Source organism: Papio anubis, chromosome 15 (assembly GCF_008728515.1).
Source record: "Papio anubis isolate 15944 chromosome 15, Panubis1.0, whole genome shotgun sequence".
Classification (NCBI taxonomy): domain Eukaryota; kingdom Metazoa; phylum Chordata; class Mammalia; order Primates; family Cercopithecidae; genus Papio; species Papio anubis.
This window is the reverse complement of record NC_044990.1, coordinates 57,057,860-57,129,948: the sequence shown is the minus strand read 5'-3', so window position 1 is coordinate 57,129,948 and position 72,089 is coordinate 57,057,860. Positions and strand designations below refer to the sequence as shown.

At 39.1% G+C, this 72,089-nt stretch overlaps 1 protein-coding gene across 3 annotated transcripts; it reads left to right on the top strand.

The window, feature by feature from the left end:
* Nucleotides 1-21,727: 21,727 nt before the first annotated feature.
* OBI1 (ORC ubiquitin ligase 1) lies at nt 21,728-64,940 on the top strand. Of its 3 annotated transcripts, none has more exons than XM_021929702.2 (6): nt 21,728-21,802; nt 34,849-34,984; nt 37,668-37,759; nt 40,069-40,317; nt 43,962-44,050; nt 62,097-64,940. In XM_021929702.2, exons 1-6 carry the CDS (start codon nt 21,743-21,745, stop codon nt 63,637-63,639), a joined length of 2,169 nt encoding a protein of 722 aa, XP_021785394.1. In that variant the 5' UTR covers nt 21,728-21,742; the 3' UTR covers nt 63,640-64,940. The 3 variants fall into 3 exon arrangements, with proteins under 3 accessions (XP_021785394.1, XP_009190317.3, XP_021785395.1); XM_009192053.4 differs by having other exon boundaries at nt 21,782-21,919; XM_021929703.2 differs by lacking the exons at nt 21,728-21,802; nt 34,849-34,984 and adding an exon at nt 21,809-21,919.
* The last annotated feature ends 7,149 nt before the right edge of the window (nt 64,941-72,089 follow it).

The window sequence follows — 72,089 nt, the reverse complement described above, 5'->3', positions numbered from 1 at the left end:
TTAGAAAATAATTTCAAAGCCATTCTTTAATATGTATTATATCTCTGCAACCACAGGCCAAACTTCTAGGAAATGACTTCTGCCATTCTCCTTCACTCCTCTGACTTCAAAAAAATGACACTCACTTTTCTCAGCCCTGTAGAATAGGTAATAAATAATACCTCCCAACTACACATGCCTCTGCCCCATGCCCCTTAGGGACTCTGTTGCCTGCAGCCAACAGACTTAGGTGCATTCCTGCCTAGAGCAGGTAATAATCTGGCCCAGCTAGTTAGCATCCTGCAAGTTAGCTCCTTCTCTCCCAGAGGCAGGTGTGGGAATCTCTTGCTGTTTTCCTTACATTTTCTTTAGAAGCATGAAATTTTTATTGTAAAAGGCATGAGATAGAACATAGACTTTGCCTTCCAATGACCTGTGGCCCTGGCACAGAGGCCAGCATCCACATTATATAACTAAACACACGTACAAGAAAAGACATTTCTGTCCATGATTTTCAAATTTCAGAGTACATAAGAATCACGTGGATACCGGCAGCCTAGAAATTCTGATTCTGTAAGTGGGGGGTTGGAGACTAATAGCTCTTTTTACTCAGATGATTTTGACATAGGAACATATTTTTAGAAACAGTTTTCAGAGAAACACAGATGATTATTTTTTAAAGAATATTCCAGACATCTTTCTGGAAATTAATGCTTATCTTGACTTTCTCTCTAAATAATGATTAGTCAAAAAAGAAAACTTGTTGATGCTTTAACTTGAAGGTTTTAGGTTATGAGGCAAATAGATCACGAGTATTCAGTACTTTAAAATCACTAGAGGAGTCCTTTAAAGAAATCTACTTCCACAAGTCACACAGCTCAGACTCAAATCTTCCCTGGCTTGCTCCATAACTCAGATTTTACATCATTGCAAAATGTGAGTTACGGAGAAAATTTCTTGTCAAAGAATCTCCTTTCATTGAATAGAAGAGAAGCTCTCTCAAAATTCAGGCCAGGCACTAAGGCTCATGCCTGTAACCCCAGCACTTTGGGAGGCTAAGGTGTGTGGATCACTTGAGGTCTGAAGTCTGAGACCAGCCTGGCCAACGTGGTGAAACCCTATTTCCACTAAAAGTACAAAAAAAAAAAAAAAAAAAGCTGGGTGTGGTGGCACGTGCCTGTAATCCCAGCTACTCTGGAGGCTGAAGCAGAATTGTTTGAACCCAGGAGTTGGAGGTTGCAGTGAGCTAAGATCATGCCACTGCACTCCACCGTGAGCAACACAATGACACTCCATCTCAACAACAACAACAACAAAAAAGAATCCTTTGGAGTGGGTTGAGTGCTGGTCTGGGGTGAACTTAAGTCCTGATGATTGTCACCATAAAGCCTTCATCTTACCTGAGACTCCTTCACTCTATGCTTTAATTCCCTCCTACAGAAACCAGGGGATCAAAAACGTATAGAAAGGGGAAATGCCAGAACTAAACTAGGGAACAATCTGACGTGGTCCTGCTCACACATCAGCCAAGATAGGGTAAAAGAATCTGTCCCACTTCTAGACTTGAAGGAATCAAAGAGAGGGAAGGAGAAAGAACAACTTCATCAAAATTAAATACTTTTCCTCTGCAAAACAGATTGCTAAAAATATCAAAAGACAAGCCATAAACTGGGAAAAAGTAATTGCAAAACACATATCTGATAAAGGACATGTATCTAGAATATATAACAAACTCTTACAACTAAAAATGAAGACAAACATCCAATTTTAAAAATGGGTAAAAGATTTGAGAGTGACTTCATCAAAGAAGACATATGAATGGCTAATAAACACATGAAAAGATCCTTTTAGGAAATGTAAATTAATAGCATAATAGATGCCACTGCACACCTATTATAATAGCTAAACTTATAAAAGCCTGACTGTACCACTTGCTGGTGAGGATGTGGAGCAACTGGAATTCCCATACATTGTTGGTAAAAATGTAAAAAGATAAACCACTTTGAACAACACTTTGGCAGTTTTTAAAAACACAAACACACTAATAAACTAAAAGCTGCCAGTTATAGGAGGGTTGCTGTATACATACCAATAGCATGTAAAAATCTAAGAAATTCAAAATGGAGCTTCCTAATCTCCTTTTGAGAGCAAGGAAGATAACCTGCTGATATTTTCCCCTTGCTGCAAAAATGAATTGCAATAAACTAACTAGCAGACACAGGCCCGCTTTCTTACGTCTATCTCTGGCCTGGCCTGCAAAGCCTGATGCCCCAGTACTTAGCCTTGCAAGCCTCAACATGGCTTTTCTAGGTACTGAGCATGCCTGTCCTTAATAGCAGCATGCCAGCAGGGACTATCAATCAGTTGCTGCTGTTTCTCAGCTGTTTACAGCAGAGCTACATTACTTCAGGCTGAGCTTCTGTGCTTTGTCCAGCCACCTGGTCTGATTTCTTCCATCTACTTTCTGTAAATCCAATGATGATTGTTTAAGTTGAAACGCTGTTGAGAGTATCACGAAGTCTGATACTCTCCTTAGAGTTGAGCCCCATTTTAGTGAACCCTAGAGTAGTGATAGGGATTCCTCTTTGCCTAAACTTGCCCTCAGATTAGGTCACACAGTCCAGAAGATACGTCTGGCCCCTATCACTGCATCATAGGTTGATTCTAGTTCTTTCTGAACACACAGGGGGCGGTCCTGTTTGGTCACTTTGCTGTTCAAAGGACATTTTCTTCCTAAAATGACTATAGCCCTGATGGAAATGAATGGTATAATCTCACCCATCTTCATCCTCATCCTCATCCACCAAAACCTCCCCTCAGTGAATCTGACCATTCCTCTAAGCCTAGACTATGTCATTTCAATATTTAATATTTTAACCTATAAAGATTCATCTCTCTTATTCCCTGCTTATCATCACTCTTACTTCTTAGTACATTCAATTAACTTTATTACATGCATCGCACAGAGTAATCTACCTTTTTATTCCATAATCCAATTCATTTTATACACTGTTGATAGGTTCATTTTTAGATGCACACACTCCCTTGCTCAGAAATTTCTGTTGGCTCTCAAGAGCCTATAAAGCAAAGTTCAAAGTCCTGGGAACCTTCAAAAGTGGCCTCAGCCTGTGTCATTGGTGTCTCTACTTCGGCCCTTTCCCCAGTTTATGTTTCAACTAAGCTAAACCGTGGACTGTTTCTAAAAGCTTTACTGTCTCCATAACTTAGCTTATGCTATCCCTTCCACTTAGAATACCCTTCTTCCTACTGCATACATCTATGTATGACCAGCTAAAAAGGCTTTTTCTCTCCCCATGTTTGACACAAATGCCATAAGAGTAGGTAGGATCCATATATGACTTATCTTTGTTCATACTGTCTTGAGTATAGTAAAAGCTTAATAAACAAATATTTTCAAGATAAGCTCAGTCTTATCCTCCAGAGACTGCTGGGACAAAATTTGTGAAAGGAGAGGAATTTGAGTTTTTGCCCTAATGTTTGTTAGTTCTGCACCCCAAGGCAAGCCACTTACCCTCAGTTTTCTCAAATGTAAAACTGGAATAAGAGCATCTTTCCAACCTACTTGTGGGGTCATTATAATGTCAAATAATGTGTTGAAAGTGCTTTGAAAACTCCAAAGTCTCACTCAAGGCTTATATTCTTTCAACTCAACATCTGGCACATGCTTTGGAAATACACATGTTTTTCTACATTGCAACTAAAAGTATTAGGTACGTAAACCCATCATAAAGTTAGAGTAGCTCAGTGTCATCTCATCTGATACCATTAAGGTCAGAGAAGCTTGGGGACTTGCCCCTAAATATTAGTGTCAGAGCCACAATGCCCAACTTTTAGTCTTATGCTATTGCCATTAAACCATTTATAACAGATACTCAAATACATGTGGAACCAAATAGATTCTGTGACATTTTGGTGGAAATTTCAAAAGGTACTACCATTAGTTCCCTTGAAAATTTACCTGACTGAAAAAATACTATTAAAGAGTACTGGTTAGGAAGACATCCTCTATGCCTCATGACATAATATCTATACTATCCTAGGCAAAGTCTCAAAACTCTCTGAGCCATCCCTAGAATGTGAAGTCCAGAAAGGTGGGGACTTTGTGTCTGTTTTTTCATTGCTCTTTACCCAAACCTAGATCAGTGGTTGGTATGCAGTATACATTGAATACATATTTGTTGAACAAATGACTCTCAGTTTTCTCAAAAGTAAAATAGTAACAATAGCATAGGGTTGTATTGTGAATTAAATGAACAGAATAACTAATAGGTCTTTACAATGACTGTAATCCAGTAAGTGCAATCCAGTAAACTGGCTATTTTTACCATTCTGAAAATCAATCTCTTATCATTTCTATGAATTGGAACTGGCTGGAGAGTGGGGTCCAAAAGTATGGGTTTTCTAACCTAAACACCCAATCTTGGTTACTATGGATTGAAAGTCTAGAAAGAATTAGCGTATCTGGCAAATGTAGATTACTCAGAGATGCCTATACCAAATAAAGCGTTAGTAATAAATATTAGAACTTCAAACAACTAAACAAAAAGAGCTCACAGATGCCATTCACCAACATCATATGTCAATTTTTTTTCTTAAATCAAAGAAACATCATTTGCCTACCAACTGCCTCAAAAATTTAATTTAGAAGCAAACATACATATAAGGCAGTAGTAGGACATCTATAGGTAGCAGTCCTTTTATATCAAAGGGATATTTTATAGTGACCAGTTATAAGATTAAATGTGCACATTAAATTCCTTTTTCACAAATATTCACACATAGAAAATTAAAATATAGTTAAATAGGTCCAATGAAAGCAACAATGTATGACACAGAGAGAGAATCAATATTTAAATAATATAATAAAATATAAATATCAATAATATTGACTTTGACATAATTTAATATACCCTTGGTAATCTCAAAAGGTATTTCAGGATCATTCAGGATTGTGGAATTATTAAGAATTCCCATTACAATTGTGCAGTGTTGATTGAATTCTGGATAACAGATGTTTGTTTGCTAGGTATACGAAGGCAGGTGTTGGGAGCAGTGTGGGTACAGCTATGCATATACGGCATGAACATAACGTAATTACAGAGTGCATAAATTTCTCTCCTGCTTTGCGTTCCTTTTCTAGAATGCAAAAAAAAAAAAAAAAAAGGAAAAATGCTTCCATTTTATTCCTAAAAAAGCACAACATATTCTAAAACATTTTTATCAGTTTAAAAAAGTGCTCTTGGCAGTTTAAAATTTTAAAATTTTTCATTCAGCACATACTTTGAATCCTGGATACTTGTGCCTTCACACTTTTAAAAGTTTATTTTAAAACAACAATGTTTGATTCCTTACAGATCCATCCAAATAATGATTTAAATTTAAAAAAGAGTTATTCAAACATGAATTACTTCAAAATTTATTTTTAATGGTATCCTTTGTCATTCAACTAGATTGTATCTTCTGGTAATTACCTGTTTAGTATCCATCTTCTACATCGGTTACCCATATCTGCCTAAACACTCTGAAATTGACTTCTCCTATTTCATTAAACTTTTAGGTACAGGTTTTCAATCAAAAGATGAGTCCCTGTCACTGAAAGATTTGAATATTGAGGTACAATTTTTGATGTATTCAATTTTTCCAAAATAAACTCCTAAAACAAACAAATAAACAAACAGAAAAATCAAATTTTTAAATCAACCAGCTGTTCCTGAAACTTAGTGTTTAGTTTGTCTGTCTGTCTGTCTGCTTGTTTGTTTTAAGAGATTGGGTCTTTCTCTGTCGCCCAGACTGGAGTGCAGTCACGCCATCATAGCTTATTGCAGCTTCAAACTCCTGGGCTCAAGCGATCCTCCTGCCTCAGCCCCTCAAAGTGCTGGCATTACAGGTGGGAGCCACTGTACCTGACCTTGAGTTTTACTTTTTTAGATTCCACAGATAAGTGAGATCATTCCGCAATACCGAATCTTGAGTAAACTTACAAAATTCAGTGATTGCTTATGTCTTACCCCACACTTTGTTGTCCAAGCTAGTAATTCTGAAATCGTCACAGCTCTCTGTCCCTTGCTTGCATCCCCATGACAAAAGGCACTCTCTCACCCAGCCAATTTCTCTGCACAGTCAGTCTGCTCTGTCCTGAGGGCTTTGCTGTCCTTGGTTGCTGCTGAATATTCTAACCACTATTTCCTAGAGATGGTAAAACTTGCCTGATCCCTACCCTTAAAGCAGACTTCTCCACAGGATGCCCACAGCACAGTGGAGGCCTCATGCCTGGCCCAAAGTTAATGCTCCCTAAGTGATGGCTGTTATGGCTATATTATGTCACTATATTTGATTAAGTATGAAATGTATCTATAGCCACAGAGTGACTCAAGCTCTTTGAGGGCAGACACTATGTCTTAATTTAATATTTTCCAGGTTTCCTAATACACAGTTTCTAGGACTTAGTGCATCCTTGACAAATGATTGGTGAATGAGCAACCACTGGAACACGTATCAGAAAATCCATCAGTGGCATTTAGCAGCTATGTAGTTTTGTTACCTCTCTGAACTTCAATTCTCTGAACTATAAAACAGAAAGAATGGCAGGCTATCTATAAGGGTTGTTGCTAAGAACACATAGTAGACATGGCAGAATGTCTGCTGGGCTGAACCATTATTCATATTGGGTTACCTTTTGCAGTACTGTATTAGTCCGTTTTCAGGCTGCTTATAAAGACAAACCCAAAATTTGGTCATTTATGAAGAAAAATAGGTATGCCAGGCACAGTGGCTCAAGCCTATAATCCCAGCACTTTGGGAGGATCACTTGAAGTCAGGAGTTCGAGACCAGCCTGATCAATATAGTGAAACATCATCTTTACTATAAATACAAAAATTAGCTGGACATAGTGGCCTGTGTCTGTAATCCCAGCTACTCAGGAGGCTGAGGCAGGAGAATTACTTGAGCCCGGGCGGTGGAGGTTTCAGTGAGTTGAAATCACACCACTGCACTCCAGCTTCGGTGACAGAGCGAGACTCTGTTTCAAACAAAAAAAAAAAAAAAGAAAGAAAAAAGAAAAAGAACAAGAAGTTTCATTGACTCAGTTCTATGTGACTGAGGAGGCCTCACAATCATGGAGGAAGGCAAAAGACACGTATCACATGGCAGCAGTTAAGAGAGAATGAGAATCAAGCAAAAGGGGTTTCCCCTTATAAAACCATCAGATCTTGTGAGACTTATTAACTACGGCGAGAACAGTATGGGTGAAACTGCCCCCACAATTCAACTATCTCCTACCGGGTCCTCCCACAACATGTGGGAATTATGGGAGCTATAATTCAAGATGAGATTTGGGTGGGGACACAGCCAAACCATATCAAGCACTGCTAGAATTTTGTGTCTGAGGAAGAAATTACAACAAAAATCATACTCTTTTCTTTTGCTTGCACTCAGTTTTTGCAAAGCCAGAGCAATAAAGTTGAGACTATTTCTTGAAAATATATAATGTTTAACTTTATATTTTGGTGGAGGGGTAAGGCTAGGAGGGAATGGGGACAGAAAAAAAAAAGTGGTTAATCAAGGCACCACTGGGTTGGTAAAACACCTTCTTGCTTAGGGTGGATGGGTGGGGTAATACTAGAAGATTCGTTTGACCCAAGTCTTGCATTTATCAGGTGAACCAAGTTTTGATATTTAACATCATCTCAGAAAGAATGTAAATACTTCATTGTAGGGACATGCTGATCATTCAGCCTAAACTTGTATACTATGATACCAGCTCTGAAATTTTTTATTGTAAACCACAGTCAGAAATGTATTATACATCACAAACAGCACAAAGCAATATTTACAATTACCACATGCAACGCCCTATATATTTGTATTCCATTCTCTTTTCTGGAAAAATATTAACGTATAGGTTGCAATCAGGTGAAGGTGAGGGGATGGAAAAGGTGGAGGCAGTATAAATTACTAAGGTTCTGCAGGCTGGTGTGAGTGGGGGGAAAACAAAAATCCCACATAAAAATTTTCAACCCATCCACCCTGGCTTGGGGGAGAGAGGGTGAAGGAGTTTTTTACACCTGAACCTGCTCTTGTTTGCTCTGCCGTTCACCCACAATTGATTTCATGATCCACTGATGAAAATGTGACCCATGGATTTAAAAAACCAAAAACTTCCCAAGACAGCACTTCTTGTAGTGCCCAGGATTTAATATTCTACAACAAATCCTATAATTATCTTGGAATATGTGAACTAACTTTTTTACATTATATTTTTGTGTTAAAGAAATTCATTTGTTAAATGTAAATCTTCAAAATATACTACAATACTGTAATACTGTGTTGGCATTTTCTTTCATTAAAAAAAAAAGTATACTGAGGAGCTTAAGAAATAAAAGCCAAAAACTAAAAAAGGGGCCCCCCCTTCTGACTTCTGATAGGTCCTTCTTACACACCTGTAGTTGATAAGGAGTTTCCCTCAATGACCTTCAACATAAAAACCAAGTCTCCTTCTGAAAGCTAAACTTGCGCCTCTGACGTATCTTCTAGAAGAAGATAATCTCGGAGGCGCACAGGAGCAGAGGGGGCTGCAGTTATCCGTAATAATGACCTATCTCAACAACAAATGGGTAACCAAAGGAGGAAAGTGGGAAGACCCTGAGGCACAAAACCTATCCGCAGTAGGTGTGTGCCCAACCCACTCCAGCAGAGAGAACTACTGATTGCAAAGATCAGAGAGGAGAAGTATCCTTGGTCTCAACTCTTTAGAATTTTCTGCACCCCAGAAACAGCATACCCTCCAGACTCTCCATTTTCCTTTGCTCTAAAGTAATGGCTGCCAAATGAAAGATGCAAGTCACCAGAAAGGCATTTCTTTCTTTGTAAATTCATGCGTTTGCATTATTCTTTATATATCTGTGGTGGTCAGTTTGATTAAAGTGAACCTGGTAAGTATTGACTGAACTGATATATTGCAGTTTCTGTACTTTCAAGGCTGAGTCAAATCTGAAGTAAGCTGAGTTTACCAACATGATGCCAACTGTGAAGAATGATGGCACCATTTACAGTGTTCTTCTGATGCTTCTATCCATGTCCCAAAGCTCTTGGGTGTCCCACTGGTCCCTTGGAATTCCTCAGCCACTTATACCCTCCCTAGAACTATAGGAGGAACTTCTATATTTGGTAGCTCTTTTTGTGCTATAATTAGATTTAGCAATTAGATTCAATTTTTTAGGCTTTCTTTAAGACCTGAAAGAACCTTTGGAGGCTATTTTGCCCAATCTCCTTGACAAGCAGCTGAGAGTACCGAGGCCCACACACGTGCAATGATTTGCCCTCCGTCATGCAGGTAGGTGAGATGTGGTGCCAACGTAACCTTCTGCCTCCTCGATTCCCGGGGTACTTAATACTGAGACTGCTGAGAATCGAACGTGTAATCAATAACCTCATAGTAAAATGTGTTTAGGTTGCCCTAATATGGGGTCAGAGAGAGAAAGCATAAAGATGGATGGGATATTCCAGTGAACAACAGGAGAAATGGGAGCTAAAAGCCCAGTGTCAAATGTATCCATGTAGAATTTGGGACAAGGACAAAGAAAAGAACTTTGGGCTGGAAATGTCTCTCAATTCTCTTTCAATCTCTCTCTTTCTCACTCTCTTTCTTTCTTGCTGTCTCCTTCCCTCCTTTCTTCTTCTCTCCCTCCTTCTTCCCTTCTTTTCTTCTTTCCTATTGTTGTTTCTTAAACCCAGTTTTTCTTTATAGAATAATTATGGGGATAGCCATGAAGCCAGGATTAGATGCACAGATAATTAAATATATGTGTCCATTAATGCACACATGAGCACATGCATGCACACACATGCATATCCTATGTACCAGAAACCAAGATCAAGGTATGTTGTTGCAGGTTGGGTTCTCTGGGAAGCTGATTCTGAGACAGAGTTGAATATGCAGGAGGTTTTTCAGGAAATGCCCTTGTGACCAATACCAGTGAAAGGGTAGGAGAGGGAAGTAGGGTAGGGCACAGGAAGAAGTCAAGCTGGGATGCAGACCCATCAACACTTCCATCAGATCCCACAGGGAGCTCCAGAGCTAAAGCCACCCATTACAGTTGTTCTGCATTGTCCCCAAATAGCCAAGCCTTTATATCCCTGCCTCCATTAGTCTTCAGGTGTGAGCCACCCCAAGAAGAATATAACCTTGATTGAGATAGTTCTCTGTAGTTGAGGCAAACCCTGAAGGGGATGAAGGCTAAAGAGTGTCTGCTGAGAGTTCTCCCAATGAGCGGGGCAACAAGATTCCCCTGAAAGAAAATTTATGTGGCTTATCTGTGTTTAGCACATATTTTTCCAAGAAAGGGCTAGCCTGTACTGTATACATAGACACAGACACATATACAGTCTCACAAAACATGAGCACTTAGAGGGCAAGGCTGTTATATTGGAAGGATGAGCTAGTATTTGCAGCTATTGAAATAAAAAAAAAAAACCACTGCAAAATGTCAGTGGCTTTTAACAATAAAGACTTACTTCTAACTTACGTTTCAAGTTTGTTGCATGTGGCTTGAGATTCTTCTCTGTGCTGTCTTCACGGTAGGAGCCAGGCTTACAGAGAAGCCTCTACCGAAGTACTTCCAGTACTCACAGCAAAAGAAAAAGGGGCATGAGGAAGTAAGAACATAGTTGTAAAGTTTGAGTGTGGAAGACACTTATCTATATTACTTCTACTCATATTTCATTGGCCAAAGAAAGCACCATGATCAAGACAACTTCAATGGGACTGTAAATATAACTGTCTTCCAGGAAGGGGAGGAGAAGCAGATTTTGGTGGCCACTGTTATAAATTTTTTACAGCCACATTAATCTCAAGGAACACTCTAGGGAGACCAAAAACAATTCTGCAAGTCACCATTTAAGTTCATGAAGTACAGAAATGGTGTGTGCTATAACTGTTGAAAGACAGATATGAGATTTGTGTGAGGCCCTTAAGTATAGCACTTGTTAGGGCTTTGACTAGACCCAGCAGGCCCTCAATGTATTTCCATAAAATTGAATTGAAATTTGGTTTTCATGTGGATTTTCCTTGAATTTTGCTCTCTATAAAGGTAACATAGGTAGCATATTTAGTAAAATATATAGTATAATGATGATGCTTTTAAGGTTGATTTTTTTTTACTGTTAAAACTTTTGTGGTTATGAAAGTAATTTTTAAGTTTAAGAAAATCAGAAAAGCATAAATAAGAATCACAAATAGAAAAAAAAGTATAAATAAGTAAGAATAAGACATAAATAAGGGGAAAAGTGTCTTGGTTCAGCCTGCCATAACAAAATAGCATAGACTAGATGGCTTAATCAATAGAAACTTATTTTCTCACATTTCTGGACCCTAGAAGTCTTCTCAGAATGACAATATGGTTGGGTTTTGCTGAGGGCTCTCTCCTTGGTTTGCAGACAGCCCTCTTCTGCTTTTCTCATACATCCTGACACTGTGGGGAGTAAGAGAGCTCTGATCTCTCTTCCTATTCTTAGAAGGCCACAGTCCTATAAGATGAGGTCCTCACACTTATGACCTCATTAACTTAAATTACTATCTAGATACTATCTTCAGATACTTTCACACTCAGGGTTATGATATAAGAATTAAGGAGAAATCACTTAGGCAGATAGCAAGGATATGGGAGTCCTCAGTAAGGCTTTTCTTTTTAATGGGTATATTTAAAAGGGCTTTATGTTTTTCTCTTCATAAATCTTGCTTTTCTGGAAGAGATTTTTTGCTATCAACTGAATTACTTTTTTCACTGTTTCTTGTCACTCTTGGTGCATGCATGAAAGACTCTGGAATGACTTCCGGTGGCCTAGGACTCCTTGGGAAAACAGAAAAGGCGCCACAAATCCCATTTTGGAAAAAATCAGGTTTCTTCATGGAGCCCTTGGAATTAGAGGTCAATAAGTAAGTACCTCTCAAAATCTGTCTTTGTCTTCCAGCAATGCTTGTCTGCTAGGCCCTGGAAATTGTATTCCTAGCCCTTTTCTTAAAGGGTCTCACCGGAAGCCAATAATCCAATTGAGAAATTAGCAAATAAAAAAATCTTATAAGAAGTGGATCTTCTTCTGTTGGTCTGTGTGGTTATATATGTGTTATGTGTGTAATCTCTAATTAATTGGGCTAAGAACAGTAAGTGCTTAAATCAAATATTTTTAAGGGAAAAGTAAAAGCTGTGGTACCTTTCAGTTCATGTAACTTTAATCTTTAAAAATAAAAATAGTCTTAGGAATTATTGTGAAACTTTAACAGGTGCTCTAAAATACAAATGTCTTCAAGGTGTAAAAATGTGGTCTAAATTAGGCAGGTCAGATACTATAGGTTTGCTAAATGTTTTGAGGTTGTAAACTGCTTCTTTAGCCTTTATAAACTGTCAACTTGCCTGCTTCACAATTGGTAAGGCCTGAGAACATATGGAAGCAACCATGCCCCTAACTATGCTAAAAGAAGTCAAACATTATCTACATCTAGCACAGAATTAAAACAACCTACCGGGTTTTACATTAAAGTTGAAAATTGCTAAGAGTTACCATTATGACACGTAATTGAAACTACTGAATATAAATCTACACACAAGGTGTATACAAACCAGTAAAAGGTGTTTTCATTTAAAGAGTATAAAAAGGCATGGAAATGTACATTTTGCCTAGAAAGAAAGGATTGTCTTAAATTAAATAAAATAAAGTGAAGGGCTTAAGCAAATTGTGAAAAGATTGTAAAAATCAATCTTGCAAAAGAAACACTGTGTGAACACACTAACTATATTCAAAAGAGTATTATCTGGTTTTTTTCTGTAAATTAAACACTAAAATAAAAGCACAACAAAGTTTTTTTTTTCTTCCTTTCTTTCTTTGAGACGGAATCTTGTTCTGTCACCCAGGCTGGAGTGCAATGTTGCGATGTCAGCTCACTACAACCTCTACCTCCTGGGTTCAAGCGATTCTCCTGCCTCAGTCTCCTTAGTAGCTGGGATTACAGGCGCGTGCCACCATGCTGGACTAATTTTTTGTATTTTTAGTAGAGACAGGATGTCTTCATGTGGGTTAGGCTGGTCTCAAACTCCTGACCTCGTGATCTGCCCACCTCGGCCTCCCAAAGTGCTGGGATTACAGGTGTCAGCTGCCGCCCAAGGTTTTCTTAAGATGCCAACCTGCTTTTTAGCAAAACTTGAAGAGAGTTATAAAAGGTTTGTGAAAATCTCACTTCATGGTCAAACTGGTTAAGATTAAATAGGATTGTCTATAAGGTTTCATTAAAAGTTAGGGTTAACATTAATAGCAAACTAATGCAAAGGTGAAATTTAACTTTCTCTGTTGAACAGGATTTTCATGTAATACAAAAGGCTGATGGATTGTTTTTGCTGTTTCAAATTTTTGACTCATCATTTTGGCAAAACAAACAACTTACAGTAATCTAAAATTCTATTTCATAATATCAAGTGTTTTAAATTCTAAACATATTTGACACGTTTCCCAAAACCAAACTTTAGCCTCAAGGTTGTCTTTCCTAACCCCTTAGCTTTTGGGTGCTACAGAGGTACCCTGGAGCATCCAGAAGAAAAGTAAACAGAATTATTTAACATGTTTAGGTACATGGAATTGCCAAAATAATGTAATACTCTTCAGGTTATATTTAGGGAATAATGTTAACGTGTCTTCCAAAAGTGTATGGGGTGTCTAACGTCTAAATATGTGCTATCAGTCACAATTAAGGTTGTTATGTTGTGTTATTGTCAACCACAAAAATCACCAAATTTCTTTGTTTCTGACTGTATCCAAACTGGACATTTTTGTCATTTACAGACAATTATTGTCTTAATTTTCTTCAAAATACGGTTTATAATCAAGCTGTGAAACTTTAACAGATGCTCTAATAACTCTAATAATAAATGCAGGTTTCTAATAACAGAAAAATGTACAGGACTCATAAAAAACTAAAATGTTTATGAATATCAAGCAGAACAAGGGTTAACAAAATAGACTAAACTAATAGAAAACTAAGGCAATATTCTTAATTTATGCTTGAAACATTGCTAATACTTATTTTGTTTTTCAAAGTCAAGGAAACTCTCTTAAAAGTTTTCAACACCTAAACAAGTTATACTCCCATAAACAAGATTTAAAGCATGTTTGTTTCTCCCTGCCTAGTACCTCTAACATTTGGAAACTAGTTATAAGTATTCTTAAATTACAACAATATAGTTGTTTGCATCAGTGCAACAAGAATCCATTCTCTTTTGCAACAAAACACAATTGGAAAAACTGGTTGTTTTACCAAAGCTTTGACTGGAAGAGTCGGTTTCCTTTTAAGGAAGCAAGCTTGACTTGCAAAGCCAATAAAAGCCCCTTTAAAAATAGTGACCTCATACTTTTCTACACAGTGTACAAGGGTTGTTGACCTGTGGTAAGTAAAGAATGTCACTTTTTAACAGGCCAGAAACTCCATGCTTCTGGAACCTCAAGAAGAAAGAAGTTTACCCAACTTACATGTATTTAAAGGTACAAACCCATGTCTGGGCTTGGTTTTAAAAATCTTATCTAAGATTCCTTGCGGAACAGAGTTCCATCAAAGCTAATCAAAAAGGCCTGTATAGAGGTAATTATTCTTGCTGTACTTTACGCAAATAATCAGGCCAAGTATAAAACTAAAGTTTATTTTGCAAACAGCTCAGTCCTATCATAAGTTGTTTGTAACAAAAACAATGACCGGAGAGAGGTAAGTTATGTTTGTTTGTTTTGTTTTTGAGATCGAGTCTGGCTGTGTCGCCCAGGCTGGAGTGCAGTGGCGTGATCTCGGCTCACTGCAAGATCCACCTCCCGGGTTCACGGCATTCTCCTGCCTCAGCCTCCGGAGTAGCTGGGACTACAGGCGCCCGCCACCGCGCCCGGCTAATTTTTTGTATTTTTAGTAGAGACGGGGTTTCACCATGTTAGCCAGGATGATCTCGATCTCCTGACCTCGTGATCCGCTGGCCTCGGTCTCCCAAAGTGCTGGGATTAGAGGCGTGAGCCACCGCGCCCAGCCATAAATTATGTTTTAAAACTTATCATACATCTGTCATTAACTTTTAGACTCATTAGTCGTTTTAACTTCTTGCCTACATTTTAAACTAACCAGACTTATTCCTGTAAGCCAACCACCAATCTTCAGCTGTGGCTCACGGAAACAGAAAGGGATGGGTAATGTAAAAATCCAGAACATATGTAACAAACCTGCACGTTGTGCACATGTACCCTAGAACTTAAAGTATTAAAAAAAAAAAAAAAAAAAAATCCAGAACAGTGTTCTAGTTCTCGGCAATTATCCTATAAATCCTGTCGGGTAACCTATAACCCCAAAGTTTCCTTCTTTTGGGGCGGGGCGGGGGGAGTAAAACCAAGAAAACTTAACAAAGACAAGCTCCATACACCCACCTACAACAGCACAACCCGTCTAAATGGCTCAAAGATATAAAACAAACTCTGTTGTCATGTCATGACCTATATTGCCTCCACTAATAATGGTAGTCTTAATACTCATATTTAAACCCTATATTTATAAACCTCCTTGTAAAGTTTATCTCTTCTCACCTAGAAACCATCAAGCTTTAAATGATGCTGCAAATGGGGCCAAAAATAAAACCGCTCTTCTACCAAGGACCCTTAAATCAACCCCAGGAGGAGCCCTAGCTGCTGTTTCCATACCACGCCCCTCTCCAGCAGGAAGTAGCCAGAAGTCGTGGCCCAATTCCGCCTAACAGCAGTTAGCAATTCCATTCCTGAGGGGGGAAATACATTATAGGAGATAGAAAGAAATTATTAGGTAGACAGGGTAAAGAAAGTCCCCGGCAGAAAACTTTCCTTCTAACAAAAAGCAGCTAAGAAATAGCTCCTTTTCTAACTTCATGCAGTTCAAAGAAATCACTTTTCTTCTAACAAAGAACAGCCAGAAAGATCGGGCTGTAAAAACAGATAAACAGGCTGGGCACAAAAGAGTCAGGGAGTCTCCTGGGTAATCTACCAAACTTCACACTCATACAGTGGGCCCCAGTAAAAACAGTGGGCCTTAATAAGCACATTCCTTTCCCTTTAGGCACACTAAGATAGCGAAGCTAAAAGCGAACTCTGAGATGAGGTGGGGGCGATACCTACAACTGCAAGAAGATGTCTGGGAACAGACACAGAAACCCTGCCTCCTAGATAAGCAAAACAAAGCGGCACAGACTAAGAGTTTGCCTATGGCCGGCCGCGGTGGTTCACGCCCAGCGCTTTGGGAGGCTGCGGATCACCTGAGGTCAGGAGTTCGAGACCATCCTGGCCAACATGGTGAAACCCTGTCTCTACAAACACACACACACAAAAGCCGGGCATGATGGCGCGCGCATGTAATCCCAGCTACTCGGGAGGCTGGGTGGGAGAACTGCTTGAACCTGGGAGGCGGAGCTTGCAGTGAGCCGGGACAGCGACACTGCACTCCAGCCTGGGCGACGCAGCGAGACTCCAGCTCAAAAAAAACAAGAGTCTGCCTACATAATCAAGGAATGGGGTGAATGGGGTGAGAACTGATAGAAATCTCTGCTCTATGCAGACAGCACATCTGGCCCCAGCTAAATCTTTGGGTCTTAGGAAGATAAGTTCCCCACCCCACTCCTCACTAGCCCGTTTATAAAAATCCTAACATTTTTACCGCGACTTGGCAACCTGCTTGAGACCCTTCTCTGTGACAGAAAGCTGTTCTTTCTTTTTGCCTATTGAACTCCTGCACCAATCTCACTGTGTGTGCGCGTGTTTCCGCAACCTCTATTTCCTTGGCCGTGAGATCAAGAACCTTGGTATTTACTCCGGACAACGAGTCTGCTTCACAATGACTGGGAGCATTAAGGTGTTGAGCCCTATTTCCAGGAAAAGCAATTTGAGAACTCCATGGTTAAGTTTAGCATGCCTTTGTGGGAGTGGTACCCTCAGACAGAATGCAATTATTTGTAGAGCTTCAGTAAATAGAATGAAAACATTAGTTTTATTAAAAGGGGCCTGACTTTGGGTTCCTATGGCGGAGCGTCACCTTGGAATTTCTGTTCACACGTAAAATAAGGTAGGAAGAAAATGAATGTGCTCTGATGGGCAACTTAAGAGACAAAAGCAATCAGTATCTCAGAGTTGGGTTCCCTATTCTGCTACTTTGCCCCACAGCCTCTCCTCCTTGGTGGTTCCTGTTACAATATTCCTAGAAGTGATATTTGCTTCATTTATTCTCCAGCACTCAACAAACATTTGTGAAGCACCACTTAGCCTTAGGTAGAACTAAAATATTCTTTTTTAAATGACCTAATTTAATACAGTCACCCAATTTGCAACATTTAAAAATATTTAAAATTATAACTTGCTGTGTCACAATGGCCAGAGGCTAAACAAGAGAGAAATAAGAGCATCCAGAGAGAAATTACTATACAAATAGGCATTTCATGATTGAATAGAAGAGTTGGGCTCAGTTGTTCCATTTATAAAGTGGTTCATTAATAGTACAGTGGCTGGCACATCATTGGTAGTAAATAAAATACTTGTTGAATGAGTAAATGAAGGGAAAGATCTTTTTTGTTTGATTCACAGTTGTATACCTACTCTTACACCAGTGTCTGGCACATGAAAGAAGTTTAAAATATTGGCGTATTGAACAAATAAATAACTATTTTTATTTATTTATTTATTCTGCAATTACTATACTGTGATTACATACAAAGTTGATGTGCGGGTTCAGTATTAAAATCTCAACTGCTACTCAAGAGGCTAGAGTTAGTTCCAAAACAGTGCCACGTAACTTTTCCCACTAAAATGTAAGCTCCATGAGATGGAGCTTTGTCTGAGTTAGCTGTGCCTCAATGCTTTTAATAAAAATACATTAAATGAATGACTGCTAACTTCTAGGAGTTTTACAGTGAAAGCAACCAACATGTGTCAAACTATTCTAAAAAAATCAAAACCGAAACCGAAACCCACTGTTTAAGAGAAACGCAAGTTTTCTGCTGCAGTAACAAGTTTTTCATGCCAACATCTTGAGACACCTTAGTTCAGAATTCCTAGCCTGGGCCGGGCGCGGTGGCTCAAGCCTGTAATCCCAGCACTTTGGGAGGCCGAGACGGGTGGATTACGAGGTCAGGAGATCGAGACCATCCTGGCTAACACGGTGAAACCCCATCTCTACTAAAAAATACAAAAAACTAGCCGGGCGAGGTGGCGGGCGCCTGAAGTCCCAGCTACTCAGGAGGCTGAGGCAGGAGAATGGCGTAAACCCCGGAGGTGGAGCTTGCAGTGAGCTGAGATCCGGCCACTGCACCCCAGCCTGGGCGACAGAGCAAGACTCCGTCTCAAAAAAAAAAAAAAAAAAAAGAATTCCTAGCCTGTGAGAGGGCCATACCATACCTGACATTCATGCTACTGGGCCAGCACCCCTGATTAATTTTTAATGTATCTTTATGAGTTTCCTCAGTGTTAACCACAATCCAGGTGGGGGCGTGTACAAATTTAAAACAAACAAAAAAAGTCTTTCAGGAATGAAAAATAAATGTAAGCTGAAATCAATATTTATGAAGTTGTGATTAATTGACTGATGACCAAACGATTACAAAACCTCTGTCTGAAACATCTACTCAAATTTATTAGCTTTGACCAAAAAAAATTAAAAAACAATCCGAACTGGGTCAATGGAAGAATAATGCATTCCTAATCAATTTTTAATAGCACTTAAGATTTTATATTTTTTCAAACTTGCTTTTAAATAATTTATCATCAAAATGAATCTGATTTAAACATGGGGTAAAAGGTGTTCCATGGCTATTTGATGGTTTTCTTAGCAAAGAAATTCAATTATGACTGACTTTTTATTACTGAGCTACTTTATTAATAATAGTTCATCTTGCACTTACACAAAGGCATTGGGCCAACATTCTCAGAGTCTAGCAAGTGTGATCTAGGATTCAGCCCCAATTCTACTGTTATTTGGTGGTTTACCTTATGTAGGCCTCGATTTCCTCATTTGTGAAAGGAAGGGCCTGCATAACAACCCCTAAGAGCCCTTTTAGCTCTAAATATTTATAATTCTAAGGATGTAGGACAACTTTAGCCCATTCCAGGTGTCAAATGTAATAGAACTCATCAGATCACAGGGCTGCTCATAAAGCTACCAACATGTGGTGATCGAAATTAAGCAGCAGTGAACCACATAATTTTTGTTTTCCTATTAGGGTAATAGTAGGATGGTTTAGTGATTTGGGCCAAATGACATCTATTTAGAACATGATTTGTCAAAAAATGGGAAATGTCCTTCACAGAGCAGAGAAGAGATAATTCCTGACCTTAAGCCGCTTGCATTATTAAAAGCAAAGCCTGGGAACCAGCCTGGACTGAGGAAGAGTCCTAATCAATCTATATTGCTAACAATATTATTTGGATATGTGTGTGCAAGTGTGAGGGTATATGTGTATTGATTCATAAAACATTAAGTGAATAAAGCAGGTATGTTATGCTATGACTTTGTGCCTATGTATACTGTAATAGAAAAATTAATATGTTTTAAGGATATATTCTAGAATGTTAATAGTGATTTCCACACTGGATACAGAGTTGAGGCAGAAATATGGAGGAACTTTTACTTATTGTTTTATATACTTTTTAATGGCTTATTTTTCTTAAAATGAGCATGTGTTATTTTTATAATTCTCAAAAAGCAATAGAATCTTCCATTTTGAGATTAAAAACAAGTAAAGACACTGTTTAAAATAAAACAGCCTGGGTTTATTATAAAGTTAGGCTGTTGCAAATGAGAATATTACTATTTGTGGAACAGTAACCTAGCACAGACATTAGATAAATTGGATGCGATCCCTGACCTCAAGAAACATAGCCTGTTGTGGGGACAAACACATGACCAACTATAATACAACGCCATCAGCAGAGAAATAGCTGTATGGACTGTGCACTGAAACACTGAGAAGCTGTGGCAATGCTATGAAATGTGGAAAGAGATGTTAGAAATTGTCCAGATTTTAATACTTAAAATGCAGGATATGTTTTTTAAAATTATCTTTGTGACTAGGTATTGACAGCCATCAACAAGATGATTTACAAGGAAATGGAATTGGCCCATTAAGTAATGGAAATGTTTTTAAAATAAATGTCTTTACAATAGAATACTATTGAGCCTTAAAAAATTAATAAAATCCTGTCATTTGCAACAACATGGATGAACCTGGAGGATGTTGTGTTGAGTGAAACAAGCCAGACACAGAAAGACAATTACCACATAATCTCACATGTACAATCTAACAAAGTTGATCTCATAAAAGTAGAGAGCAGAATAGTGCTCACAGCTGTAATCCGTAGGCCAAGGAGGGGGAATCCATTGAGCCCAGGAGTTCCAGACCAGCCTGGGCAACATGGGGAAACCACTCCCTGACCCTCGAGGCGGGCAGATCACTTCAGGTCAGGAGTTGGAGACCAGCCTGATCAACATGGTGAAACCCCGTCTTTACTAAAAATACAAAAATTAGCCAGGCGTGGTGGCGCATGCCTGTAATCCCAGCTACTCAGGAGGCTGGCTGTGGCAGGCGGACAGGATCGCTTGAGCCTGGAAGATCGCTGTGTTGGAACCGCTACACTCCAGTCTGGGTGACAGAGCTAGACCCTGTCTCAAAAAATAAAACAAAACAAAAGTTGCCTGAAGCCATGGAGCTACCATTTAGGTGGGAAGTTGTTGGGGGCAGGGATTTCCGCTGGAGCAGCCCAGGTCCAGAACCGTTTCTTTTAACCATGAGGCTGCTTCTTGAAGTCATACTGCCTCTTTTTCAGAAAGATTAGTAAAAGTTGTCTCAGTGGTCTTGTTTTTAAATCTCTCAACTCACAGATTTTGTTAGCATAATTTATCACATCAGCTCTTCCTCGCTTAAAGTAAGTTGCAGATAAATTCCAAATCTACTGTACTTCATTTAAGATGAATTTAGGAACTTTTAGGTTTTTTCTTTTTTTGTTGTTGGTAGGAAAAGCTAATTTATAACCTCACAAATAATTCTCCCTTAGGGTTCAACAGCAGAGCGGTACATTTCGTATCCAACCATGCACCTGAAGTCAAGACGTTAAAACGTTAAATCTCCTTTTGGTGGAAAACCCAGAACAGCCCAAGGGAAAGCGTATTTTCAGGGAAAGCTGCGATTAAATGTATCCGGATCGTCTCAGACACAGATAAGGAGACAATCACTGTTTTCTAAAGTGAATTATTGTACCCTCTGCAAGCACATTATATTATTTGGGTGGAAAGAGAACTGACAGAGGTGGAAAGCTGTTTTGAAAAAAAATTGAAACGTGTAGATAACGTCTTTTCTCTTCATGTTTTGATTGCGCTGTGTTGACGGACTGTGTGGGGTTTAATAATTAGGGAAAAACTCTCCTTCACCCCATCCAATTCCCGATAACACTTTGGGGATTTTAAAAATCGCCTTTCCGTATCTTCCTCTCTTCTCTCCACTATTACTCATTCTTTTAGATTTTCCAAGATCCTCGAGACTTGTAGTAAACTACCTTCCTACACATTCGTAGGTATCTTGCAGCTCCCTAACCAGTGATTTTGTTTTGTTTTATTTTATTTTATTTTATTTTATTTTATTTTATTTATTTATTTATTTTTTAATGAAAGGAAAATGCCTTGGAGATCGCGCGTTTCCAAAGTGCGTTTTCTCTCCCAGGCGGGTTATGGCCCTATCGGGCCGCCGTAGCCGGTCCGCGCGTGCCCAGTCTTGGCGAGGAGTCGCGGTAGGTCGGCGGGACTTCCGTGTTGGCGGGATTCTGAACGCTGCCATGGCTCAGACCGTGCAGAATGTTACATTGTCGCTCACTCTGCCCATCACGTGCCACATTTGCTTGGGGAAGGTAATGGGTGATTGTGGGCACAGCTACAAAACGGAGTTGGATATGAAGTCGCTTGCCGGGCCGAGGGCGGTCTCGTGCGGGGGCGGGGAAGGGGCGTGAGGCGCCGAGATGGGAGAAAACGCTCACCCGCGTTCTTGATGGGAGCCGCGTCCTGGGAGACTGGGGCAGTGCACCGTGATTAATGGTTTCATCTGGGCGTCTTTCGGTAGAGGGTGACAGCGGCCCGTGGTCTGCCAGGAGGGCGGCGAGACGGCCCTGCCACCGCCCGCGGCCTCACACCGGCAAGACGCCGGCCTGGCAGGAGGCCCCATCAGAAACACGTCGCAGCGATATTTAACTTCCCTGTGCAGGCTCGCGTGGCGTGTAGTGAAGCCTGTTAAAACACATTTCCTGGGAGCCTCACCTCGGGCTCTTTAGTCCTCCGTGTAACTAGTGTTCATTTTCTGGGGCCTACGGTGCTGTGTATTGAGTCTTTTCCATTTCCAAGACCTTTTGCCTTTTCTTATCCTGGCCTTGAGGATGACCTTTGCTCTGAATTCCTAATTTGAAAAGTAAATAGTAAGTGCCCGTGGAGGGTATTAGAATAAGAGGTGTGGCCTTTAACTCCAAGAATGGGTCAGTCAGGAGATAGAATACTCTCTCTTTGTGATGCAAGAGGTGCCTACTGTGTTTGTGAAACAAGGTAGGGAAAGTGGTTCTGACTTAGAAACGGAGCTTTGAATATTCTAATGCATTCCTCTGCTCTTTCATTTCCATTTCCGCCTCACTTTTGGTGTTTTAAAGAGCATTTCTTTACCGAATAGATCAAGAAGGGGAAAGATACAACCACCAATTTTTTTCCACCCTGAATTATTTTTACATCTGTAGTGTGTCTGGGTGTGTGTTTACCCCCCAGCGCAGATTGAAACTACAGCCGTAGACTTAGATTTGAGAAATACAAACTTCTAGAGCAAGCATTTGAGTGCCGGCCAGTACGATCTGCCTGGGGTGATTCAAGTTCTGTGTGAATTTACTGGGTTCAAAAAGTAGAAGTAAGTCAGCACTGGAAGCAACTGATAATTCTTGATAGCAGTCAGAATGAAATGCCAATGAAATAGCAAATATGCTGGGAGATTATGTATTGGGGATGGCTTGATCAATTTGACTGGAGAGATTAAGAATGGCCTCCTCGAGGGTGGTGTTTCAGCTGGCATTTGCTACTACTTACTGCCTGCATGCATGGCTAGGGGAAGGGAAGAAACGATGTTTCTATTTGCCGCAGTCTGCATTTGGCTCCTGACATAAAGTCCCTGGAAATGGGTGTTAAATTCTGAGTTAATTTCCTCCAACACTAGCTTTAAAGGCTGATAAAAATATGCTTGGGAAGTAATTTTTTACACATTATACCTAGTTTCCGTTGGTTACAGGCTGTCTTTTGCAATTGTGTTGACAGTGTTCTGTCTGATTTACCAAACCTATACTTTCTGTGTTCAATGAGAGTGATACCTCATAGAATATAGTGAGTGATTTGCAGACTACAGAGTGCTTTTGTATGCATATATTATTTTGTGTACTCTTCACACCAGTGCTTTAAGATGGGGCTGTTTTTCCATTTTTAAAATAAGAATACTATAGCTTAGAGTCTTTGTGGTTGAACCTGTATACTATCATTTGTGTCTTCGGAGTACTAAGGCTTTGAGTCTTCACAGTTGAACCTCTATCATTATCATCATTCATCTTCAGATTACTTCGTAAAACACTCACCTAAGCTCATCCATGATAGCAGGCACTTTTAGTGTTTTTTTTTTTTTTTTTTCTGTATTGGTTAACTTTATTATAAAATAAAAATCAGATGATAAAAATAAAAAGATTAAGACTTTTTAGGCCGGGCGCGGCGGCTCACACCTGTAATCCGAGCACTTTGGGAGGCCGAGGCAGGCGGATCGCCTTAGGTCAGGAGTTTGAGACTAGCCTGGCCAATATGGTGAAACCCCATTGCTACTAAAAATACAAAATTTGCCAGGTGTGGTGGCAGGCGCCTGTAATCCCAGTTGAGGCAGGAGAATCGCTTGAACCTGGGAGGCTGAGGTTGCAGTGAGCTGAGATCGCGCCATTACACTCCAGCCTGGGAGACAAGAGTGAGACTTTGTCTCCCCCAAAAAAAAAAAAAAAAAAAAAAAAAAAAAGAAAAAAGAAAAAATAAGGATTTTTAAACTGGCTTCCCCATCCGCCTCCCCAGCCAGATACCACCATGGAAGCAGAAATTTCGGTGAGGGCCTGAGTTCTACATTCAGACTAGCTGGGTTCTAATCTTACCAGTCATACAACCTTTTACAAGTTACTTAACTTTTTAATTTTTCTAAAATGGAGTTTTGCTGTTGTTGCCCGGGCTGGAGTGCAATGGCGCCATCTCTGCTCACCGCAACCTCTGCCTCCCAGATTCAAGGAATTCTCCTGCCTCAGCCTCCCGAGTAGCTGGGATTACACGCATGCGCCACCACGCTCAGCTAATTTTGTATTTTTGGAAGAAACGGGGTTTCTCCATGTTGGTCAGGCTGGTCTTGAACTCCTGACCTCAGGTGATCTGCCCGCCTCGGCCTCTGTGCACAGCCACTGTACCCGGCTGAAGTTACTTAACTCTTTTGAGCCTGTTTCCTTATCTGTAACAGTAGAAATATGGTAATAACATGAATTCCCTATCCTTTCAGTTTTCAGAAGATTAAACAAAGCATGTGCAAAGTTCAGCATAAAGTCTGGCACATAATATTTAATAACTTAGCTTTTGCTGTAGCCATTGAGGCCAGCCCTCAAACTGAGGAAACCAGCCTTTTCCAGTAATTGTTCTTCCCAGTTGCTTTATGAAGCTGGAGCACTTCTAAATGAAGATTTGCATTCCCAACCAAATGAGACCTGTTTGTTCTGGAAATTGCCACAGTACATCCAGAATTTTTAACTGGTTCCATGACTCTTGCCTTTTGTATAGTGAAAGCAAATTCAATATGATTGTGCTTCTCACCCTTCTACACATATTATACTGTGAGATACTAAAAATGGCGTGTCCTCAGGTTCACTTCTGCTTCCCTAACATAGAGCATCTCTGGCCACTTCTGAGAATGGTCCTAAGGTCCTTCCTGCCTAGCTCTTTCTTAAAGATATTTGTTCTTGTGCCACTGTTACCATATGTCCCCAGATCTCACAGTCACCATCTTCTCTTTTGATTATTTGATTATTCCACTTTGTGATGGAGGGTCACAAAGTGGATACCATGAAGGGGGAGAGGTGAGGGCAGGGCATTAAATCTGAAAAGATAGATGCCAGTGGGGATGGAGAGGAAGGAGAGAGAGCCTAAGTGTTCACCTGTTAATGCTTTGCCTTTGCACTTAAAATTGGAAAATTCAGACCTCTGTCTCTACTTCAGTCTTAAAAGTGAATTTTCTCTACCCAATAATGTTTTTAGTTACTTTGTAAATGTTGTAAGTAAGAGCTGTATGTGGCCTGAAGAAGTTAGGTACCATCCTATGGGATGATTTTTGTATAACATATTTTCTTGCCTATTCTTCCTTTTTTTTTTTTTTTTTTAAATTTCTTAGACTGGTGGGCCAGCCAGCAGAAATGTAGTAATGATCTATCCCAGGGTATCTGTTAAGTGACATTTTGATAGTGCTACCAGGCTGTTACAAACCAGTTTACCTCTAGATAATTCCGGGGTTTATCTTTTCAATTGAGACTCAAACTGTGAAACCAAATTATGGCATGTAATACTTTCTATTGGCCATGCATGCATTTTGCCATGAGTGAAAGCCAAATGTGGCCCGCAGTTGGTTTTATGAAAGGGTGAAAGAGATTCTGAAAAGAAGTGCAAAGTAATGCTTTTTCAACATAAATGTATCATATTTGGTTATTTCTCATTTGACTCTGAGTCCAGTTTTGGGCCCTACACTTTAAGATAAACAACCAGAGTATTTTGAAAGCATTTGGGAGAGAATGAAATTGGGGTTGGAATGTAGGTGGACTGAAATAGTTCTGGAATGAATGGATATGATAGAGAATCTTTAAATAATTAAAATATTTTTCATTTGGAAGGGACTCAGGCCTTGTGTGGCTCCATAAAATAATGATTTCTACTTAATGTTAAGGTCAAGCTTTCTGGCTGAAATAACCAGAAATGAGATCAGCTTCCTTATAATGCAGGAGTTCCTTTGTCTTGGAGTATCCTCTAATAGACTGTTTCCCATAAGGAATGCTATCAAAAGGATCCCTTCTTTAGGGGATGCCTCTCTGCTTCTCACCCATATTGTTTATTTAAAATATTGAAAAGGTAGGGCTAGGGACAAAGCCTTATGCAACTTAGAGTCCTCACTCCAGTATGACAAAATTCATTAATCACTGTTCGCTTGGAGCTGTTGATTGACCAGCAAGTCATCGACGTCAGTACATGGACCCCATGTTTGAGTCCTGATTGCCTCTCAGTTCCCAAGAGTGGATTTAAGAACCAGCCTTGTACATAATTGTCATAAGTAATTTGCTTTGGAAAAAAGCCATATGGACTGCAAGTTCTACATTTTTCTCTTTTTTCCAGTTTAAAATAAGTTTGAACGATTTAGTCACTTTCAGAAAAGTCTAACAATATTGTATTTTTACATAGTGTATGATAAATTAATTCAAAAATCATAGATGTAGCCTAGTAATTTTCAGGGTTGGTATGTAATAGCTGACATACTTACTTGACAAATACAGTTCCAGTTTATCCTAAAGCATTTCTGGTAGGGATGAAGGTGGGAGAGAAGAGATGTATCATCTCTCCTTTTACCTGGACAGGAATGGGGAACCAGTGCTATAGGCATTAAGTGACTTATTTCACACAGGTTTTTTTTTCCTTAAGTTATAGGACCTAAATTTTGGCCCAGAGCCAGGGATGTCTTAAAACGTAACCAAGAGCTATCCAGGAATTCTACTTTGAAAAGTTTCCAAGTTCCTAATGTTGAAGTAGTAGTGCCCCTATCATAGTCATTTTTACACCGAAGACTAATCCTTTTCATTGTCTTTCCAGGTCTTCACTAGAGAAACCCATAAAGTTTTGACAAGGTGTTAGAAAGAATAGTATTCGTTCTAGAAGCAGAGTAGGCTCTTGTCTCTAGTGAAGGGAGGATGCTAGAAGGGCAGGGGGGTTGATTTTATAATAGATATAATTGCAAGACCTGTTGGTAAAGTGCATCAATACCCTCTTCCCTCCCATCACCTCCATCAGTGTCCAGGATCTCACTTCCTTCAGGCACATCGTCTTGTATTTATTATTCCCAGATTATTGTTCACTAACCCTGCTCCAAAGAAGAAATAACTGTTTCTTAGTTGAAATAACACATGATTTTGCAGTTGAATCACATTGAGTACAAATGCTAGCTCTACCATTTATAACCCATATCATCATTTCTTAGAGTCTCAGTTTCCACAACTGAAAATGGATTTGATACTAACAGTCCCACTAGCTTATTAGTAAGATTCCTGTGAATATCCCATACTAGTGGTTCTCAACTAGGTGGAGGTAGATTTTGTCCCCCAGGGACATGGGGCAGTGTGTGGAGGCATCTCTCGTTGTTTTCAAGGGGCTGCTGCTCGCATCTGGTGGGTAGAGCCCAGGGATGCTGGTAGACAAACATCCTGTAATATGCAGGAAACCCCCTAAAACAAAAATTTCTTCAGTCCAAAATGTTAGTAATGCCAAAGCTGAGAAACGCTGTTTGAAGCCAATGTATAACTCCTGGTGGGTGAGTCTAGGATGATATGGATATTAATGAACAACAGCCTTGGGCATGTCTCTGCCCAAGTATACTTGCTTTTTTTAAGAAAGGGGATTTGCTGGTAGATTGGAGTCTCTTAAGACTGGAACATCCTTAAAAGAAATGAAATATCAGAGTAGAGTAACAGATTATAAGGTTAATACATCTGCCCCAAGGACTGCCCCCTCAGGCCCATTCCAGTAAGAAGGGCCCATCCTTTACACCTGGGGGATATACCCTAGGGCAGGAGTCTCCAGTCTCAGTCCGGTACTGGTCAGTCAGTGGCCTATCAGGAACCAGGACTGCACAGCAGAAGGTGAGCAGGGAGTGAGGTGGCATTACCACCTGAGCTCCGCCTCCTATCAGATCAGAGGCAGCATTAGATTCTCATAGGAGCACGAGCCCGAATGTAAACTGTGCATGCAAGGGATCTAGATTGTGTGCTCCTTATGAGATTCTAATGCCTGATGTTCTGAGGTGGAACCCTCCAGTCTGTGGAAAAATTGTCTTCCATGAAACCAGTCCCTAGTGCCAAAAAGGTTGGGGACCACTCCCTAGGATACCACTTTAATGTGCTTACTCCAGATGAGTTTGGAATTGTATGTTACTTACCATTGCCATTTTTTGGTCTTGTATTTTTATTTCATGAGTTCTGTTTTATTGCAACAGGTCTCATTGGAGAGTAAACCGGATAGAAAGTCTAATAATGTGACAAATGATGACTTTTTTTTTTTTGTCTTGGAAAGATCTTACTAAAGAAAATCATGTGTGTGTTTTGTTCTGCCCAGAGCAGGATCTGGGTAGAAGAGGATGGGTGCTAGATTCTTTGTGTTTTGCTACCACAGATTACAGTCAAATATATAACAAGTAACTTGTTTTAGTAGTTATTTAGAAATTTCTATTCTCCTAAGATAAATTAATTGATTCCGTTGTCTAGAAATCTTCATCTGATAAATACTCATTCCAGTATTCATTTCCAAAGAAATGAATTAGCTGTTTCAGAAATCCTCCAACATAAAGGTGGTGATAATACCAGGTATCCAACAGTGCAGAAAATTTTCCTGTGGGTGACATTGTTAATGGCTCTTAGTAGACAGAGCCAAGCAGTCTGCCTGTGGTGGTGGTTCCGTATCATTTTGGCATATTAAATGTGAAGGTTAAACTTTTGCTTTTTCACAGTTTGACAGTGACTGTTGACCTTTTGTTGCTTGAAACATTTTTAGGATTATTATCTCAGCCTTTCATTATAGTACATCAAAATTCACTTTTATTAATCTTACAGTTATTGTCAAAGATGAGAAAGACACTCACCCAGGTCAGTGAGCCTGAAATCTATTAAGGAAGACAGGATGTAAACAGTTTTTAAGTACAGCACAATGCAGAAAGAGGTGAACATTAAATAAATGAACAGAGTACCCTATCAAAGACTTGGTTAATTCTGAAAAAGATTAGTGAAGGCTTGCAGAGGAGGTAGCGTTTTATTTGCATCTTAAAAGGAGGGAAGGAATTTTTTTTTTTTTTTCTTCTCTGTTACTGTCTAGGGAGAATGGAGAGACCAGGAGGATACATCAAGCTGAGAAATGGGAGCTCCATAAATAGGGAGCCCATAAACAGGGAGCCCTCAATGTTCATATTCTTATTGGTGAACATAAGTAGACCTGTGAAGTTGAAGTGTGCATTGTGTCAAATATTGAAATGGTAGATCAAAGGAAATAGCTGTTTAAGAATTAGATTATGTTCTTTGAAGGCTATACCTTGAACTATGAGCAGGAAAAAAAAATCATTACTGTTTTGTAGGAGAGGAGTGAAAGCTGCTTATTCATATTTTAGGAAGGTAGCTCTGGCATCATTGTGAAAGGTGTGCTGAAATGAACATTTGTAAGCTTGGGAGGTGGTCATTGCAGTAGATCAAAGGTAAAAGAATGAGAACCTTAAATTCATTGGGGTGAAGATGCAAAGGAAAGGATAGATGAGAGGTGAAAGAACATTTGGAGGTAGATTTGTCATGTTTTGACTATTCTGAGATGTACATTTTTTTTCAAATTATAACATCTCTGGAATCTGGTTGTATCTTAACAATTGTAATTGACAGTTTTTCATTCTTAGTGACACATAAAATATTGGTGAATCTTCATATCTGTGACTTCTTAGACTTAATGTATAATACCAGCATCTGGTGACAGTTTGGATGGTGAGGATAAGTAGAAAGAGTGATTCAGACATAGCTCTGTTGTAGCTCAAGTGGAGAAGTAGTGATCTCATTAACTTAGATGGGAGGGTGTGCAGGAAGAGGAGCAAGTGTGTGTGGAGGCCAAGTTTGATTTTGGACATGTTATGGTTGAGGCAGCTGCAGTATCCTTATATGTAGTTGGCTCATAGGCACTTGGATATAGTAATATTATTACTTTTTTTTTTTTTTTTTTTTTTTTTGAGGGATTGCTTTGTGGAAGTGTCCGTGCTGACATCCATTGTATTATCTTAAACCTGAATGAAAAGGTTGCTAGGTTAAGCCACAGTTTTCAGAGGCAGAAACTGATGCCCACAGTAGCTAAAGGGCTTACCCAAGGTCAGATTGCTCAATAAATGGCAGAACTGGAGTTGGCCCCAGGTTTGTCTGTCAGAGCCTAAACTCTGCCACTTACTGAGGTCCAGTTACAGAGGGAGACTTGGGAGTTGTCAGCATAGGATAGATGTTAATGCCATGTGACACATGAGATTGAGAGTGAAAATAGAACATATCAGATAAGATGGCCCAGGACAAAACGTTAGCAAAAGCAGTTACACTACCTTTAGTATCTTGACTATAAGCATCACACTCTCCGATCCTGTTTCCATCATACTTACTCTCCACCATTACTTTAACCTTATCGAGACATTTTTGTTGACCCTATCACTTTTTCACTGTCATCATTACCACTTACGTGTTTCCCTTATTATTTGTGGTCATTTGTTACCATCAGTCCCTGTCTCTTCCTCCTTGGCAAAAACCCCAACTCTGGATAAACCGAACTACTCATCTACTTCCTGCCTGAATCTCCACAGTTAAATATTGATAAGAAAAATACACACCTACATTAATTAATCTTACCTTGCATTAGAAACCACAGACCTGGAAAAGGAACTCAACAATGTATACCAATCTACTACATATCCCTAGTAAATTTGCTTTCTCACTTTTCAAAATTAACTGCTTTATTCTCCTGTTTTCTCAAATCTGTAACCCACCTCCCTTCTCGTTTTCACCTAATAACCTCACCCCATATTTAATGACAAAAGATAAACAGCTGAAATAGTTGGAACATGAATTTCCTCATTATACCATCCACAGATCTTCCAACCCCTTTGTATTCGTTCACACACCTCTTACTTTCCCTTTTGTTGCAAAAGAAGACAAACCCTCACTCTTGTATAAGCCAAAATCTCCTTTTGTGCTTTAAATCCCTTTCCCCTCTTGACTTCTTAGGGACTTTGCTGCCTATTGCTGTAATACCCCCATCACTCTTCCTCCATCACTAATATCCTCTCTTTATCATTCCCATTGGCATTCCTAACTGTGGTCTCATTTTTATGCTTTCTCCTTTACAGCAAAACATGAAAGAATTGTCTGTATTTTCTGTCTTCACTTCTTCATCTTTCATTGTCTCTCAACCTCCAGTCAGGTTTCCATCCCCAACATTCACTGAAACAGTGCTTGTCGGTAGCTGATCACAGTGACTTCCAAGCAGTTAAATCCCATAGTCACATCTCAGTGCACATCAAACTCAATCTCTCATCAATATTTTACTTATCTGGCCGCTGCCTCTCTCTTGAAAAACTTCCTTGCCTGGACTTCTGTGATATCATATTCTCCTTTCCTACATCACAGGACCCCTCCTTGTCAGTTTCCTCTGCTGGTTGCTCTTCCTCTTCCTTTGCTTGCTGGAATGCCTTCTTTTCTCCAGCTATTTTGTCGGTTCATGGGATCTCCTCTAGCCCTATGGCTTTATATACCCATATCTTTTATGCCAGTGACTCAAAACCTGCTGTGCTGAACTTGTCCATCTAAAAATGGGCTTAGCATCACAAATTTAGCATGACTAAAACAGAATTTTTGATTTTTACCTTGTGTGAAATCTGCTTTTCTTGTCTTTGCCACTTCAGTATATGATAACACCAACTATCGAGTTGCTCAAAACCACTTCGTAGATTGGGGAGATAATATTTAACCTTTGTTGTGGGAGCAAATACATGAAAAATACTGATTGCCTTTTTTTTTTTTTTTTTTTTTTTTTTGAGATAGTGTTTTGCTCTTGTTGCCCAGGCTGGAGTGCAATGGCGCGATCTCAACTCACTGCAACCTCTGCCTACTGGGTTCAAGTGATTCTCCTGCCTCAGCCTCCCAAGTAGCTGGAATTACAGGCACGTGCCGCCACAACGCGCTAATTTTGTATTTCTAGTAGAGATGGGGTTTCTCCATGTTGGCCAGTCTGGTCTCAAACTCCCGACCTAAGGTGATCCACCCACCTCGGCCTCCTAAAGTGCTGGGATTATAGGAGTGAGCCACCGTGCCTGGCCTACTGATTGCTTTTAAATGTTTTTTTTTTTTTTTTTAATGGAAAGGGAGGCAGAGCATCTTGAATCCCCTCATATAATGATATAATGTGCACACTTTTATGTCTTGAGCATTGGCTTTTATCCATTTTCAGATGAATTCATAACTTATAAAAAATAACTTACTACTATAAAAGTAGATACCAGTAGATAACTTCCCTTTTTACCTGAGCTTCCTAATTTGGGGCATATAGTACTTCTAGGAATATTGCAGGGATATGGGGTGTGTGCGTGTGTGTGTGTGTGTGTGTTTGGGGGAAGTTACAGAATAGATAAGGCAGTATCTTCTTTGGGATTTTTGTCTTAAAAGATTTCATGACATAAAGATGAAATTAAAACATACGTAAATATATTATGGTCTGGACTTGTAAATCACATGAATTTTTAAGAAAAAAAGTAGAACCTGCAAATAAAGTTCAGGTTTGTCTGCCATTTGAGACTCTGACCAGGAATGCTTTATAGATAAGCGTTCACTCCTGGCTGCTGGTAGGACCACTTTGAAAGAAGACTTTGAAACACTACCGTTCATGATTTTTTTTTTTTTTTAATGAATCTTGTCAAACCAGTTGAAATGAATGATTAGAATTAAGTTTCTCCAAGAAGAAGTTTAAATCAATTCCAAATTATCTTTGTTTAGTTTTCTTGGGTTAGTGTTCATAATCAAGGGAGAGCCAGAATGTTCAGAAAGCCAGACTGAGACCAGAGAACTCTTTGTAATGAGACTCAAATGATTACCTGCCCGTCATGAATAGCCATGCATCTATTATTTCTTTGAGAGTGGGGGCGCCTTTCAAATTAATGAATACTCAGTAGCATCCTTTTAAGTCAGACAGAGAGCAGCACAAACATTTTCTGCAAGAAAAGTGGTTTGTGTTGGTTCTGCGTCTTCATTCTCCCTCTACTTATTCTGCTTTCCCTTGACCTTCTAGTCTTCCAGTTCCTAGTGCAGAAAGGTTCTATACTGTAATTACTATTAGAATAGGGAAATATTGAAAATGGCTCTGAGATGTTTTGAGTCCCACCGTGAAGATAACATGTAAATCAAGTGAAAGACTATATTTTTCTGTGCTGTTTTTGTTTGTATTGTTAAATTTGTGCTATTTGAAAAAATATTAAATCATTATTTCCTTCTGACAACTTTCTCAACTAGTTGAATGTTAATACTATCTTAATAGCAGTTAATCATTCAACAAACCCTTTGTTGAGTACCTGCCAAGTACCAAGCTGTCTTCTAGGCACTAAAGGTTTAGTTATGAATGAGAGTAAAGAAGTTCTTGCTCCCATGGAGTTTCATTCTGATAAGGGAGATAGACAATAAATATGTAAACACACATATGATATCAGGTAATATTAATGCTGTGGAGAAAACCAAAACAGCTTCTCTTTTCTTTTTTTCCTCCTGATAAAACAGCTACAAACAGTCGAAACACCCAGTTAACCCTGAGCAAGCTACCTAATTTCTTCATGCCTTTGTTTTCTTATTTGTAAAGCATATTTACGCTGTTTACCTCACCAAGTTGTGGTATTTTTAAAAAGAGAGATGGAAAAGGGTTGAGGCGGTGAAAGATGCATGTGAAAGCCCTTTGTAAAATATGACTATAGGCCAGGTTTGGTGGCTTACGCCTGTAATCCCAGCACTTTGGGAGTCCAAGGCAGGCGGATCATCTGAGGTCAAGAGTTTGAGATCAACCTGACCAATATGGTGAAACACCATCTCTACTAAAAATACAAAAGTGAGCTGGCGTGGTGGCGGGCGCCTGTAGTCCCAGCTACTCGGGAGGCTGAGACAGGAGAATTGCTTGACCCAGGAGGCAGAGGTTGCAGTGAGCCTAGATGGTGCCACTGTACTCCAGCCTGGGTGAAAGAGCGAGACTCCAACTCAAAAAAATAAAAAAATAAAAAAATAAAGGAGAGGGTGCTGTAAATGTAAGATATTATTATTTGTGCTTGTTTAAATGGAGTCTGGAGTCAAAGATTTGTGTATTTGGTGTATCTCAGTAATTCTGTCTGCATTGTTTGCTGTTTAGATTATAAACTACTGGAGAGTGGAACTCATGCCTTTTGGATTGTTTTAGCTTTCATTACTGTTTGGTTTTGGGGAATTTCTAGTAAAATATCAATACTTAATAGTTGCTGTTACTCTATAACACAGTGGAATGAATTGAGAAAAGGATTCAGGCATCAGATGGATGATGGTGCTAAATGATATTTTCAAAAATCTAATCCTGCTGTTCCATAATGTTAAAATAGAAGAGTTTGAGCAAAATTGTCCCAGTCTTAGTGGAACAAAAAGCATTTTCTTTTTGGCATGAATTCTGTGGTTTAGGTACAAAATAAAGCATTTTATGTCAAAAACTTCAGTCTCCATGATCCGGTATCTCAGCTAGTATCTCTGTTAAATGTGTGTAAAAAGAAAAGTGGCCAACAGAAGCAGTGTTTTTAAAAGCCCTAGATATATCCCTTCTTAAACACCTACTCTGTTATAATCTAGAGAAGCAGTTTGCTCTAAACAAAACCATTTGGTCTTCTAATTATGACTGTTGTCCTGTACTAAAAGTGATGTGTTGTTTTTTTTTTCCAAAGGTACGTCAGCCTGTCATATGTATCAACAACCATGTATTTTGTTCAATTTGTATTGATTTGTGGTTGAAGAATAATAGCCAGTGTCCAGCTTGCAGAGTCCCCATCACTCCTGAAAATCCTTGCAAAGAAATTATAGGTAAGGGCCTGTTTTATATACACATAGGAATTGGTTTGAAACAATCTCCAAATAATATATATTTTGGGAAGATTGAAATAGACTATTTTCAATGATGCTATTTGGCCAACATAGTACTGAGTGGATGAGTAATTTTTGTAATGTGTATGTGGAGCAACTGGAGCACAAGGCACTGAGAGGTGCTAAGAGGAATAACCCTGAGAGCCTCACGGAACTTACATTTTCATAGCAACTGAACCAAAAGAAAAGCAGCAAGTGCTAAGGGCCTCCCAAAAAAGCCCAGAGAGTTCAGGCAAGAAACTTCAGCTAAGAACATTGAGAAGGGCTTCATAAGGTAGGTGGCCTTTAAGCTGGACATTTAAATTTAAGGATGGATAACATTTTAACTGGTGAAAATTAAGGAAGGCATTTTCTGCAGGAAGAATAGCATGTACTAAAGTTTAGATACAGGAAAACACAGAGCATGTTTTTAGAAATGATCAGTAGTCTACTTTGGGTTCGACTGCTGAAATAAGACAAAAGGTAAATTGAGACTTTAGTGCAGAGAACCTTGAATGACAGCTAAATCAGGGACTTGCTGTAGGACTGAGAAGAAGGGTGAATCGGGCATGATGGTTTTGAGCATGATGGTGTGATCCAAAGTGTGCTTTACGAATATTACTCGTGTGGTGATACATAGGTTGGACTATAGGAGTAGACAGGATGTGAGTAGGTCTGGTAGGAGGCTTTTACCTAGGTGATAGAATATGTAAGTGGATTAAGGGTAAAAAATAAATTCTGTGTCACACTAATATTGGTGGGGCAGGGGGGGAGTAAAACTTGAACTAGAGGATCCTTGAAAAAGAAAACTTCTAAAGAGCCTTTTCAGAGTTTGGTTTTTATTCTACTCATATAAGTTACTTATTTTAGGTTGTAAAAATTAAAGTGATTTCTACTTGTTTTTGCTTTAGGAAAAATTGAAAGTGAATCTATAATTAGCCAAGTAGAAAACATTTTTCAGAAAACCTAAGAAGTCATTGTTAATAGTCCCAAGTTAGGGAAAATGGACTTAAATTAAGATTATTATTTTTTTGTTTTTGGAGACTGAGTTTCGCTCTTGTTGCCCAGGCTGGAGTGCAATGGCGCGATCTCAGCTCAGCACAAACTGCCTCTTGGGTTCAAGTGATTCTCCTCCCTCAGCCTCCCGAGTAGCTGGGATTATAGGCATGCACCACCACGCCCGGCTAATTTTGTATTTTTAGTAGAGATGGGATTTCTCCACGTTGGTCAGGCTGGTCTCAAACTCCCGACCTCAGGTGATCTGCCCGCCTTGGCCTTCCAAAGTGCTGGGAATTACAGGCGTGAGCCCCTGTGCCCGGCCAAGATTTTTACAAAGCAAATAGAAAGGAGTATATTTGCTGCAGAGCAAAAGAACTAGTAGTACTTAGGAAATTAAGAGATATGAAGGAGCAATCAGAGTTGGCTCTTGGTACCTGGGTGGAGTCTAGTAGAGGACTAGTTCTCTGCTGTGTTGCATGCTACGGGGTTAATCTCTGTTTTTTTGTGTTTTTTTGCTTTTTTTTTTTTTTTTACCTGCTGAATTTCACCAAGGAGTCAAGTCTTTTCTTGCAGAATATGAACTTTGATGATCTGAATATTTTCCCCCAGCTTTTCTTCTCATCCCATATCCTACCTTTATTCATTCATACCTAAGTGATATTTCATAAATGCTCTCAAGGAAAATAGTTCATCTTGTTTTGCATTTGGATAGAACATCCTGAAAAAGAACATCTGTAAAATGCCTTTGCTATTATTATAATGCTAAGAAGTACAAAGAAGGTAACCAGAGCATCAGTGAAGAGCTCTCAGGAAGATTCATTGTGAGTGCATTTGTAACAAGTCATGACATATAGTTAATGCCATGACTTACAGTCCATTGTAACTAGGCTGTTAGAATCTGTGAAAAGACACATTAATCTACATACATAGGTATATAGCAGTAATTTTTTTTTTTTTTTTTTTTTTGGAAACGGAGTCTTGCTTTGTCGCCCAGGCTGGAGTGCAGTGGTGCAATCTGGGCTCACTACAAGCTCCACCTCCCAGGTTCATGCCATTCTCCTGCCTCAGCCTCCTGAGTAGCTGGGACTACAGGCGCCCGCCACCACACCCAGCTAATTTGTGTGTGTGTGTGTATTTTTAGTGGAGATGGGGTTTCACTATAGCCAGGATGGTGTCGATCTCCTGGCCTCATGATCTGCCTATCTTGGCCTCCCAAAGTGCTGGGATTACAGGTGCGAGCCTCCGCACCTGGCCAGTAATACATTTTTATATAATCTGTTGGTTAAATGTAAATATAATAATTGGTTTTATTATTTAAATATAGTCTAGTTTTCAGAATTTGAAGTAGTCCAAATATGATAATATATAGCCCTTTCCTCTACTGAGTTTGCTGGGATAAGATATATAAATATGTAAACACAGTATGAATGTATTACTGAAGATATTTCTTATGGTGTTATTTGATGTATTTTTTTTTTTCCCTCAGGATTAGGATAGAGAAAAAGCCTAGATGTTAGCCCCAAGTGTGTATGTAAGGGGAAGGGTAGATATGAAGCTAGGAAGCTATATAAAACAATATGAAAAAAGATCATTTTCATTCTTCCCGAATCAGAACGAAAAATTAGGATTTTTTTTTTCCCTATAGGAGGAACAAGTGAAAGTGAACCTACGCTAAGCCACACAGTCAGGAAGCATCTTCGGAAAACTAGACTTGAATTATTACACAAAGAGTATGAGGTAAACAATAATTAAAGTTTAAAATTATATTAGCAGTGAATTCAAGGTAAAAACTGACCTACCTCAGACCCCAGACTTCTTAGAGTAAATATCCAATGAAACTTAGTTTTAAAAGCTTATAAAAAAATTATTTGATAAATTCTTTTTCTTTTTTCCTTTTGAAAAATAGAGGAAAGACATTTTTTGTTTTATTATTATTTTTTTCCTTTAAGTACCAAGGAAGGAGGGAATGGGATTCCAGAAAAAAGGAACAGATGGAAGCATTTCTTTCTTTTTTTTTTTTTTAAGTTAAAATTTGTACATCTACAGACATGTTGTTTTTATTTGCTTCCTGAAGAAGTTGGGAGAAAAGGGAAATCTCCTTGTGAAAGCCAGTCCAACCTCTACAGTCATCAGTTGCTTCTGCCTATGAAATTACTGATGATTATAAGCCTGATCAATGCTAGTAAAGTAAATACTATACCTTATGTCAACTGCCAGCACAGAGATTTTAGTGTGAAATGTGCTATTTCCTAATTATTGTCTAAAGGTGAATGAACAGGATGATTGAACGTGGTGATGCTATTTTTACAAATAAATTCATGCAAATAGAATACACACACTTTTGAATAGCACACATTAAGCCCAGTGTTGACTACAGAAGGAGATATTATTGATCCCCTCTTTTGACTCAAAATGTCTTTCAGTTTAACTGTATACGTGGAAGCTACCTCAACTGCCTCAAAAATTTTTGTAATGCAGTGGGGCATAAATACATTATTAAATAAATGTTTATTGATATATGTGTTCCCCACATATATGAATTTGCTTGTTTTATAAAAATGCTATTTAAGTTGAAATGTATTGCAATTTAAAATAGTAAGTCGTACTATCTGTGTGACATTTAATGCTAAAATGTATTTTTATATAATGAATATCATACTCAGATAGTAAACAAATAAATCCTTTGGAAGATCACTTGAGCTACTTGGGAGTTTATTTTCTAACAGAATTTTTAAAAACCTCAATTTAAGATTACATATTTTTTATAGATGAATAAATGGCATCATAGTAAGAAGTTCTAACCCAAATGTTTAGTGACTGGTTTTAAGATAATAAATAGTTCCAGAGTGGGAAAGCTAATACTTGCAATAGTAACAGTAGTAATTGAAGAACCAGAATCCAGAAAAGTTAAAAATTATTCTGATATTATTCTGAAATGAAAAGTAGAAGGAAATGATAGATGGTTTCACTCATACTTCAAATATAGAAGTGAAAATATCAAACAAAACCCTAACGATCATCTTTTTCTTTTTTGAGACAGTCTCACTCCGTCACCCAGGCTGGCGTGCAAATGGCATGATCTCAGCTCACTGCAACCTCTGCCTCCTGGGTTCAAGCAGTTCTCCTGCCTCAGCTTCTCAAGTAGCTGGGACTACAGGCGCCTGCCACCACACTCAGCTAATTTTTTGTATTTTTAGTAGAGGTGAGGTTTCACCATGTTGACCAGGCTGGTCCTGAACTCCTGACCTCAGCTGGCGCACCCTCCTCGGCCTCCCAAAGTGCTGGAATTACAGGCACGATCATCTTGATAACTCTGTACAGTCAGCCCACCATATCCAAGGGTTCATCATCTGTGGATTCAAACAACCAAGATTGAAAATTTTTTTAAAAATACTATAAATAATGCAGTTTAACAACTATTTGTATGACATTTACATTGTATTAGTTATTATAAATAGAGCCAATTTAAAATGTATGGAAGGATGTACATAGGTTATATGCAAATACAGCACTAGCCATTTTCCGTCAGGAACTTGAGCATCCATGGATTTTGGTATCCCTAAGGGTCCTCGAACCAATCCCCTGTAGATGTGGGGATGAGGTGGGGACAAACTGTACCTTTTTTTTTTTAACCCAGCCCCCCTCAATGTACTTTTAAATTCCCCCAGTAAAGCAGTTTAATGTTTTTTATTGTTTTTTGTTTTTTTCTGAAATGGAATCTACTTGCCTGTTGGAATTCATGTGACTTTTCTTATTTTCTGGATGATATCTTAAATAGAATCAAAGGTTTGGCATTTTTAAAAATCACAACTAACATTGAATTAAAATGAAGGCAATATAAATCCCAATTTTTATCAGTCAGGCCACATTTTGAGAATTTAAACTGTATGTGACTTTCTCCCTACAAAACTCTCTTGATGTGTAAAGAATCTATGTGTCTACAGAATTTTAAGTACAAAATTCAAACCATGTTGGCTTCAGTTTCACATATGTATGTATGTGTTTAGTGTCTATGCCTGCCTCATGACTATGCAATGCTTTTTCAGGACGAAATAGATTGTTTACAGAAAGAAGTAGAAGAGCTTAAGAGTAAAAATCTCAGCTTGGAGTCACAGATCAAAACTATTCTGGATCCTTTAACCTTGGTGCAGGGCAACCAAAATGAAGACAAACATCTAGTCACAGATAATCCAACTAAAATTAACCCAGAAACTGTAGCAGAGTGGAAGAAAAAACTCAGAACAGCTAATGAAATCTATGAAAAAGTGAAAGATGATGTGGATAAGCTGAAGGAGGTAAGTTGTGGTTTTTAAAAATCTATTATGGTTGTTTTTAAAATAAGTACCTTCAAAAGCATAAATAGCCGTATTATCTTGACTCATCATCAGATGATGTGTGAGGAAAGGACAGAATCTCTGGATTAGCATTTATATGCAATAGGAATACTTTTTCTCATTTAAATATCATTAACTGCCAAGAAATACCAGGTGGTTCCATTTGTGACTATAATTAGAGACTGTAGTGCTTCTTTATAAGGTTGCATCTTCTTCTAGAAGAGTAATGCCAATTTAAAGGATGTGTTTCTGTTTCGTCCTCTTTGTGGTTTGCTATAGTTTTTTTAAGCTTGTATCAGCGACTTCCCCTGTGTACCTAAAACACGTACTCATTTTTGCACCTATGAAAGGAAAAGTTTTGACTTTATCTTTTCTATTGCTATCACTCTCTTATTTTTAAGATTGTAGATAGATAAATAAAGGCTTAGTGACTAATTCCAGGACAGCAATAAGCAGCTGCTTTAGAGTACTCCGTGCAAAAGAATATTGTGGTTTATGAAACTGGTTCATTTTTTTTCAATTATTCTTTGAACAAGGTACAGCATGGTGAGAAAGGCAAACCTCTAGGATTTTTCAGCCTAGAAAGGGAGATAAGATCCATGCCATCAGCACTAGATGTTACAGTCAACTCCTACAACGCTGTCTTGACCCAAGTGACCAGCCTTTAGCTTGAGTTCAAGTTTATCCACAGTGGAATTCTCTTGTGCTCTATGGAGATGGCTTTGTAGTACTCAGTTCTGCAGTCACATACTCAACTATTTGCATTTCCTTAAAATACTGTTCCTGTGTGAAATTTCTAAGTCTTATCTCCCAAAATTATTAATGAGATCCATATGGTATTTTAAAGAAGTTCTCCTGTATATTGGCTCTGAGGTCCTCAGGTTAAGTAGCAGAGAAATATCTGCAACTTAGATGTTAGATGTGAGCTATCTTCCACATATAAAATAAATGTTGTTTGGGTTCAGAAAAGGCCAGGGTGAGGAGAAAAGAGAACCTAGTGCTTTTAGAGAAAATAGAAACTACAGACATAATTGTACTGAGTGTATTATAAGTGTGTAGGAAGGGGAAGTGTGTAGTTTCTTTGGGTATTGATGGCCAGCGTTAGTATGTTGATTTGTTAGAAAACAAGAGGATGCCAAAAGGAATGCCTACTGGGAAATTACAGTATTTGTCAATTTGCCTTGTTCCCTTTAATTTCCCTGGTTCTTCTTGAGCCATTGGTAAGCATATATGGTCTCCTTTGTAGTTATTAAACTTGTTTAAAGTTTTGGCAGTAAATACTTCTTAGAACATGAGGCTTATAAGGGTGACATGAGGGATGGATGTTAAAGAAGAATACATAAAGCACAGTTAATTTTCCTTTGCTCTTATAATGGTCACATGTTAAATTCAATACTCAAAGCTACCCTGAGACTTCAGAATTATTTGGGATATTGAATAAGTCCATTTTCGATGCCTAGTGATGCTAGTAGGTAATAGGCTATAAACTGGGACATAAGTAAATAAAGAAACATGGATTGCAGAGACAAAAACTAAAGTGTGGAGTGCAAAATAATAACATACTATAAATCAAATACAGGAATGCAAAAGATTCAGAATAAAGGACTACTTAGCATGAATGACGTGGACTTTTTTTCTGATATTACTTGGACTGGATGAGTTTTGAACCATCACGAGGCCAGTGTAATTACCCGGTAATCAGTGTTGAGAATGCAGAAGAGTTAGCTGAAATATTCATTATTCTTTTAGGTGCAACAGGTAGGCAGAACTCTGCCCTTCATAACTTTTACTCACCTAACCCTCTTGAACTTGAAAATATCTCTGATAGTTGAGGAACTAGCAAGCCTATAATGAGAAGTATTAGAGAGTCAAAGGACTATTGAGAGACTTCGAAATACAGCTATGCAGTAGTGGTAGGGGGCAGGGAAGGGGAAAGGAGATCAAATGAGTTTCTAATTTAAGTTTGTCATCATCATCAAAAAGCATTCACTAAGTGCCTCCCCTTATGGTGCTATGCTTGAGAGCTTAATTCATTGTCTGCATATATGAGGAAGTAAATGGCTTTCCTTATATCTTCAGAGAAGCAGTAATGGTGTTTATCAATCACTTAAAGAATTAACTCTCCACAGTCCTGGTTGGTGTGCATCCATAAAGATAAACAGATGCCTAGAGCCCAGAGGGAACCTGGATGGGTCTAAGTAAGGGAGTTAGACTTTATGCCCCCAATAATGTTCTCTACCTTATTTCTCCCGTGATCCTTGCGATGCAGCGTATGTGGGTAGATAAGTAATACAGTCAGAAGTTCTGGAAATTCATAAAAGTAATGGCCAAATTTTTGAAATACGTTTTTAAGGCTGCTTGGTTTAAACCTTTTTTGGTGACAGTTATTCTTGTGACCCATTCACTTTGAATATAAATGTTCTAGTCAAACAATTTCCCTTGCCCAGGTTAGTGAAGTTGGTTTCTAGTCTAGGGAGTGTTATTTTTATTTGTAATACATAAAAGCAGTGAGTAGGGAATTTAAAGGAAGTAGCTTCTAAGAAGACTCTAAAATTTAAGCACACTAGTTTTCAGTGTGTCCAGAATCAGTGTTGAGCCTCTAGATTTTCTAGCAATTGGTGTCCTGTTAGGTAATTTTTAGGTGTTACACAATTCAAGAAAGAAAATCATACTTGGAAGGTTTTTGTTTAATCAAAGAACAATTCATGGAATTTATTAGAAAAGATTGATCCAGGCCGGGGAAGTGGCTCATACTTGTATTCCTAACACTTTTTGAGTCCAGGGCAGGTGGATCACTTGAGGCCAGGAGTTCAAGACCAGCCTGGCCACTAGGGCGAAACCCCGTCTCTACTTAAAATACAAAAATTAGCTGGGCGTGGTGGCACATGCCTGTAGTCCCAGTTCCTCGGGAGGCTAAGACAGTAGAATCATCTGGACCCTGGAGGTGGAGGTTGCAGTGTGCCAAGATCACATGACTACACTCCCGCCTGGGCAACTGAGCAATACTCTGTTTCAGAAAATATATATGGATGGATGGATGGATGGATGGATGGATGGATAGATCCAATTTTGAGGGCCCTAGAAGTTGTGAGCCAGAACATTGGAAAGGCCTTTTTGAAGAAAAAAAATCAAGTGGTTAAATGATATTAGATTTGTTATCACTAGAAAAAAACATTTTTAAACAGCACCCCAGAAATCAATTTCATAGCTCATGAATTGACTCTTCAGCATTAGTTTGCCGATACTGCATGTGGTATAATGTTACCTTGCCTAGAGTATTCAGTTATGTAAAAAAGAAAAAAAATCCCACATATGTTTGCCATTAGTATGGTCCCTTAATGACTGTAAGCTAACTAGCATAGCTTCGTTTATTTCCCTGGATAGGAGATTTGCAAAGTGCTTGGGGAATATGGATTTAAAATGCTTAGTAGTATTCACAGTTTCAGAAGTCATTGCCAGTAGTGATTTTAAGTTTCTGAAGGCCATGTTCTACTATTCAGTTTTCTGATAATATTATCACTCTAGAAAATACAGATGGCTCATGTTGTAATTTTTACAAGGCACTTTTGTTTTAGCTTTTGCTTAGTTTCAATTTGTTCTTTTAGGCAAATAAAAAATTGAAATTGGAAAATGGTGGCCTGGTGAGGGAGAATTTACGACTGAAGGCTGAAGTTGATAACAGATCACCTCAAAAGTATGTATTTTGCTCACAGAGCAATGTTTCAGTTTATGTCAATATTTCAGACTAGGCTGCTGTGAGGGTTTGTTTTTTGCTTGATTCTTCATTTAATCATATAGATTTAGTTAGAATGGCTTGCCTCTAAAAGTCAAGTTTATACTCCGTGTTGTTGGTAAAATTTTAGGCTCGGTTAAGGCTAATTTTAAAGAAAGAATTTTACGCCTATCCTTTTTTCTTATCTGATGAATAATGTGACCTAGCACAAGTGAGCATTGACTTAGTTTTACATATAACTGTTTAATAGTACTAACATAGTAGTGAGATTAAGGTAATGCCCTTTAGTTGTTTTCTTAGATAGTCTTAGTAGTAGTTAATGTTCATATAGTTCTTTCTCTTTGCAAGATACAACAACCTGTAATGAAGAACTATTAGTATTCTGTGTTTTCAGATGAGAAAATGGAGGCATAAAGAGATTAAATTAATTTACCTAAATCTGCACAAGTGGAAGTGTTAGAAATAGCATTTGACTGGCTGGGCATGGTGGCTGATGCTTGTAATCCCAGCACTTTGGGAGGCAGAGTTGGGTGCATTACCTGAGCTCAGGAGTTCGCGACCAGCCTGGGCAACATGGTGGAACCCCATCTCTACAAAAAATACAAAAAAATTACCTGTGTGTGGTGGTGGGTGCCTGTAATCCCAGCTACTCAGGTGGCTGAGGCAGGAGAATCACTTTAGCCCGGAAGGCAGAGGTTGCATTGAGCTGAGATCACTCCACTGCACTGCAGCCTGGATGACAGAGCAAGACTCTGTCTCAAAAAAGCAAAAAGAAGTAGCATTTGACCTTAGATAGCCCAACCCCAGAGTCTGTGCTCTTAACCATTACACTAAAAAGCCTATCTGAAATAGAATTTAGGACATTGTTCATTGAATTTTTTACTGATTTAAAACTATACAATTAAGTGAATTTATTCTTCCCTTATGGAATAGTTTCTATTCCATTCCAGAAGATAAGAATTTGCAAGCATTGGACTGCTTAACAATTTGTTCAATATTTTAAGAAAGAGTTGGGATTTAAGGATTGCAAATGGAGAAAAGATCGCAGGCAGCACTTAAGGTTCTTCTTTTTCTAGGAAAAAAAAATGACAGATGAGAAGACAATATGGCCCCCAATGTCCAGCAACCTCTCTGAGGGATGGCATATGAGAACTCCACACTTTCTTCCCATCCAACCACTGGACTTCATTTCTTTCTAATGGAAAAAGACAGTGCAGGAATAAGCAAACAATAGAAATTTATCCTACCAGAAATAGCTCTCTGCTTGTCATTTGAAAAGCAGGAAATGTTGCCCTTGGTAAAACCAGATGTGGTATCAGGAAATGGCGGACGCTAACCATAATTACTGGAGGCAGAGATAACTAACCAATGAGAAAGAAGCATGGCTTTTACGTTTAAATAGTTTCTTCCCCTGTGCTCTCCAACCCCGTTTTTCTTTCACTTCAGATAATGTCCTACTTTGACAAATTAGTGAAATAACCTTAGGAAGCGTTACTGTTATGTAGTGGTTTGAATCTCTACGCCTATCATTTATTGGCAGCTTGCCTTGCTGGTCATAGTAATGCTTGTCCATTAGCCATTTCCCACAGCATGCTGAATGGAACGAAAGCTATTTTGTTTGTAGCTCTTATTTCTTGAAAACTTGCCCACCAGCTTTCGCATTTAATGCCAGCCACAAGGATGTGTGTTTTAAAATATCCATGGGTCAAACTGGATAAAGAACTGAAGAATCTCACCTGAGGAAACATGGCCTCTGTCAACTCTCAAAAAAGGAACTGCACATCTGAATCCAATATAACTTTAGGATTTTCCATCTTTAACTTCCATTGCTTCCCTTCAGGGGAGGGGAACAGTTCACTTAAAAAGTGATTTGAGCTGAAAACCGTATTCCAGATCAATTTGCAATGCATTGAGGTATTAAATGCATTGCATTTGATTTATAGCTTTGTTTACTCTGCATCACCAAACCCTAGTGGGATTCAGAGAAAAGCTGACCACAGCTGAAAATACCCACATCTGGTTCACCTGAGGAGAGCTCCTATTTGTATGGAAAAGAATAAGACATTTCAAGAGTTCACAAATAAATGCAAGTGAATAAAAATCACCCATTCCATTTTATTCCCTTGGTTTAGGAAATGCCTTGACTAATTATTTTTCTCTTTTCTATTTGGTTAAGTGTCAGGGTATACTTTTTTATACACTTGGCCTTAGTCTCCAATGTATCCTACAAGTTGAGCAGAAATATTCTACAAATCATACAGAAGAGAGAGCTTTAAAGTTTACACACTAGAGAGGGAAAAAATATTAGGAAGGTGTATTAGCTCAGATTGTCATAACAAAATGCTATAGGCGAGTGGCTTAAACAACAGATTTATTTTCCCATAGTTTTGGAGGCCAGAAGTTCCACATCAGAATTTGGCAGAGTCAGGTTGCGATATGGGTTTTCTTCCTGGCTTGCAGATGGTGGCCTTCTTGTTATGTCTTTATATGGTTGGGGGAGAGAGAGAAATCTGGTCTCTTTTCCTCTTAAAAGAAAACCTCGTTTAGCCTTAATTGCTTCCTAAAGATCTTATCTCCAAATACAGACACATTAGGGGTCAGGGCTTCAACATACGAATTTGGAGGGGAGGGTGGGGACATGACTCAGTCCATCACAGAATGAATTTCTTTCTAAGGTGCTCCAACAGATATCACGCTATTTCCCAAAAGCTTGACTAAAATCTGGTATGAACAAAGGAGATTCAAATAATATTTACCCTGGTCTAAAGAACATGGTATTGTATAAAAGCTAACATATTTTACATACAATCTTTTAAAAACAATGCTGTAATCTTTTAAAATGAAAGTGTTGGCTGGACGTTTTTCCTTCCTCGATTTTAACTTAAAATCCCTCTTGAGCAATGTGGCAGATAGCCTACTAAGCATATTCTTCTAGGTTTCAATAATATTCATCCTGTTCCTTGCCAAAAATTCGTTGTCCTAATATCCAAACTCATGGTCCAGAAAATGCAGTCTTTTCCTTTGGCTTTATCTATTTAGCCACTTTCTGAATTCTTATTATGCTTCTAAATGTATTTATTTCACCTGGAGGAAACCAACTGTTTGGCCCTTCGGTTTCCCCTAACTTGGACTTCTAAGAGATTCGGATTTGATTTTCAGAGCTCAAGGGGTGGTGATATGACCTTTAAGTTTACAAGAGTAATATATGAAAAAGACTTACTCCACTTGCTAACCCAGAAATAATGAATTTTTTCTTACTTAACATTGTGCTAGATGCTTTGAACAAGCTAAATACTCTCTCTGACCCCTAAAGAAGGTTGTGTTCCCTTGCTGTGATTTCTTATTACCTGTTCTTTCCCTTAGCACATGTCACAACTGCTAATAACACTTTGTGTAATTGTTTTATGACTTTGTTCTGTTTGAGTCAGGGCTATAGTATGTAGTCACTATTGCAGCCACTGCATTTTATAGGATTCTGGCTTCCGTGCTGCTCCTACTACATATCTTTTGAGTAAATGAATTAAAAAACATAACTCCTATGACTGAGGAAACATAGAGACAAATCGAGAATGTGGGATACTCAATAGGAAGAATGACTAGGTTTCTTCTAAGTCATTGAGGGAGAGTGCTGCTTTACAATAAAAGAGAACTATGAAACTTAACCAAATGCACTGTGGACTTGTTGGGATACTGATTAGTAACAAACTGATTGTTGAAAGACATTTTAGAGGCAGCTGGGTAAATTTGAATATGAAGCAAGAATTAAATGAAATGATACCAAGGAATCACTGTTAATTTTGTTTAAGTATCATGGTTACTTAAGAAAACACCATTTACATTAGTCCTTTTGGGCTGCTATAACAAAATACCATAAACTGATTGGCTTATAAGCAACAGAAATTTATTTCTCACAGTTCTGGAGACTTAGTCTAAGATCAAGCTGCCAGCTGGTCTGGTGAGGCCCGCTTCCTGCTTCATAGACAGCTGTGTCCTTTTGCTGTATCCTCGCATGGCAGAAAGAACAAAGGAGCTTTCTGGGACATCTTTTTAAGGGTATTAATCCCACTTATGAGGGCTTGAACCTTTTGACCTATAGGCCCCAGAACCTTACCTTTAAATATTATACCATTACCTCCTGATGGCCCTGCCTCCAAATACCATCACATTAGGGATTAGGTTTCAACATAAGAATTTATGGGGGACACAAACATTTAGTCCATGGCACCATATTTTCTTTTAGAAATGCATCCTAAAACATGGACTATAAAATACTTTAGCAAAAGACAAAGGTTATACATACAAAGGAAATAAGACAAAAATCTTGATAACTGTTGAATATGCATTATGAGTAAATGGGAGTTTATTATGTTCTCCCTACTTCTGTGAATGGTTAAAATTGTTTATATTAAGGGAAAAAATCCAGCAAAACATGGTCCCTGCTTCCAGAAAAGTCATATGAAGGCATGACATGAAAATATATGAAACGAATGCTAAACAGATATTAAGCCAAATAATAGAGACAGCAGTATGGGTTCAGAGAATGGCGGTTAGGTTGCAGGGATAAGGAAGGTCTTTATCAAAAAGGATTTAAGCCCAGCTTTGAAGAATGCAGATTTCATCCTTCAAAGGCATTTGAGTGAGAGAAAACAGCATGTGCTGTTAGGAATACTAAGCGGTCCCTTCAGCCCCAGTCCTTTTTCTCCAGTACTAGTAGCCACATATTGTGGTACTACTCAGTTAAGCACAGTAACTTTCTTCTCACATTTATCAGAGCAAAAGTCCATGTAATTTTTACATCTCTCTATTGTGACCACCATCACTCTACTTTTATAGCTTGGTAGCATGACTCCACTATGTCCACCACTTTCTACTCTAAGCAGAAGGGCCTGTTCTCAGTCTGAATATGTAGTGGGGAATGTGAAGCGTGTCATACCTCCACATGGTAAGAAACATCAAGAAAGGGAAGAAGCTGAAGGGAACAGTTAAGTACTGGATTTCTCGTATTCCTAAATTCCCTTGACTTTAATTACTGCTCCTAAACTGTGCCAAGCAATGTGGATATACTTATCGTTGGTAGAGTTAGATGTTCCTTAGTGATTTTTTAATTTGAAGAGATGTGAAGAATTGACTTGTAAAGCATCTGAAAGTTCCATGCCCTCTCTCCATATCGCTGTTCAGTTGTGCCACTTTTTTTTTTTTTTTTTTTCCTAGCCACTTGAGGCAGGGATCATGCTATGTCACCAACTGTTACGAAGATTTAGTAGAGCAGCTATTTTTGTCCTCAGCTACTAACTCACCTTAATAGTATGGGATATTAGCTCATTTGTATCAAACTTGGTTATAATTGAATTAATGGTTTTTCTTTCTATAAATATGTATGCAGGAATGTTATGTTTTCTGTCATTATGTCTTTAGTGAGATCTATGGGTTTGATAAGTGTCTCCCTGAGTGCATTTCATTTTACGGCACAGCAACCCCAAGGCTTGTCCTTATGGACAAGTCTTCACCCATGCCTCAGCTCCTTTTGGGAGAGGATAAAGGCTCTAAATACTCTGGGCAATAAGTAATATTTCCTGTTATTATATGAAAAGAAGTGTTCTGAAGAGGAAGGAATAGACTTCATTGATTGTGACCTGGGCTTGCTTCCTTTTTTGCTCTATTTTTATTTCTTGAGCCATCAGAAATGAAATTTAAAATCAGTTATCTTAGAGCTTTAATAATTGTCTGCCTATATGTCAGAGATTACAAAACAAAATCAAAATCTTTGACCTCACATCTCAAAATCTTTGACCTCACATTCTCTCTTGAACTACAGGTTCATGTTTTCATCTATCTTTTTTGTGCCTTTACCAGAGATTGTATACCTCAAATTTACCACAGAGCATGGTGGTTAAGAACTTAACTCTAGAATCAGACTTCCTGGATTCAACTTTCCCTTCTTCCATTTTGTCCCTCCTTTCCCTACCCAATTCATTTTTTACCATACTCAAAACTGTCTTTTAATAAAGTACAAATCAAATTATTTAAATCTCCTGCCTAAAACTATTCAGTGTTTTCCTAGAATAAAATCCAGACTCTTCACTGGCTAGTCTGCATCTGCCACCTCTTCTTCATCTCATTCTTAACACCTCCAGCTCATCCTACTCCAGTTCTACTAGACTTTATTTCTAAAACATGCTGTGTTTATTTCCTTTACTTAGAATATTCTCCTTGCAGATCTTTACATGTCTGTCTCCATCAATCCTCAGATGAAGGAAAGCCTTTTCTGATCATTCAATTTAAAGCAGTCCTTTCACTCAGCACTTTCTACTCCCTTAATAGAAGACCATAATAATAAAATCGTGGTTGGGTAAGACAGTAGAGCATGGTGATTATGAGCACAAACCTTGGAGCCAGACTCCGTATGACCGAACACTAATCTTGTCTACTTACTAGCTCTGTGATTTAGATGAAGATATTTAACCTTTCTGTATCTCAGTTTTTGTCTTTTGTGCAGTGGGGTTAATAGTACTACCTATGTTGTAAGTAATAGTAAGAGTTAAATGAAATAAAACTTAAAATACCCTTTTAACAGAGTCCATAATTAGCAATTAATATTTTAGTATTGTCTTCACAGCCATTATCACTGTCTGAAATTATCTTGTTCATTTAATTGTGTGACCTGTTTGTTTTCTCCTTCATTCTAAACTCTAAGCTCCATTTTAAACTCTAAGCTCCTTGCTGCCTATCCCCTTCATTTCCAAAGCCCCCAGTATCTGAAGATACCTGATAAATATTTTTTGAATAATTGAATAAATAAATAACATTGGATAAATTAACCTTGAAGTCTTTTTTTTTTTTTTTTTTTTTTTTTTTACATAAGATGAGGGTGCATTATTGTGAGGATTAAACGAAATCTATTACCTTGACATGATGTGTCATATAAAGAATGGGAAGACAAAATAATGTAAATCATTCTGTAAAGATACATGCTTGCATATGTTTATTGCAGAACTATTTACTATAGCAAAGACATGAAACCAACCCAAATGACCATCAGTGATAGACTGGATGAAGAAAATGTGGTACATGCACACCATGGAATGCTATGCAGCCATAAAAAGGAATGAGATCATGTCCTTTGCAGGGACATGGGTGAAACTGGAAGCCATCATCCTCAGCAAAGTAGCACAGGAACAGAAAACTAAACATCACATGTTCTCACTCATAAGTGGAAATTGAACATTGTGAGCACATGGACACAGAGAGGGGAACAACACACACCAGGGCCTGTTGGGGGTGAGGGCTGAGGGGTGGGAATTTAGAGGATGGGTCAGTAGGTGCAGCAAGCCACCATGGCACATGTATGCCTATGTAACAAACCTGCACGTTCTGCACATGTATCCTTTTTTTTTTTTTTTTTTTTTTTTTTTTTTAGAATAAATAAAACGGCTAGAGGTGGGATGGGGGAATTTGTATATCTAAAAAATCATATCCATAATCCCCCATCCCATGCAAAAGATTATTTATCCTCTTGCTTTGTTCCTGTCCTTCTTAGTGACTTTAGTACTTACCTAGTTGCCTAAGATTAAAACCTCAATCTTCTGTGCTTCTCCACTCCTTCTCATATCACACCTGGTGTTTTTTAGTATGTTCTCTGTAGCCTACCTTTTTAAAATGCCTCTGTAATCCATCTTCTCATTTTCACTAGTTTAGATCCATATTATTTCTTGCCTAGCCTGTTGTAACAGCCTTTCTACTGCTTACCTTTCTTTCCTATGCTGTCACCCAGGCTGGAGTGCAGTGGCACCATCTCTGCTCACTGCAAGCTCCGCCACCTGGGTTCATGCTATTCTCCTGCCTCAGCCTCCTGAGTAGCTAGGACTACAGGCACCCGCCACCATGTCCAGCTAATTTTTTGTATTTTTAATAGAGGTGGGGTTTCACTGTGTTAGCCAGAATGGTCTCGATCTCCTGACCTCATTATCCGCCTGCCTCGGCCTCCCAAAGTCTGGGATTGCAGGCATGAGCCACCGTGCCCAGCCCCAATATTCTTAGTCTAGTATAAAAGGGTCTTTATTATATAACTTCGGTTTAATCTCCTTGCCTCTTCTCTATCCCCTCTCTTCTTGTGCTCTGCTCTGACTATGCTGAATTTCTCATTGGGCCCACATTCATCATATTGTATTTTCCCTGGTTCTCCACAGTAGCCTCTCCCGTTTTTATTCTTCCTGGTTAATCCCTGTCTATCCTTTGAGATCTAGCCCAGTTGTTGCTTTATATGTGAGACCCTCCATAATTTTCCCAGAGGTAGCATTTTCCTCTTGTTCTTTTGATTACTCTTCTTCTACCCTATTGTTTTAATGATCATGTTGTATATTGATCAGTTCCATGACTGTCGTATCCAGTTAATCTGGCAGCTCCTTGGTACCAAGACATTTTTTAAATGCACATTTGTGTATTTGTACAAAATACGTATATATGTGTGTGTATCTTCCTTTTATGGAGTCTTACAGAAGGAAAGTGTCCTTATACTCTAATACTTGAAGCTTAAAGTGCAAAGGATTTATAAGAGAACAGGAAATCAGAGATTCTGGAACTTTCTCCAAATTAGAGCATAGGATTTCCAGAAGCTTTCCTCTTTAAGTTATGCCAGAGAATCAGAGTTAGAAAGAGAAACAGAGGAGGTGATAGTAGGGGCTTGCCTGGCTAAGTCTTGAGTTTCTTGTCTGCATCTATGTACTTGTACCAGATTTTCCTTCCTTTACCTGTCTCCATGCTGACTCTGAACTGTGCAGTTCCAGTTCCTAGGTCTGCTCTTTCTAAACTGTGTCTCAAGATGTGGTAGTAATGCTCTAACCTTTTGCTTCCTCATCAACACCGCTGCTCTGGCTGGCTCTGCTGTTGTCCCTTCTTGACCTATTCTGGCCTTTTTTGTTTCTCACGATTCTTCTCTGACAAATGTGGTGATTCCTGGTATTTGACCCTAGCCTGATCCAATGACTGATTCTGCTATGCCCTTTGGTTTTTCTGGAAGGGGAACTTGTAGACTGTCAGGGGAGTCTGATGATACCCTGGGGCCAGACTGTGACAGCCAGTTGCACTCAGGCCCCTTGACTGCCTGAGGGACCCTTCGCTGGATATTCAGCTAATTGGGGATAGACAGGTACTGCAGTTTTCTGTCAGTTTGTCTTTATTGTATTGATAAGGTACTTGGGGAGGCTGCAGTGCATGCTAATTGACTAAGCAGTAAGGTTGTCAGAGGGATTATGAACTGTTTGAGAAGAGGAATGATCACTTCTACTTCCTTTGTTTTCCTTCTTCATAGCCCCTGAGCACACATTAGTCCTCAATAACTGTCATCTGAGTAATAATTACAGGGTATCTAGATCAGTTTTTTGTTTTGTTTCATTTTCTTTCAGATCTTGTTTCGTGCTGAGAGAAAATAAGAGATAATTTAGTTAAGGTGAAAAATGTATAGACTGGTAGATACTAATCCAGAGATTTTTAAATATATTTTTTATCACTCAACAGTAGTTGCACTCACAGTATTGAGATTTTGTTGTTAAGGTTATTTTATTTTGGGGAAAGATGTAAGTCCTTTATTTCTCTTAGAAATAAAAAGATATGGAATAGGATGTCTTAATGTTCTCTCCTTTCCATGACAGATTAGGATCCCTGTTAATGTCATGCAAATTTCAAGGCTGATCTTGGTTGGTTGAAGGGAGCTGGGGGAGAAAATGAGGGCATTTCTGCTTGGAATCAAAATGAGATAAATTTGTCAAATAGAATGGAATTTATTCCACAGTAAAAGGAGTAGTCTGTCCTCACAGGCAATGCAGAGAAAGTAGTACTTAGAGTTAGGCATCCTGTTTTGAGCAACTTTGCCCAGTGTGCTGCCCAGAGAGAAGGAAAGAAGCCTTGGAAATGGAGGCTAACTAGTTGCAGTTTCCAAACAGAAGGCCAGAGACCAAGTCCCAATTGCCATAGAAGCAAGTAGGATGAAACTGGCCAGCATGGAACACAGTCTAGTTCTGTATTTCTCCTTATCCACCTGCTGACCCAATACTATGTGGGTCAGCCCTTATTAGAGGCTTAACCACAAAAGGGACCTGTCTGTTCCTCTTCAGTTCACATATGCTGCTCAACACTCAGGTCATTTTTATTAATTTCTAAGGTATCTCAGCTAGAATTGTCACCACAGTTTTTAACTATAAATGCATAGTTGGTTTAATAAGATAAACACACAAAGAATTTCCTTTAAAATTTTGTTCTGCCGTGAGCTGTGATCATGCCATTGTACTCCAGTCCTCCAGCCTGGGTGTCAGGATGAGATCCTGTCTCAAAAATAAGTGAGTAAAATAGTGTAAATATGAGCTATTAATTATTAACCCTGCTCTTCATTTGAAAACTTGCAAAGCAAACTGTACTTTGATTTTTAAATGGTACTTTTAGAAGATGGAGGGATAAGGAATTACTGCAAGGGCCTAATTCTTTGTCTTGTTCCCCTGTCTTTATCAACTTCATCTTTAAGGGTAAAAATTCTGGCATTTTTTATTCTTACAAATATTGGAACCTTTCTGTTTTGTGATAAAACTAAGATGCAACATAATGTAGCTTGTATTTTTTTTTATTTCTCTTAATTATACCCTGAAATAAATAACCCATGTGATGTTTAGACCTTGAAATTTTGTATTTAGTTTTTCTCATTTCATATTAAAAACATCTTTTACTTGTAGTTGAAGATACCTGCTGATTGTACATGAGCTAGGCAAGTTTATCATACATACTTTCTACACATAGCACATTTAATTATTATGCTTTCAGCTCTGTTTCAAACTTAGTCTTTATATCTCTGGTTAAATATTTGGGTTGGCGTTTACCAGGGTGATCTGTCAATGCTGTACTTTCATGCAAGGCCACTTTAATAAATGATCTTTTAAAATTTCAAAATATTATTGGATTTGTGCCTAAAATATGGTGGTGGTTTGATAAATGTTTACTGAATTTGTGCATACATACTATACGTCTTCCTACAATTTTTGTATTTCCTGTTTTTATTAGCAAATGTATGTACCAATAAATAGCACAAGGATGCTAGTTCACTGACTCTGTATACACATTGTGTCTAGAAAAATCTAGTCTATATTTTGATATGAAGTATAAATAGGTGCTGATACTATTTAAGAAGGGACTTTATGCTCCAGTATTTAATATGGTTTCAAACATGGTGTATGGGGTTAGAAAGACTTGGATTCAAATCCTATTCCTGCCACTAAGCCCCTTTTAAGCTTCTCATTTCTCATTTTTAAAATAAGAATAATGGATCTTGCTTCATAAAGTTGATGTGAGGATTAAATGAGATAATATATATCAAGCATATAGCACTCTGCTTGATACCAAGTAAACACTTAATGACTATGGCAGCTGCTCTTCTTTTTGTCATCATCATTGTCAGTAGTAGTCAGTTATACAAGTTAAAGATGTATTTGTTACACTTACTTTTGGTAAATTCCAGCCAAAAGTTCACTTTCCCTTTTTTTTTTTTTTTAAGTTCTCTTTCAGTATATCTCATTTAACATTTTTGTGGAACTAACACGTGTGACTAGGATTGGCCATAGATAGTACTTTTATGATTAACAAATTTCTAGGAATGTAGCAGTTTTGTAACTGAGAGCTTCTTTTTAAAAAGAGAAAATTCTCTTGAGGAAACATTGGCAAATTATACAGCTCAGCAACAATATAAATGTGTGGGTTGCTTCCCAAAGCTTCCCTAGTAGTTTAAAGACAGAATGTTTCCCCTCTATCCTCCCAACACATATATAAGGGTGGGTAATGCACAAATGATCCATAGGAAGCAGGTGAGAGAAAAGGGATGCCAGAGGCTTTGAACCTTTTCCCCCACCACCTAATACAGTTTTGATATTCCTACAGCTCTGGTCCTCCCTGTCTACTTTTCCTAAAATGTGCCCCACCCACCCTGCACACATGTACACGAGATAGATACCATTACCAGGACCTTTTCATTTTTCTTCCCACGTCTGTCAAAACTCAGATTTCTACAGAGCTCCTATTAAGGCTACTCACTTATTAAGTGTAATCAAAAAGAGGAGTTAGGAAACTCAGAGAATCTGAAACTGGTAGATTGTGCATTGGGAGATATAATTAAGAAAGGAAAGGGCAAATGGAAAGCTCTTCTCTCTGAAACCTTACCTCTCTGTGTTTAAAATAAAAAAGATACTTTCCTAATATTTCTGAAATTCAGGAAATGAGAAGCTACTACGGCTATGTAGTCAGGCAAGTCCACAATAAAATCCACTCTATGAATGGATCATTCTGTCTCAGATTAAGTGGCAGTTCTTTAAAGAAAAATATTTGAGACTCACATAAATTTATGTGCTTTTCTCCCATATCAACTGTTACTTTATGATGCCCACTTGCCCCTTTCATTTCCCAGGCTCAAGCGATCCTCCAGCCTTAGGCTTGTGAGTAGTTGGGACTACAGGCACATGCTTCTGTGCCTAATATTTTTTTTTGTAGAGACATGATCTCGTTATGTCACCCAGGCTGGTCTTGAACTCCTGAGCTCAAGCCATCCTCCTGCCTCACCACCCAAAGCATTGGGATTACAGACATGAGCCATGGACCAAAGCAATCTTAGTAATTAATGGGAAAAATTGCAGTTGTTTGATGACCTTTAGAAACTTTCGTCAAAACAATTAACTCTTATTGTCAATTATATATGTATATGGATGGGCAAAAACAGTAAAACTAATATTTAGTACATTAATATTTATGCAGTAAAATTTGAAACATGAGAAATATTGAGAATTAGTGAGTTTTTTTGTGAAAAACTTCTGGAGAATAATTTGAATAGTGCTTCCCTTCTCATATAATTTATGATATTAAGCTAGCATCATTTCTGATACCTTGATGAATTTTCACACTCCTAAGTTTGCATCAGCTTCCAGCATTTTATCCTGTGCTCTCAATGTCGTGAAAGAGCTCCACATTGCTTTAGTGTGAAGTGTTTTGTCAGCCTGTCACTTTCTCTAGACATCTTCATCCTTTTCACCACAACTTTTCTCATCCGTGTCAATAAGTTTGCCTCTCCAAAGTGCTTCTGGCATATCTAGAATTTCCTGAATGAACTGACATTGTTGTAATATTCTCACAGTCAGTGACTTCTTCCATAACTACATTTACATTTGATTGCAGTTTCACTTCCAGTGTTATCATTGTTTATTTCTGTTATACCTTCATCTTTGTTGACCTGTTCTGTCTTTTTATTAACTGTTTTTGTAAAACGTCATGTGGGTTTTTTACTGGGAGACAAGGAGGCAGCCCAGTTGCACACTTTGCTATCTGTATGTTAACTGAAAAACAGGTAGATGCACAGTGACTAATCACTGACTGACCTTGAAAGAAGTGACTTGATGGGTCACTGATCATGAAGCACGTCTATTATTTATGTAGTGTTTTGTGAACTGAAAAGCTAGAAGTGAAGGTTTTACTTCATGCAGTTACTCATTAATATTGTGTGGTAACTGAAATTTGAATCACGTTGTTGGGTGACTGGTAAATTAAACCATGGTAACTGAAATTTGTACATATTGAAACCATATAAAGCAAGGATATCAACACTGAAAACCTGTCAGGCCAGACCACAAAAGCTGGTCCAGTTCCAAAGATAGCTTTCACTTTCTTTCATTACCTCAGCTACCAAGTAAGGAAAACATATAAAGTCAAAGTTTGATGAGGCAAGTAGACTGACTTCCCCAGTGTCCCCTACCTTGTTCCTCTTCAAGAAGGCATTTCTGAATTTTGGCAGTCTTGGCCACCCACTGGGCTTGCTGCATTTACCCATTTTTTTGGAATTGTCATTGAGAACCAGAAAGGCAAAGTGAATTGCTCAAGGATAGTAGCATAGCACTAGAGCTGATTAGTTTCTTGGTACTCAGGTGTGGTATTCTTTTACCACATTTGTTTTCTTCAAACACGTCCTGTTTTTCTGTTTGATAGACTATGAGAAAATATGGTCTTAGGAACTTTTTGTTGTTAGAGATGCTCTTTAGTTTAGTTATACTACCTCAAAGTTCATACCAATAGGACTTCCATTTCTCTTCTACTAGGGACAGAAATGATCTTGTATCTCTTTAGCTATTTGGACAAGGGGAACTCTCATCCTTTTGTCTCATCCAGAATGTATGTATCAGTTAATATTGCAAGCTGAAAAATCCTTTAAGCTTCTGTTAGATTCTGGCAGAATACACTTCTGATATCAGTTGTAGCTCCTGAACTGCTGTACAGTGTTTTTTTCTGGCATAATGAAGCCTTTGGCCATCACTGCTACTTTGAAAATCAAAGCCTTTTGGTCTCTAATGGAATGTTTATAAAAATACACCATTTTGGGCCGGGCGCGGTGGCTCAAGCCTGTAATCCCAGCACTTTGGGAGGCCGAGACGGGCGGATCACGAGGTCAGGAGATCGAGACCATCCTGGTTAATATGGTGAAACCCCGTCTCTACTAAAAAGTACAAAAAAAAAACTAGCCGGGCAAGGTGGCGGGCGCCTGTAGTCCCAGCTACTTGGGAGGCTGAGGCAGGAGAATGGCGTGAACCCGGGAGGCAGAGCTTGTAGTGAGCTGAGATCTGGCCACTGCACTCCAGCCTGGGCGATAGAGCGAAACTCCGTCTCAAAAAAAAAAAAAAAAAAAAACAAAAACAAAACACCATTTTGAAATTTGCTGAAGAAAAGGAGGAAGTATGGCAAATGATATTAGAAATCCCTCCGGCTTGCCTTGGCATAGCTTCATTTAGTGTTATGTACTTGAAATATCTAGAATTAGTGTGAATACAAAAATATTAAAACCCAAAGATAAATAAGCTCATATCCTCCTTGTCTTCTATGGAAGTATAGCATCAGATACTTATCCCTAATTGTTATTTCTCTATAATAAGGTAAATTGCCCCTTGCCACATTTAATATAGTTACCTTGAATAAGCTGAAGATCTCCTGACACATGTTGAAAGTTTCATCTATTTGCAGTCTTACTAAGGTGAAGGTTTTTGGGATGGAGCAGTATAGAATGCCAAGCCTGTAGCAAAAAAAAGCTCTACTGTATATATATCAGTCTCTGTTGCTTTCATGGGTGTCAGAGAAATAAAGTCAACAGTCAAATGTAGTAAACTAGACATGTTTAGTTTAGTAATACAGTGACTGTCATAATACTTAACATGTAAAAGAAGGCCAAGGACCTCTAACTTATCCTGTGGTGTCAACCCTGTCTCAGTGTAAGGCACTAGTGTATCTTAAAGTAAGAGAATGACTTTTATTCAAGAAATACACAACAACAAGGAATTATTCTAGGAATCTGGCAGTGAATATAATAAGACAGTCAAACTACCTGCTCTCCTTGAGCTTCTATTCTAACGTGGGAGAACGAAAGCAAATAAATTACATGAATTGATTAATTGATCAGTTGCATGGCTTTTAATATACATACCTGTCAGTCTGCCCACCAGCACAGGTCCCTTATTAGCATGGGAGAAGGGCCTGATCACTGAAAGTATTTTAGATTTATAGAGTATTGAAATGAAACTTAGGGAAATTAGGGGCAGTGGCCTTTTAGAAAACAGCCTAACTCCATCAGTGACTTCTGCTTGCTTGTCCCTCTCATATGTGATCTGCTACTGGCCTTTATTATTTCTCTCTGAAATAACACAAAAATTATGTTTAGGGCTCTCATTGACTTCAACTCCAAACCATATGTTACATCTTTTAAAAACATAATTTCTAAAAAAAAAAAAAAAAAAAAAAAAAAAGAGGCAAATGCAGTATCTTAAGATGATACTATATTTGAAATTCCAAGCTAAAACCCTGAAACAAGAAGCTGGTAATATTTTGGGAAGCATTCTTTATTTTTGACTGGTCTTTCTGTGTGTAGGCCTCTGAGTTCCCAAAGATATCCTTTGGTTGCAACTGACTTACTATTTAGTAGCATTATTTGATTTTTAAGTCATTTGATTTTTTTATCTGAGGAGATAACTTTATTATTAAAAAATTTTACTTAAAAAAATGTATATTGGTAAGCAAATGTAAGGCTGTCACTTTTGCTTAATCTGCATTAAATAAGCATGCTACACAGTTTTTCCATTTCAAAACGTGGGTTATTTGATTATGCCAGAGTAGCTACAATCAGGAACTCAGAAACGTTTGTACTTAATGTACTGAAAGGTCTTTGCTCACTTTTTAGAAGTTCTCTTACAGAACTGCAACTCTGTGAAGTACTACATTTATAAGCCAAAATTTTTAACAAAGAAGAAAAATTCCCATCCATTTAACCAAATACAGTAGTAAATTTTGTCTTTAAAATGGGAAGGCTTGTTATCATAGTTGCTTTTGTTTTTGTTATACCTGTGGTTTTTGCTGTTTTTTTAGAAGTTGAAGGGAGTGTGCTCTCTCTGGGGGTTCAGTTAATTGCAGTTGAGTAGATCAATATTCAGCAATCATGTCTTTTAAAGCCCTTTCTGATCTTGAGATTTTATGATTCTATATTTACCTTTGCCTCTGCTTTTTCCTTCAGTGATAAGAGTGCAGGGATAATGTAGGGGTTGAGATGGGGAGTGAATTGGGCTAGTGGTTTGGGAGGTGATGGGCATTAAGTAGGAGTTGAAAACATGTTGTGGTTGATTCTAAGAGGGGCAATTGCTATTGGTGTCTGCTTTTTTTGTAGTTTTTTTTTTTTTTAATACTAAGTACATGTTCTTAATTGTAATTATTTTTTAAATTAGGGGAAAAAGGAAGAAAAAGATAAACCCAAAGATAAAAATAATTTTTGAAAGTCACCTTCTCATAGCTTCCTCCAAACAGACAATCCCTTAATTCTTAGAAATGGGCCAATATATAAATCATCAAAAAGATGATTAAGAATAGGTTTTGGAAAAGAACTCTGGAGGAGATAAGGTATTTTTCATGGGATTAGAACGTAAGGCTTATGTTATTTACTGGCTCATAAGAAGTTTCCTGAAAGATAGAATTTTTTTTGGTGATAAGATTGAATTTAAGGTAGATATTTTATGTCCCATGGAGCTAGACAGTCTTTTTTATCTCTGGGTTCCCAGCCCCAAATATACCACCTAACCTATACTAGGTACTCAAAAATTGTTTCTTGAGCTTAACCCAGTACTCATTCTTGATGGAAATAAAAGCAAGATAATCCCGAGTAAAAGGAGTAGATGTTTTTATGAATAAAGGAATTCTTTTTCAGTCACTCTCCAAAATGTTCTCTTTCAGAAAGTGTACAATTTTTTTTTTTTTTTTTTTTTGCCTAGTATATTGGAATCACAAGCACTGACTTCATATTTCAAAGTTGAAAGAAATGAGATTGATGTCCCACACAGTTGTAAAATGCCAAAAATAAGTAGTGCTGCCATGAATTAAAGGCCAGTGCTCTGAAAAGCTTCAGATCAAGGGTGGCTATAATTGAAAGGGCCCAAATAAGTATTTAAAACCACCTCTCCTGGGAATGCTAAGATTTCTGAATATCAAATTGGCATTTTATGTTTGACAAGGTGACATTGTATAAGAAATGTGTTGTAAAACACAGCTGTATGATAGGAAAATGATTGAATGTAAATATTTCAAGATGCAGACCACTGTTCAAATGTTATCATAAATCTTTGCCATTGTTTTAGGGGATAACTCTTCATGCATATATGAGCTGAATTGATAGAGCCAGCTCTTCGAGAGGAAATCATCAGCACGTTTCTGCCTCTCTGCTACCACTAGTCTGATTCAACCACAAAAATATCTTATTAGGTTTTGCTATTATTATCATATGTTTATTATTATGTAAATGGGGAAACCTTTTTTTGCAAATATACATCTGGCATTTGCCCTACTCATTGAGTGATCTGAAATGTCACTGTTAGGTGAAATTAGAATAGCCTGGGACAGTTTGCACTCTCAAACCTTGAAAAGAAAAAAGCTTGAGTTATAAGATTAACTATCTTTCCATTCTTTGTAGGTTTGGAAGGTTTGCAGTTGCTGCTCTTCAGTCCAAAGTAGAACAGTATGAGCGTGAAACCAATCGCCTCAAGAAAGCCCTGGAACGAAGTGATAAGTATATAGAGGAACTAGAATCTCAAGTTGCACAGCTAAAAAATTCAAGTGAAGAGAAGGAAGCTATGAATTCCATTTGCCGGAGAGCACCTTCTGCAGATGGCAAAGGGAGCAAAGGCAGTGAGGAGGATGTGGCATCAAAGAATCAAGGCGATAGTGCCAGAAAGCAGCCTGGCTCATCCACCACCAGTTCTTCTCACCTAGCAAAGCCTTCCAGCAGCAGACTGTGTGATACCAGTTCTGCAAGGCAGGAAAGTACCAGCAAAGCAGAAATTAACTGTTCTAAGAACGAAGACCTATATCAAAAACAGGTAGAAATAATGTTAGATGTGACAGATACAAGTATGGATACTTATTTGGAAAGAGAATGGGGGAATAAACCAAGTGACTGTGTGCCCTACAAAGATGAAGAACTTTATGATCTTCCAGCTCCTTGTACTCCTTTGTCCCTTAGTTGCCTTCAGCTCAGTACTCCAGAAAATAGAGAGAGCTCTGTGGTCCAAGCAGGAGGTTCCAAAAAGCACTCAAACCATCTCAGAAAATTGGTGTTTGATGATTTTTGTGATTCTTCAAATGTTTCTAATAAAGATTCTTCAGAAGATGATATAAGTAGAAGTGAAAATGAAAAGAAATCAGAATGTTTTTCTTCCCCAAAGACAGGATTTTGGGAATGTTGTTCCACAAGCTATGCCCAAAACTTAGATTTTGAAAGTTCAGAGGGGACCACGATAGCAAATTCTGTTGGCGAAATAGCTTCAAAATTGAGTGAGAAATCAGGCTCATGTATATCCAAGAGGTTGAATTCTATTCGTTCTTTTGAAATGAACCGGACAAGAACATCCAGTGAAGCATCGATGGATGCTGCTTACCTTGACAAAATCTCTGAGTTGGATTCTATGATGTCAGAGTCAGACAACAGCAAGAGCCCTTGTAATAACGGTTTTAAGTCACTGGATTTGGATGGGTTATCAAAGTCATCTCAAGGCAGTGAATTTCTTGAGGAACCTGATAAGTTGGAAGAAAAAACTAAGCTAAACCTTTCCAAGGGTTCTCTAACTAATGATCAGTTAGAAAATGGAAATGAATGGAAACCCACTTCTTTTTTTCTCCTCTCTCCATCTGACCAAGAAATGAATGAAGATTTTTCACTCCATTCCAGTTCTTGTCCAGTAACTGATGAAATCAAACCCCCAAGCTGCTTGTTTCAGACAGAGTTTTCCCAGGGCATTTTGTTAAGCAGTTCACATCGACTATTTGAAGATCAAAGGTTTGGGTCATCTTTGTTTAAGATGTCCTCAGAGATGCACAGTCTTCATAACCACCTTCAGTCTCCTTGGTCTACTTCCTTTGTGCCTGAAAAGAGGAATAAAAATGTGAATCAATCAACAAAAAGAAAAATCCAGAGCAGCCTTTCCAATGCCAGCCCATCAAAAGCAACTAAAAGTTGACTCATTAGAAAGGTGTCATTTGTAGTTTTGTCCTGAGAGAAATAGAAAAGTTGTTAAAGTTACCTTTTTTCCTCAGAAAAGTTCTATACAAATTGGAATTGATAATCTTTAGTCAAGTATCAAGTCAGGATGGTGGATTAACCTGTACCCAGAATGCTTTTTGTTCATCTTGAAAAGATTTTGGTCTTTTCATTTTTATTTGGGGGTCTTTGTGACCAGAGAAGTTAGGGAGGAGGTCATTTTTGTGTTTGGGGGTTGGGTTTTTTTGTTTTGTTTTGTTTTGTTTTACTGAATTTGATATGTGTTTCGGTTGGGTGTACATTGTTTTTTAAAAAATGTTATTTAACTGTCAGATACAGTGGCCTGTTGATAAGCCCCACTTGTCTTCAGAACTTGGATTTCTTAAATAAAACTTTTAGTGTTGTCTATACACTGCTCAGTAAGACACTTGAGTTTCTTTAAGTTTTTCCTAGGGTGGAAATTATTTTACATGTCCCTTTTTATTTATGTTCAGTGATGGCCTAATTTTTCTGCAGGGCCGTGATGGAGAAATAGCACTCTAACCTTAGTCCAATATTGATTTACTTTTTTTTTTTTTTTAGGTTTTATGCATATATTTGCATTTTTTAGCATTGTGTTTTGTCCAGTTTTGTGAAAATGTTCTGCTAGTATGAAAGAATACATTTTCTATATGAAAACATTTGTTTTATGTTAGGTAGCTTATATTTTCTCATCTTTATGTGTGTATGTGTGTGTGTGTATGTGTGTAAAATCAGAAATTTAGCATACTATAGAAAGAAGGCATGGAGCACTTGGGTTTAGAGGAATCTAAAACATCATAGCTTCATTGTTCCAGATGTACAGGTTTGAAAGAACTCATCGCCAAGTTCTTGATCCCCTTACATTCCAGGGGAGTTTTCTTTTGAGTAATATGTTTCTTGTTTGCATGTTACTGTTCTTTGTGGCAACTATGTATGGTAGCATTTTTGCTTGCTGTGTTTTCCATACTTAAGAAAAAGAGGTTTCAGTTGACGGATAGAATATCTTTTATGTAGGATAAAACTTTTCTGTGAAGAGTGTTGAGGGGGTGAGGACAGGTAAGAGGTAAGCACAATTTTTAATTTAGGCTCTGAAAAAGTGTATTGTTCTAAACATATTTGGTATGCCGATATAGGCCTTTAAAAATGGGTTTGTATGCTGTTTAATGTGCACTGAACATTTTACATTAATATTATACTGTTTTACATTAATACTGCATGCTTTTCTATGTGAATTGAATAAAGAATGTCATAAGCACTGTATTCCTTGATGTTGATGATGATTCTTTGTCTCATATATTGAATTAGCTTATAAAGACTGGGAAAAACAACTTTTTTTTTTTTTTTTTAGACAGAATCTCACTCTTGTCGCCTAGGCTGGAGTGCAGTGGCACGATCTCTGCTCAGTGCAACCTCCACCTCTCAGGTTCAGGCAGTTCTCCTGCCTCAGCATCCTGAGTAGCTGGGATTACAGGCACCTGCCACTACACCCAGCTAATTTTTGTACTTTTAGTAGAGAAAGGGTTTTGTCATGTTGGCCAGGTTGGTCTTGGACTCCTGATCTCAGGTGATTCGCCTTCCTCGGCCTCCCAGAGTGATGGGATTACAAAAAAACTACCATGTCTTAATTGATTTTATAATATGTTGACAAGCTATGGTCCATGGACCAAATCTGGCCTGTGGCTGTTTCCCAGGCTGGAGTGCAGTGGTGCAGTTATGGCCCACTGCAGCCTCGGATGGACTGGGCTCAAGCCTTCCTCCCCACTCACTCTCCCAGATCTGGGACTACAGGGACACACCATGTCAGGCTGATGTTTTTAGTTTTTGCAGAGACAACGTCTCACTATGTCACCCAGCCTGGTCCTGAATTTCCAGGCCCAAGTGATCATCCTGCCTCAGCCTCCAAAAGTGCTGAGCCACCGCACCTGGTCAATCATAAAATTGAATTTTATGCATTTTAATATTTTATAAAAATCTCCCTTGAAAGGCCTGTGAGCAAAAAATGGAATTTACAGTTTTCGATGGTTTTTAGAAATCCATAGATTATTGCATAACACAGGAAAATTAAAGTCACATTTCATTGTTTCTAAATAAAGTTACTGGAACACAGTTACACTCATTTGTTTACATATTACCTACAACATCTAAAATATTTACTATATGGTCTTTTACAGACAAACTTGCTGACCCTTGTTATAATAGACTGATGATTCAATGAAACCATAAAAGTGACAATTCACATTTGTAATTTGAAGAATCATGCCCTCCACTTATAGAAGTAATAGCCAAAGGCTGGCATGGTGGCTCATGCCTATAATCCAAGCACTTTGAGAGACGGAGGTGGGTGGATCACCTGAGGCCGGAAGTTCGAGACCAGCCTGACCAACATGGAGAAACCTCATCTCTACTAAAAATACAAAATTAGCCGAGTGTGGTGGCACATGACTGTAATCCTGGTTACTCAGGAGGCTGAGGCAAGAGAATCGCTTGAACCCAGGAGGTGGAGGTTGCGGTGAGCCAAGATCACGCTATTGCACTCCAGCCTGGGCAACAAGAGGGAAACTCTGTCTCAAAAAAAAAAAAAAAAAAAAAGCTAATTTAAAGCAGAATTTTTTTTTATGTTACATATTTTCCAATCATTTTTCTGATATGTTAAAGCTAATGGATACATTCAGAGCTATTGGCACTTTAAATGTCTTCGATAATATGACTACATATTAGAAACTCACATGTAGCAATTAAAATTTTTCTGTCACAGGTTAAATTTAGGGGTGGTATGATCTAAATCTATGTTCCTCCAAATTCATATGTTGTAACACCCAAGATAATAGTACTGAGGTGGGGCTTTTGGTAGATGATTAGTTCATGAGGGCTTTGCTTTCACTGAATGGGATTAGTGCCCTTAATAAAAAAAAAAAAAGGCCTGGTGCCAGGTGCGGTGACTCAACGCCTGTAATCCCAGCATTTGGGGAGGCCGAGGCGGGCAGATCACGAGGTCAGGAGATCAAGACCATCCTGGCTAACAGTGAAACGCCGTGTCTACTAAAAATACAAAAAATTAGACAAGCATGGTGGCGTACACCTGTAATCCCAGCTACTCGGGAGGCTGAGGCAGAAGAATTGCTCGAACCCAGGAGGTGGAGGTTGCGGTGAGCCGAGATCGTGCTGCTGCACTCCAGCCTGGGTGACAGAGAGAGGTCGCAAAAAAAAAAAAAAAAAAAAAAAGTCTGGAGTAGTTTCCCTGCTTCTTCCGCCATGTGAAAGGACACAGCTAGAAGGTACCATCTTTGAAGCAGATAGTGAGACCTCACCAGAATCTGCTGGTGCCTTGATCTTGGACCTCCCAGAACAGTGAGAAATAAAATTACATTGTTTAAAAATTACTCAGTCCAGGCCGGGCACGGTGGCTCAAGCCTGTAATCCCAGCACTTTGGGAGGCCGAGACGGGCAGATCATGAGGTCAGGAGATCGAGACCATCCTGGCTAATACGGTGAAACCCCGTCTCTACTAAAAAATATAAAAAACTAGCCGGGCGAAGTGGCGGGTGCCTGTAGTCCCAGCTACTTGGGAGGCTGAGGCAGGAGAATGGCGTGAACCCGAGAGGAGGAGCTTGCAGTGAGCTGAGATCCGGCCACTGCACTCCAGCCTGGGTGACAGAGCAAGACTCCGTCTCAAAAAAAAAAAAAAAAAAAAAAAAAAAAAAAAAAATTACTCAGTCCAAAGCATTTCGTCATAGCAGCCTGGACGGTCTAAGGCAAGGGGTAAGCCTCATTCTAGTTCTGTCTGTGATCAAGGATATGTCTTTTTAGTCCAAATACACACTGACACTGTGACATGGATATCTGGAGTGTGTAACTTGATTTACTAATGACTAACCTAGGTGAGAGCATCTGTGTTGGACTAAGGTATTTTCCCGCTGCTTATATTCAGAAACATCCCTCCATTCTCCCTAAAATGGTATTCCGTATATTAAATGTGTGCCATTTATTTAAAGGGTCTAATCTGTGTAGGATTTGATTTTAATCACACATTCTCATTTGCACTCTTTACCACTTTTCTATAATGTGATGTCATGGCAAATACAGTGGTTTCGTAGATTTTTTAATGTATCCACTATGTACACACATTCCAGGCAAAAACAAAAAACAAAAATACCTCATACTAAAACTAAGTATCTTGCTAAGCTAACCTCTATTTCATCTAATCCCTTCTTATTTCATCTAATCCCTTCTTAAAACTTTGTGAACCAAGTGCTGTCGTCCCCAGTTTACAGAAAAACAAATCGAGGAAGAGTGATCACACAGCTGGAAGAGATACGAACCATATCTTGGAGCTGGGTCTGTGGCTCTAGAGCTTCTCTTCTCCCTTGTGTAATAAAGAATTCACATTTATAGACCAAAGGATAAAGGGATTTGAAATTTTCCAAGCATTATTTTTAAAGTATTTTGGAAGTATTAGCATGTTTCTTTATTTTTTATTTTTACATTTGAGACAGGGTCCCGCTCTTAGGCTGGAGTGTAGTGGTGTGAACACAGCTCACTTCAGCCTGGACCTCTTGGGTTTAGCATGTTTCTTTTACAGTAGCATTTAGTTCCTGAGTCTGACTACTAAACAAGCTCAATGGTGGGAGTTGTGTATGTGCTACTTAAGAGATTCACATTGACTCTGACATTTAGATTAAGTTAACCTTGTCTTGGTTAATTTCACTAAGGCTATGATAGAAAAAGATGTACTCATGACAAGGAAGCAGACAGTTCATGTTTTTAGAAAACCATCTTTTGCTTAAAATTCATTGGCTATGGGAATGTGACAGGATGCTAGTGGTTTTGTCGGTTTTTTGGTCATGACTTAGTATTCATCTTTTATTTTTAAAATCATTCCATCCAAAAATGACAAGTCTTTTTCCTGTTTTATGGAGTCAGCTGACACACAAAAAAAGAACATGGTACAGTAAGATTTACAGTCCCTTAATTTCGAGTCTGCTTTGTTTCCCAATCATCTCTTGGCCATCTACATTGGTTTGAAAAAACTACTGAAAAAGACAACTTGGTCTTGAATCTATGATGTTTCAGGAACTTCTTGTTTCTACTTGAATGGTTTTCAGTGATTCAAAGTGAAATACACTAGGTTTTTCCCCCTTTTGTACCTTTGGATGATATTTGTAAAGAGAATCAAACTGAGATTAACTGTTTATGGGATGTGCTTTATTAGATTAGAAGGGTTTCCCAGAGCCTCATAAGAAGGTCTTTCATTCCCATTTGTGGGAGTCCTACAACACAGCTTTTGCCTATCACGATGTAACCTGATCCTTTTAATACTTGGCAGAGAGAAAACCTTTTAAGCAATGATCTCAGAGTGCACAGTGAACATTTATTGCCTAATTCTCGGAACCCCACTCAGCTAGGAAGCATCTGTGAAGATGCAGATTTCTTTACAGAACCCACCTGGAGCGCAAGTTAGGGCGATGTTCAGTTTTATATGACTGAGACAGTCTAGAATGCCTTGAGTTACAGCTCCACTTGAGAAACAAGGCAGATTCTTAGACCTGCTGTGTCTTTTTCTTTCCATTATCCTAGATTCCAAGTGTTGTGTCTTAATAAGGAGCAGACCCTCTCTAATAAATATTAGCTTATTGGTGTGTAGAAGTGTGGGCCTTAAGTGACGTTTGTAATTTGGGGATATAAAGATCCTTTTCCCAAGGGATTTGTCTTGGCTGTTTACTGAGACTTACTGGAAGGTGGGGGGATGCAATTCTAATGCATTTTGATTCTTACAACATTTGTGAGTAGAAAAATGCCCCTGTTGGGGATAGCATGGAGCAGTGAGAAAGTCTGGCGTCTTCACAGAGGTGTTACTCTCGTACTGGGTCTTGAAGGGTGAGTAAGAGTTCTGCGCGAGGAAGAGGACATCTCCTGCGTGTCGGTTTGTGCTGGTGGGGGCGCCTATTTAGCCTCTGTCTCAGAAGAGGTGCTGAAGAAACCATTCCTTAACATCAGGGCTCCTATTTGAAAAAAGGTTTCCCGGATTGCTCCAGCCTGGGTTTACACGTTTGGCTTTGCTCCGCCGCCTCTCAGAGTCCCCAGAGGCTCTTGGGCTTGCCCCAACCTCCTGAGTCGGCGGCCTGATGGCGAGACAGCGGCTCCCTGGGCGCTGGAAGGCTTAGGCGGTGACGAGTTGGCCCATCATCTGTCCATTAAGATGAGACTTGACCTTTTGAGGGAAGGAAGGGGCGACCTCGCCTAACCCATCAGGTCATCTTTGTGTTCGGGGTGGGGAGATGGGGTCCGGCCCGCTAGCCTCTGCTCTAAGTCCTCTTCTCTCCCTGGGATTCCAGCGAACTCGGCCTTCTCAGATTCCCGCCGCTGGTGCCCGCTCTTCCCTTCCCCTCCAGCCCCCACCGGAACCCCAATCCCCAGTCTTGGGAAGACAGAAGCGCCCTGGCCCTTGCATCCCGATTTTCCCACTTTCTCGAGGGCACTCCGGGCTGGTCCCGCCCAAGCCCCACCCGAACGTCCCGCTCTGCGGTTTCCTTTCATTTTATTACTACTCGTGAAACCTGGCGATTAAGACGCGAAACCAACAAAGAGTTTTCTTTCCACCTTAACCTTGCACACAATCCTTTAACAAATTAATTAATCCTAATGAATTAACACTTCATTTATTTAAACGCGCTACAGTCCATGAATTAAATTTTCATGCAGTGATTAAAGGCTGTTAAAATATGCATGATTTCGTTAAAATTTTATAATAAATCAGGGCAATGTGTTACATGACAAGGCAACTATTTCCCAGTCCCTCGCAAGGGGCTTTGATTTGTGCGGGCGGCGGGAAGGAGGGGCGGCTGGCTGCGGCGCCGGCGAGCGTTGGAGCCCGGCGACAGGACCCAGCTCCGCACTCTCGGGTTTGGACTCGCGTCTTTGCAGTTTTCTCCCCGGCTTCCAGACCCTTTTGGGGATCTTGCTCCTGGAGGCAGAGCGGAGCTTGCGGAGAGCGACAGGCACCCGCTTCCAGGTCGTCGGAGCCGCGCTTGTGGGGGCTGGGGGTCCCCTGCTGCTCACTGACTACCGCAGAGCTCCCTCCACCCGGGGCGTCCGTGCGTTCTGGTGGCAGCAGCCAGCAGGCGGCTATCCGCGGAGCGGGAAGGCGACAGAACTTCCCGTATCTTTGCGTGGGATCATGGGCAGGCGTGTCTGTTGTGGAGTTTCGTTTGTTTTTGTTGTTCTGACCCAGGACCTGGAAGTCCCTTCTCTGATCAGCGCTTTCTTGCAGCGCCTCTGATCAGGGCCCAGGCGGGGCGGGGACGCCTCTGCTCCTCCTGGGACCTAAATCACAGGGGTCCGTGGCCATGTTCAGCCATAAGACATTGTTCACTTGAGTTGCGAAACTCCTGGCAACTATTAGGCAGGGGAGGCCCAGTCCCTGTTGGGACAGAGACGTAGTAGTCATGTGTCACCCGTAGGGCTTTCACAAGGTAGGTGCGTTTCATGTCCACGGAGAGATTAGGATGGAGATACATACATAGGTCTGTATCTATAGATATAACGTCAAGAGTGACAATAGTCAGCAGTGAACTTTCCTGGGACGCATCATCTGGGTCGCTAGGTCATCAACGACATCTCAAGGTGGGCTGGTTAACGTCCAGGAAAATGTCCCCAAGGGAAGTTGCATTTAAACTACCAGACGAAAGAAAATATTATGTTTCCCACCGGTTTCCTTGAGAACCTCCTCTGCCGGTCTCAGCTGGAGCCCAGTCTGAATGCCCAGCTGGGAGCCTTAGAAGCAGAGATGACGAAGGGCCCCAGTACCGCCAACCACTCTGGGCCTTAGGGTAGGAGAGAGGCCGCAGGAGCTCCTCAGTGCCAAGCAGAAAGGGAGGACGACAGTCTCCGGGAAATGTCCGAGCCTAAGCCACCTGGAGCGCGGCCCGGGGAACTCCAATCTCAGCGCTGGGCTGAGTCCCGGGACTGGACGGGAGGAGATCCGATGGCCCCCAGTGAGGCCGGCGAGGAGCCCAGTAGCCATCGCCCCGGAGGTACCAGACCAAGATGCGCGAGTAGCAATACGACACTGGGATCAAAGCAGCTGGGGCATGACTCTGGGAAGGCGGTCCAGAGGGGAAGCGAAAGTTCCACCGTCCTTTCTCCATTCCTTTCTCCATTCCTTCCTCCATTCCACCCTTGAGTGTCAGAGCCAAGGGCGCCGGGACAGCCCAAGAGCATCCCCTGTTTGGAGACCGGAAGCTCTTACCCATATCCTGCTCCCTCGCTGTCTGCCCTTTCACCCGTGCTTAAAACAACCTAAGTGAACTCTAAAGCCGGCAGACCCTGGGCCCTGGGGGCTTCCCCTGCATGCAGGGTGCTGGCTGCGTGGTGAAATGTGCCTCCTTTCAAACTAGACAACTGCCTACGCAC

Bases quoted from the DNA above. Each gene is read 5' to 3' on its own strand.
- OBI1 (XM_009192053.4), top strand. From the start codon at position 21,848: ATGGCTCAGACCGTGCAGAATGTTACATTGTCGCTCACTCTGCCCATC. The intron at 21,920-34,848 runs GTAATGGGTGAT...TTTTTTCCAAAG, and splicing joins GCCACATTTGCTTGGGGAAG to GTACGTCAGCCTGTCATATG. The intron at 40,318-43,961 runs GTAAGTTGTGGT...TTGTTCTTTTAG, and splicing joins ATGTGGATAAGCTGAAGGAG to GCAAATAAAAAATTGAAATT.